The sequence below is a fragment of the Cibotium barometz genome, chromosome 55 (assembly GCF_041138505.1).
Source record: "Cibotium barometz isolate CiBa-2024 chromosome 55, ASM4113850v1, whole genome shotgun sequence".
In the NCBI taxonomy this organism is placed as follows: domain Eukaryota; kingdom Viridiplantae; phylum Streptophyta; class Polypodiopsida; order Cyatheales; family Cibotiaceae; genus Cibotium; species Cibotium barometz.
In genome coordinates, this window is record NC_141100.1 from 38,283,210 (window position 1) to 38,355,298 (window position 72,089).

A 72,089-nucleotide genomic window follows, 5' to 3' on the forward strand; every position below is an offset into this window, starting at 1 on the left:
ATTTGTAAGATTTATGTGAGCCTTCCGTATACAATTTGAGCAGATACCAAGCTTATAAATTCTAAAAATTAGACCAGTGATCTCCTCAATGAGCCGACTCCATCCGTACTGATGGATTAGGTTTTGGGAAGAAGAAGGTTGGTTTCACTTCAAGAAAAGCGGTTTTATGCATAAAGGTGGCTTAAAACCTCATCCCTTGATCCAAATCTTGATCCGATGGCCTAAAATTTTCCCATAAACCATTGAATCTTTGTCCAAATGTCTCTTTGCTTTTGCCTCCTTTGCTCTTTGGATTTTTGAATGAATCCCTACCTTTGTCCAAAGCCCTTTGTACCTTCATTGCATCTTTTTTGCAGGCCTTTCTTTTCTCGTAATTCTTTTGCAGGCCTTTCTTTTCTCGTAATTCTTCCTTTTGATTTGATGAAGCTTTATAATTCTCTAAAAATAATTTGACTAACCTTCCTTGCTCCAAAAAGCTTCAAATAAAATTTTACCTTTAAATTATTATTATTTTGTCCAAGAATTCTTTTCCTTGAATGGCTCCCAAGCTATGATACCACTCTTAGGATCTTATGACAACTTGGAGAATAATTACTTAAACATAAAAATTAATAGAACACAGACTTTGAACAAATTGAAGACCAAAACCTTACGTAAACAATTCAACAAAATAACATTAACCACGAAAGCTTAAAAATAGTGAAGAAGTCACCATCGACACATGGTTGGGTTAAATCTCCCATGGGTTGAGTGTGGCTCCTTGTAATGCTCACCCATATTTAAATATATTGATGCTTGCTATTTACAAAAAGTTGCTCCAAAAATAAAGCCTAATAGCTTTTTGAGTCTTTGAGCATACAAGCTCCTTCCAAAAACATAGCAAGCCTAATTATAGAGTCTTGGGCCTACCAAAAGCATAAAAATACTATTTGGTATGTACAAAGGTTTGAGACTAAGGCCTTCCAACAATATAAATGCCAAATATGAAAACCTAAGAGGTGATCACATGTCTTTTTGCCTACTTTGTTATTATTACCCAACCTCCCCTATCCATATGTAATGGGAAAGTGGGGTGACTATGATGCATATAATTTTGGCCAAGGAAGTGTGTAACTATATGTAGGTCAGATCATGCAAATTGCATGTTGGTCCTTTTTTTTTTTGGGAGATGTCCCCTGCTTAATCGACCTCCCTTGGTCGGAAGCAAATTTTCCCTCCAAATGTGGGAATTTCTCCAACTATTTTTTACCACATCATCCCTTGTAGTTATCTGCAAAAATGGCGCAATAGTTTTCGTGTGACTCTCATAGTGATGTTCACTAAAAACAATCTTCCAATATACTAACAAACTTTATAATTTCGAAGTTTTTTCTTAGGATTTTGGAGATTTTTGAGCTAGAATATAACACATGACACCCCCTTACCTCAACTACCCCATCAACAAAGATTTGATTCACTCCATCTTGGTAGCCATGAAGACCTCATACACCGAGGACGAGTGAAGTCAACCTACCATGAGTTGTGCCACATGTCCAACCACCAATACAACCCACAAGGCATTCTTCAACTATATCAAATATATAGTCTACACAAACCTCGAGCAAGCCCTTGCAATCGAAGATGCTCCAATTCAAACTATTCATGTGGCCTACCTATCTAAGACCACTCCATCGTCAAGGACCTATGCTTTTTTCAGGAAAGAAGAAGACCTCTATAGAAGACTCGTCCGAACTCGAAGGTAAGCAAAGCTTTCGAGAGATCCGAAAGGAGTGTAGTTGAGTTGGTAGAACCGTAGAACCGTCGGTTCCATAATTTGAAGATTGAGCATTTACAAGCAAGATTCCATTGGACAAATTTTTTATTATTATTACCCTGCACAACTCCCAGTGTGGCGGTGGCCGTGTTACGTGTAGGCAGGACTCAGGAGGTATAAAGGAGTAGGAGGACAAGGCGACCCTACTGTCCCCTACCCCCACCCCTCCTATTGCTGCCTCCTGCACTTTACATTGTGGCGTAATCTCTCACACTGTGTGCAGACGCAACGCGCATGCGCATTATGCTTCGACGGTTGTTTGTCGCACCCTCACAAAACAACACCCCCCCCCCCCGCCCCAAAAAAAGAAAAAAAGAGGGCAAACCACAGACAGCATAGCATGCCAAAACCTCCTCTCCCTCTCAGCTGTGTGGACTCTGATTAACCCTGGCCACTCCACAACCACACTACCGCTTCCATTCTCCAGCGGGCAGTCCAGTCCGTCTTGTAGTTGCAGCTTTTACCACGTGAAGAAGATTGCACAGCAGACTCTAAGAGAGCGATCCCCCGTCGCAGTCAGTGCACAGCGGCGGTGGTTTGGAAAAGATTAAATGCCTTGAATGCAGTGGAAGTCGATGGGTCGCACGTGAAGCTTTGCATTGGCTTCCAATTCAAGTACATGCAAGCTCCTGTGTGAGCTTTTCATCATCATGCATCGCTGAAAGCTCAAGGTCCTTATAATCGTATAAGGCTTTCACTGGATTTCATGTGCGACCACATCTTAGGTTTCATGCCCATAAGCCACAGCGTGCTTTGATCCTTTTGGGTGACTGTGTTACTCACGCTGATGCCCTTGTTTCCTTTCGTCACCAACTTTTTTCATTCTCTCTTCATCTAGTCCGCATGCTCCTGTCATTGTATTGTGCTCTTCTGGCAGGATAGGCTAAGCATTTAAAGAAATGCACACAAACATACAGCATCTAAAGAATTGCACACCAGCAATAGACCGTTGGAGTCTTAGACATCCTATGGCATGTTTGTCTACTGCTTGTCTATGTAGAAAAACGTTTACCTTTTTTTGAGATTGAAAAAAAAAAGAATGTCTTCCGTTTCAGTTGGTTCTGGCTTTGTTCGTTTTGAGAAGGGCACGCCATTGATTCGTATGTGTTTTGTCATGGTTGTGCTGATACTTTTGAGATAGGCTTTTTGCAAGCTTGCTTTAGTTCATTTGAATTTCCTTCTACGAATTATAGATTTGAATGCTATATTCTTGCATAATTACCCCCGATTCAGTGTTTTTGTGGTTTCAGAGTAACTGCCAACAAAGCTGAAAGTGTTCAGAAGAAATAGCCACAAAATGACAGTATGTTGGTCCTTACCTATTAAGTTATTAATGGAAAGAAGAGGGAAGAAGGGTTATTATAAAAAAAACAAGGAGAGGGGGGGTTGGGGTTGGGGTTGGGGGTGGGAGGAAGGGTTGTGCTGTTCATGAAGGTGCTAGCAGTTTTCTAAGATGCCTACTTTGAAAGATGAAAGGTTTTTTTGTACAGTTCATATGTGAGGCTTACAGCAATGTGGTTTCAAAGGAGGCGAATTCTTTGAAGAATGATTTAGTTGCCCATGGAACCGCACCCAAAAGTCGTTCTCGAAATGTGGTTGCCCAGCTGCTGGGGCTTGATCCTTTGCCCACAGAACCAAAACTTTCACAACCATCAAAGGTGGTGGCTACTCTTGGAAAACATATGTCAAATCCCCATATAGATATGCAGTGTGATCAAGAGAAACTCTCATATTCTTCGAGACATTCTACGAAGGCAGTGGAATCCTCCATTTGGCAGCAAGCACAAGAAGAGTGTCAATCATATTGGCAACATGAAGCCGATGCAGACAATGTGAAGTGTTTTGATTCGTTGTATGATGATACAAGTGACAAGCAGCATCATACGCTTAGAGAAGACATGGAAGAGTTGCAAAGATTGCATGCTTGGACTTCGAGGTCAATATTGCCGGAATCAGTTGGACATGAAATAGTTACTGCCAAAGTGCAAGCATTACAAAAGATCAAGAAATCCCATCCACACGACACTTGCATACCTGCAAGCCCAGGAGCTGCATCGGATGGCTGTCAGAGCTCTAAACAGTTTGTACAAGCTATGAAATTTTTGCAGTCAAATAGGGAGTTTTTTTCAAACTTTATTCAACAGCCAAATTCTTTGTTTGCTAGACACATAGAAAAAGGGAACTGTATGAACGAGTCATGCTCTCAAGTCTCCGTGTCTCAAGAAAGGCCAAATCACGTTTCAGACTCTCTGGACTCTGGGGAACAAGTGTCAGTGGATGGCTGGACAAAGCCTCTCAGAAGCTTTAGAATGGATCTGCATTCGGAGGACAGGGAAGATAAAAACATGCTTTTGATGCAACAAACTTTGATAGAGAAGCCCCTTTTTCTGGATGAGAATCTGCTTGATTGTGAACAGGAAAAGAACCAGCCCTTCAGGATGAGAAGCGGCACCTTTAAATCTCCCACTAAAATAGTATTGCTGAGACCAAGCTCAGGTAAATCTCATCATCAGATCAAACAAACTGGTTCTGGATGCTCAACTAATAGGTTGGCTCCCGCCTATGGTAGGGAGTTTGTTAAGGACATCTCTCAAGATGTTCTCGAGTTACTTGCAGAGAAGCTGACAAAGGTGCAAGGAGGGGCCAAGATGGCAGAGGTCATGCATGGAAGGCAGAGATATCAGGACACTGATGGGAATGATATGGACTGTTCCAGAGAAAAGGCCCGGGAATCTGCTAAGCAGGTGAGAGAAGCTCTTGGTAGGGAGAGGACACACAGAAGTATCATTGGGGGTGTAAGAACGAGGAGTAAAAGTACGCTTAAGAAATCTGTTTTCAATGAGGCGGCAAGTTTTCTCACAAAAGTGTCCATTCAGGATATGATACCGTGTTTGGATCACGGCATTGCTACAAGGATTGATTCTGGTGCAATGCCAAAGGCGACAAGGGGCTTTGAATTGAAAAGTGTGTCAAGTGAAAACGTTCAGAAGGAAAAGACATACCACGCAACAAAATTGAAGCAATCCCTTCCACATTTTTGCCAGGGCTTGACATTATCAGAAGTGGAAGATGCCCCTTTGTTCAGTACGTGTGATCAAAGTTCACAAAAACTCACGGTTGTTCTGAACAGCTCGAACAAAAGTCATCCTCATGGATACAACAGCCTTATCACAAATGTGAAGGGCACTCATGGTGAGAATACAGTGGGTGCTGTGAAATTCTTGAAAAACTGCATAGTTGATCCAACTAATCATGCTGATAAGAGCAGTAAACATATGCCATCAAAGGGTCTAGGAAGTAGGAGGACAAAACAAGTTCACTATGCAGAGAGGCTGGGCAAACTTTTGCTTGAAACAAACAAGACAAGAGTTGATGTTGCTGTGCAGTCACTTCTTACCAGAAGTAGAAGACTAGCCTCAAGCTCTAAGAGAGGTGCCAAAAAGCAAATTTTTAGAGGAGCTTTTTCCTCTCCTGAACAATGTGAGACCAAGCTGAAGGAAGACATCTCCGCAGTTGTCACAGGGAAGGTGGTAACTAGTGAAGCGTGTATCAGTCCATTGCCACTGTCAGCAGATGGCAATGGTGTGCTCGAGAAGGCATATGAAACAGATGCTGCTTTTAAATTGTACAGCCAAACTGAAGATATCAAGACGGCAAGAACTAAATGTGTTGTTCAAGCAGACCCTTGGCATCAAAGTGCACAGGCCAGTTCAATCCTTACAGATGGTTTTCCTGTGAGTATTCTTTTGAATCTTTTGTGAAGTTAGGATTTTTCGTTTGTACTCCAGAGTGTGCTAGTATTCCTCATTTGCAGAGTTTGTTTGCAAGTATTGGTGTTGTATTAGCATGCCCTCAGTTGAGAAAGCAATAAGGTAGTTACATGAAAAGAACCAGGCCAGAAAAGAAATGGGAGTTTTGAGGCTTACTTGAGGACTCTTTTCTCAACTTCACCATGTGAAACTTATTTCTTCTCAATGTAGAGCTCCTCAAGCACATCAAGCAGAGCTTATCACTGTTGATGTCCTTCTGCCCTTCTATCTTGGAGACACCTACAAAGGGAGCAAGAAACCAATGTCCCCCTTCTCGAACTCATATGTTATAAGTCTATAGTGGCACTTATCTGGATTCTGTAAGAATCTGTACTGTGTGTTAAACACGAGCGGGACGCGAGCTCCCCCCCGTACCTGAACGAATCACAGCTCTGTGCCTGCTCTGCCCACCCCTGTCCTCTCCCGCTGCCCTCTGCCCTGCCTGCTGATTAGCTGCCCCGGCTTCCTTGCCCTCCCCCCCCCTCCACTTAGCTGCCCCCCCCTCTGCTGCTCCCTGCTTCCTCCCCGCCTGTGCTGCCCCTGCTTCCCTGCTGCCCCCATTTTCCTGCTGCCCCTGCTTTCCTCTGTTGCCCGTGCTGCCTGGCCTCTTCTGCCCCTGCCCTCTTTGCTGCCTTTCCTTCCTGCTTTCCCCTCCGCCTCCCTTCTCTTGGCTGCACTTTCCTCCTCTTTGCTCAAGAATGGATTACTCTTAAACAGGTTTCAAGTCGGCCTTTCTCTCCGATTAGCATCATGGCTAATCAACCCCCTCCGGCCGGGTGAACCATCCAGTTTTCACAAGATGAGCTTGCGACCGTCTTCGCCGAAATTAAGAAAGACTCCAAGACGATACTTGTTGGAAAAATCTTTTGTTCTCACCCCTTCAATATCCAGGCCTGCGGCTAGGTACTAGCGGCGTTGCCTTCCGACTCCACACTCCATTTCAAAGATATAAGGCTACTTGGGAGAGGATTCTTCCAAGTAGACTTTGATGGAGAGGAGGCAGCCTCAGAAGTGCTCAAGGGTAGTCCTTTCCCTTTGGGCCCAAGGAAGATTTTCTTGCTACCCTACATTAGCTACTTCAACCCTGTGGAAGGAGACGAGAACCACTACCATATTACTCACAGGTCCTCCTCATGCTTATTGGCCATTGTTGGAGGCCATTGGGGCAGCCTTTGGGCCGGTCCTACAACTGTCCACCATCCTAGCTTTTCCCACTTCTGCTGCCTAGGTAGTCACTGCCTCGGCTGATGCTGTTCCCAAGGTTATGGTGTTGGCTGGTGACATTGATCCTTTTGAGGATTTTGTGTTGCTTCTGGGACCTAATGGTCCCTCGAAGCAACGTATGGAGATGTCAGCCGGACCCGAGCAGTGCCGTGTCTATCACTAGATGGGCCACTTTGTGTGGGATTGCCCTAGGGCTAGGGGTTGTAGACAGCGGCGCAAACACGCTCCCCAAGTGATGCCTCGGCCAGCCTTTTGTTAGGAGTGGCGGGTCATCTCTCACGGCCGCCCTCCAGGTGGGAACGTTGGGGCACATGATAGGGCCCTTCCCAAAAGACGATGTACTCAAAGATGATGTATTGGGTTAGAGTGATGAGTTTGCGGAGTCATCCTCGCAAAAGGATGTTGCATCAGGGCAGAATGACTATGTTGAGTCCTCCTTGCTTGGGATGGACAATATGCAAGATGCACTTGGTATGGATGCATAGGACACGTTGCCATCTTATGAGGCCTTGCATGATGTTCAACAGAATATATGCCAGGATGTCCTGCAGGGCACACATGCATTGCGCATGTATGCAGAGACTGTGTAGAGTCCAGGACAGAGTGAAAATGCTGACATTGGACTTTGCTCCAAGGATTACTTCCTTCTACAACATTATGAGAGGCGGGGCCAGACTCCAGCCAAGCAATTGCATAGGTTTGGAATCAAAACCTCCTCTTTACCATGAGGATTATATCATGGAATGTGCAGGGTCTAGGGAGGCTTCCCACGCGCAGTAGGGAGGGTCTTGTTAAGGATCAGCTCCACCCTGCCATTACAGGGGGACCTATGGATGTGTTGCTTTTGCAGGAGCACAAATCGGATATGTTTCAGTGTGGTAAAACTGGTAAGATCGGTTGTCTTGTGCATCAGGGAACTTGGGAGGCAAAAGGGTGTACCCCGTGCTCGCATCCGAGACTCTCTCTATTAGGATGCAGAGACCTCTATGGAGGTTTGAGAGATTTGGAGGCATTGTGATCATCTTGACTCCTAGGAGAGGCTTGCCTTGGCTTTGGAGAGGACTAGCTAGCACTATCATTCTGTTGCCTTGGCCAAGAAAGAAGGGGCTCCGGCAAGCTATCAGACACAGGTTGGCTACGCTTCAGAGGGAACACGAGAAGCATCATGTGTCCTCTTGGATCCCAGATCTCTTGGAAGCATTTCCTTTATGGGCACGACTTTGAGGTTCGCACAGATCACCAAGCCTTGCTTTGGCTTCAAATGATGCCAAGCGTGAATTGGAGTGACTGCCAGCACCGCTAGAGTCAGATTTTCCAAGAGTTTGGTGGAATGATCGAGTATCTTCGAGGCAAGGCCAAGCTAGTGGCTAACGCCTTGAGCAGGAAAGGAATCGTGTCCCACATCCAATTCACACGGATGGATCTCGCTAGTATAGGACTAGACGAGATGAAGCACAAGTACGTGGATTCCGTGGAATTCGATACTCAGTGGAAACAAGCATTGGACGCCACAGGAGCATGCCACTTCTTGATATGCGACAGTTGGCTTTTCTACAAAAGTTACCTGTGTATTGAAACAATTCTAGGCAACTCTTCTCCATGATGCCCATGATGCCATTGCAGGCGGTCATAGGTGTTGGGAATAAAGTCCCAGTTTCGCCTCCGGACCTTGATCATCGCGTAGCTCTTTTCGAGAGCTTCGCGGCCATATATTTACTTGTACATTTGGCCCCCATTTGGGCCTTGTAACGGCATTCTTTGTATTTGGTCCGCCGGGCGCCCCATAAGTTGGGCGCCCGCCCATACCCTTGTATCACTATAAATACGAGGTCTCCCTTGAGCCTCATCAAGACAATCAAGATATTCTTGAGCATTGTGTGAGTTCTCTCTCTCTCTCTCACTCTTCTCTATCTCCTCTGCGCTTCCTTGGCTGCAAGCTCTTGTGTTTGAGTCATTCTCCTCCAACAACTGGTATCAGAGCTATGGAGGGAAGCTGTATGCAGAAGCTATGGAGTTAGAGGTGTCTTCCACCAATTGACTACGGGATCGTCTGCGTTTTTCGCGTCAAACACCTCCCTTCTATCATCAATCTGGTGCGTTTTTTTTTAGAGTGCTGCTCTTTTCTTTTTAACGCAGGAGCCTCTTTTGTGGTTTTTTCTTGCTCTTCCCCTCTCCTGCGTTTTCTGCTCCACCCCTGCTGCCCTTCTGCTGCGTTTTCCTCTCCCTTGCTGCCCCCCCTTGCTGCGTTTCTGCTGCTGCGCTGCTGCAATCAGCAGCGTTTGCTGCCTTGTTCTCTCCTTGCTGTACGGCTGCCATCAGCAGCAGCCAACGCTGCTGCCAGCAGCCCCACGACCACCAGCAGCAGCTAGGGTTGCAGCCAGCAGCCCCACGACCACCAGCAGCAGCCAACGCTGCAGCCAGCAGCCCCAAGGCCACCAGCAAGCAGTCCGGGCTGCAGCCAGCAGCCCCACGGCCACAAGCAGCAGCCGACGTTGCCTCCAGCAGACAGGATCTACGAGCAACCCCCAAAAGACAGCAACATACTGCCCCTCGGGTTTACATCGACATCCGGTGATACTCTTCCGCCGTCTCCTTCACTTGAAGTTGTTTCATCAATCTACGAGCATCCTACATTCAACCCATATCTGGTACATAACATCTTGCTATTGTTTACTTTCTGAAGTGTCAGTTTGATAAGTCATGGCGTCTACAAGTGATCTTAAGGGTCTACTAGAGATTAAGAAGTTTGCAGGCACTGGGTTTGATCTTTGGAAGGTAAGGATTCAGAATATCCTCTATCTGCGGGAATGTGATACTGCACTTGAGCAGTTCAAACCCGCTGCTATGACAGATGATGAATGGGGAATCCTGAACAGAAAGGCCGTTGCCTATCTCCAGATGGTTGTTGCTGATGAGGTTCTTGTAGACCTCAAAGGGCTGACAACAGCCTATGCCGTCTGGGAGAAGCTGAGAAGCACCTATGAGATCACCATGCCAGTGAACCAGGTACATCTCATCAGGAAACTCATGAATATGCAACTTGATGATTCTAAGAATGCAGTAGAGCATATTACTACTTTCACAGGGGTGCTTAATCAGATGCAGGATTCTGGATTGCCTGCTTTTGATGATAAGTTGAAAGCTATCTTTTTGCTCACTACTTTGCCTGACTCTTGGGAAACACTTGTGGTGTCACTTGGGACAAATCCCAACCTAACTTTTGATGGAGTCAGGGGTGCTATTCTCAATGAAGATATCCGGAGGAAGACCTCAGAGACTAGCGGTTCTGCAAATGTCTGACGTAGGACGACCAAGCGGGGAAATACTACTACAAATTCAAAGGGTAGAAGCAAGAGCAAGGGCCAGCAGTCTGATGTTACATGCTACCAGTGTGGTCGTAAAGGCCACAAGAAGCCAGATTGCAAGTTTTACAAGATGGAGCAGGACCGGAAGAAGAAATCCAGTGTTTCAAAAAAGAGAGTAATTCCAGCAAAGCAGAAGAGTTCGAAAAGGACAAGAGCAAGGCCAATGTGGCCTCTGGTGTTGTCATAGAGGAACTGTCTGACTCGGATGATGTGCTATGTGTTTTTTCTGCTAATGCTCTTGATGTTCATAACTTGCATGTCACAGAACCAGATGTTATTCATGCCTTGATGTATGAATCTGATGTGCTTTCACAGACTTGGATTATTGACACGGGTGCCTCTTTTCATGTAGCTCCTATCAAGGAGTGTTTTGCAACTTTCACTGCAGGCTCCCGAGGAAAGGTGTTCTTGGGGAATGATCATGCTTGCAATATTGAAGGTATGGGCACCGTGAATTTGACTTTGCAGGATGGTAGTGAGTTTGTGCTACCAAATGTAAGGTATGTGCCTGGTTTGAAAACCAGTCTCCTGTCAGTGGGCCAGCTTGATGCCTTGGGATACACGGCCATATTTGGAAATGGCACATGGAAATTGACCAAAGGCACAAGGCTGATTACAAAAGGATGCAAGAAAGGAACATTATATAGCCTTCATGGTCAGGCTTTGTCTGGTAAGTTTATTGCTTTTGCAGAGGTACGCTCCCACATGGAGCTTTGGCATAAGAGACTTGGCCACATGAGCCATAAGGGTCTCTCCATTTTGTCCTCCTTGAACAAGTTTGATGCAAAAGGAAGCAAGCTTGATTTTTGTAATGATTGCTTGTATGGGAAACAGAATAGGAGTTCTTACTCCTCTCGTGCCTCTCGCAAGGCTGAAAAGTTGGACTTGGTCCACTCTGACATATGCAGCATGCCCATTAAATCTAAAGGTGGTTCAAAGTACTTTGTGTCTTTTGTGGATGATCACTCACGAAAAGTATGGATCACTTTGTTGAAATCTAAGGATGATGCTTTTGCTGCATTTCAAAAGTTTTATGCATTTGTTCATACTCAAACTGGAGTGAAGATTAAATGCTTACGCACTGACAATGGGGGTGAGTTTGTTAGTACTAAATTTCAGAAATTTTGTGATGATAATGGCATTAAGAGGGAACTTACACCCCCCTATAGCCCCTCTTCAAATGGTGTGGCTGAAAGGTATAATCGTACACTGTGTGAAAGAATTCGATGCATGCTGTCCACAGCTAATCTCTCTCAGGATTTTTGGGGAGAAGCCTTGAAAACTGCAGTTCATGTTTGCAATCGATCTCCACACACAGCTTTGAAAGGTGGAATCCCTGAGGAGGTTTGGTCTGGCAAACCGTCCTCATATGACCACTTACGCATCTTTGGTTGTGATGCATATGTGCATATCCGCAAGGAAGACCGGAACAAGCTTGATGCTAAGTCCGAGAAGGGCACCTTCGTTGGCTACGGTGATGAAGGTGAGATGGGCTACCGTGTGTGGTTGCCATCAACCAACAAAGTGGTTCGCAGCCGGGATGTTGTATTTTATGAGGCAAAGCTGCTCCGTAATGTTTTTGCCTCTCATGGTGATCAGAAAAAGGTCAAATTTCAGCAAGGGCAGCCACCCATTGATGCTGAAAATGAGCCCCAGGATGCTTCACAAAGGGCTGAAGATAATGAGTCCGTGATATTTGAGCCAGAAGAGGTTGGACAGCCGCTTCATGCTCCTGGAGGTGTAGGGCAGCAACCCCTATATGCTGAAAATCAGGCTGATCGTGAAAACCCGCAGCCTTTTGATGCTGAAATTATGATTCCTCCCGATATTGACCCCCAACCAGCCAATGATCATTGGGTACGGAGGTCTACTTGTTTTCGGAGGGAACCTCAGCGTTTTGATCCCTCTTTGCAACATGTTTTGCTTACAGATGAGGGTGAGCCTCTTACTTTCAAAGAGGCTAAGTCTTGTGAACTCCGAAACAAGTGGGAGCATGCTATGCAGGAGGAGATTAAGTCTCTACATGCAAATGACACTTGGGACTTGGTTGAGTTGCCAAAAGGAAGGAAGGCTATTCCTAACAAGTGGGTGTACAAAGTCAAGACAGTTGACGGCCAGCCTAAGTATAAAGCCCGCCTTGTTGCTAAGGGCTATGCTCAGAAGGAAGGGATTGATTTTCAGGAGGTCTTCTCTCCTGTGGTCAAAATGACCACCCTTCGTGTTTTGTTTGCTCTCACTGCTGTTTTGGATTTAGAACTGTATCAGATGGATGTAAAGACAGCTTTCTTACATGGTGATTTAGATGAAGAGCTGTATATGAAGCAGCTTGAAGGCTTTGTCATTCCTGGCAAAGAACATCTGGTTTGTAAGCTGAAGCGTAGTCTCTATGGGCTGAAACAAGCCCCGAGGCAGTGGTACAAAAAGTTTGATGCTTTCATGCTTAACCAAAAGTTTAATCGTAGCCATGCAGATCATTGCTTGTATACTAAAACTGATGCAGATGGCAGCCCAGTGATACTTGTGCTGTATGTTGATGACATGCTTCTTGCCGGGAAGAATAAGAGCGTTTTGGAAGCTCTTAAGGACCAGCTGAAGTCAGCTTTTGCTATGAAGGACTTGGGTTCAGCTGAACATATTTTGGGTCTTCGGATTAGACGGGACAGAGCACAGAAGTTGCTTTTCCTCACGCAGGAGAAGTATATCCAGAAAGTCCTTGATAGATTTAACATGGCTGATTCTAAGCCTTTGGGTGCTCCATTGCAGCCCTATGTTAAACTATCCAAGGATGATTGCCCAAAAGATGATGATGCAGCCAGTACTATGCGTGGGATCCCTTATGCTTCTGCTTGTGGATCTCTTATGTATGCTATGGTTGCTACACGGCCAGACGTTGCTCATTCAGTGGGAGTAGTCAGTCGTTTTATGTCCAACCCGGGCAAAGCACATTGGGATGCTATAAAGTCTATTTTGAGGTACTTGAAGGGGACACAGAAGAAATGCCTTATGTATGGTAAAGGTCCACTTGAGGTGCAGGGTTATTGTGATTCAGACATGGCAGGTGATTCTGATACCCGCAAGTCTACTAGTGGGTACATTTATACTCTTGCAGGTGGTGCTGTTTCTTGGTGCTCTAGACTCCAGAGGATAGTAGCACTTTCTACTACTGAGGCCGAGTACATCTCCGTCACAGAGGCTTCTAAGGAGGCCATTTGGTTAGCACGCCTTGTCACAGAGTTTGGATTGCCAGAGAGGGCTCCGGTCCTTGGTTGTGATAGCCAGAGTGCCATATACCTGGCTAAGAATGCCATGTTTCATGCTCGTACCAAACACATTGATGTACGGTACCACTTCATCAGACAAGTGCTAGATGATGGTTTGGTCAGTTTGGTCAAGATTGGCACTCATGAGAACCCTGCAGATGCTCTCACCAAAAGTTTGCCAAAAGCACAGCTTGATATGTGTCTACAGCGGGTGGGAGTTACATAGCTTAGAGGAGCTTCACTGGCCCTTTAAGTGGGAGGTTGTTGGGAATAAAGTCCCAGTTTCGCCTCCGGACCTTGATCATCGCGTAGCTCTTTTCGAGAGCTTCGCGGCCATATATTTACTTGTACATTTGGCCCCCATTTGGGCCTTGTAACGGCATTCTTTGTATTTGGTCCGCCGGGCGCCCCATAAGTTGGGCGCCCGCCCATACCCTTGTATCACTATAAATACGAGGTCTCCCTTGAGCCTCATCAAGACAATCAAGATATTCTTGAGCATTGTGTGAGTTCTCTCTCTCTCTCTCACTCTTCTCTATCTCCTCTGCACTTCCTTGGCTGCAAGCTCTTGTGTTTGAGTCATTCTCCTCCAACAATAGGGACATGAACTTGACTTTGGAGAAGTTAGAGTGGCAGTTTTATTGGCGAAGAATGAGGCAAGACGTGTTCACACATGTGCAACATTGTTTGATTTGTCAAAAGATGAAAGTTCCCCATGGTGGAAAGAAGATTGGGTTGTTATAACCATTGCCAATTCTTGAGGGGCCTTTTCAGGATCTCTCTATGGATTTTGTGACGAATTTGCCTCCCAATCCAAGTAAGCGTAATACTCAATGTTAGACGATCGTTGATCGTTTTAGCAAGTTTATTATGCTTATTCCTTGTAGGGCTAACGTTACCGTCGAAGATGTTTGAGACGGAGATTTACAATCAATTGGTGTTCGACTTGCTCAAGTGTTATGTCGGCGACCAACAAGGTAAGTGGGAATGCCTTTTCCTTTAGTTCAAGTTGTATTGAATGACTCTTTTTCTTTAGCTATCGGCAGGACTCCATATGAGGCAGCTTTTGCAAGATCGTTCCAGTCTTTTTTGACCAGGACATTGTCCTTAGTGCATGAAGCTAACAGATTGACGGAGTCTTACCAGGAGATTTTGGAGTTTGTGAAAGATAGGTTGGCGAAAGTGCAGAAGGCCTATACTCGATAGGTCAACAAGGACAGAAGAGATGTGATCTTCTTGGAAGGAGATTGGGCATATCTACGGATTATGAAGCAAAGGTTGAAACAAGTGGGCAAGTGATGCGCAAAGTTATCGTTTTGGAGCTTTGAACCTTTTCCCATTCTAAAGAAGATCTATAAAGCTAAAGCTACCTCCAGTTGGACCATGCATGATGTGTTCCATGTCAGTTGGACTGCTAGTCTACCGCACTTTGGTTTCTACCAGAGGCCGGTTTCATTTGGATTAACTCATTCGCAGTCACTATAAGAAAATGGTCCAGTATAAAAGCTCGTTCTAATTTCTTTGTGATGTGTCACCTTTCACACACACACACATACACATCTATGTATAGGGAGAGAGAGAGAGAGAGCTATAATTCCTGCATTTTGTTTTCAGCATCAAAGCTTCCGGTACAAGCTTGTTCTAATTTCTTTGTGACGTCTCTCTCTCTCTCTCTCTCTCTCTCTCTCTCTCCCTATACATTGATGTATACCATTTTATACCCCCAGTATGGTAGAGGATGGAGCTAGCTAGGTTGCATATCATGATTGTCTACTCCATGCATATAGCTTTGCATTCTCCTAGTAGTAGAGCTCCACTTTGCTTTGCTTTGCTTCTCTGTTTGCGCCCTTGTTTTCCCCACCCGCCCTTGCTCAGGCGCCCAAGGCAGCAACATACCTACCTGCTGCTACTTGCCTCCCCACTTGCAGCTAGCCATCTATGGGGGCCACCAGCTGAGGAGCAAATTCAGTACTAGAAGGGGGACCCCTTCAGTCCAACATGGACAGCTTGCCGACAACAAGGACTAGAGGTGAGAAGGAGAGGAAATACAGCTCGATTTGGGCAAGCTCACAGAAGATCGGCGACCCCCATATCAAAACATGCCTGACCACCATGAGAGAAGTATGCAAAATGCAGGACACTGACATTGGGCACCTACAAAAGATACTTGGGGAGAACAAGGATAGTGATGACCTTGGGCATGAGTTGCGTGTCTCCATGCAAGAGGAGATGGATAGGTGGAAGGTAGACATGCAGGCATACATAGCAACTCAACTAAGCAAGGTGCAGGAGGAAATGGTCCAAATGTTGGACACAAAGACCTTGAGGGCACGTACTCAATTCGAAGAAGGAGAGATTCAACTATCCCTCAATGATGAGCTGAATTCACTTAGAGTGCAATTGAAGACCCTCCAGGAACAAGAGGAGAAGAAGGCAAACGAGGCAACCACATGGGCCGAGGTGATTAAGAAGACAAAGAAACAAGTGGAAGAAGCAGGCAGCTGGATTGAGGTTGCCAAGAAGCAACGGAACCCACCATCATCCCCAAACATCATCAATGACACACTTGAAGAGGAGAAAAGAAGGAAGATTAGGGCATTGAATGTGAGAGTGGTGGGATGGAAGGAAGGAGCCTCGCCGAAAGAGGACGCCATAGCACTATGCAGAAAGCTGGAAATCGCTGGTACCCCCTTCGTCGAGGCATGGAGGGTGGGCAAAGACACCACCAAGGAATGCGCACTCATCCTCAAGTTTGCGGGGTTGGAGGCGAGGCAAGCATTCCTTACCAAAAGGCGGGCACTAAAAGGAGAAAAGACTTACCTCGAAGACGATCTCACACTAGCACAGGTGGCACACAGGAGGGAATGCATGCCACGCATCTTGGATGCACGGAAGGCAGGGAAATGGGCAGTGTACGGAGATGGGAGGGTGATCATCACCGAGCGATGTGCCCAATGACGGTGCAAGACCTATGAGACCAAGCTAGAGATTGCGGTTTGGAACTGGAATGGCGCCTTGAGGACAGATGCAGGTCTGTTCGAGGAGACATTTAGAGGGAGAGACTTGGTCTTGTACACAGAGACTCATCAGTGCCAGGGGAGTCGGCTTCCAAAGGTGAGAGGATACAGATGGGAGTGGGGCAGGCAGGCTTTAGGAGAGGGCACTCCACATTAGATCATATCTTTACACTACGGGGGATCATTGAGGAGGGGAGAGCGCACGGGCAATGGATATACTGCTGCTTTGTGGATTTCCGCAAAGCTTTTGATACTGTCCCATGGGCCAGACTGATGAGGAGACTACAGGATATGGGAGTGCCAGTAGAGATGCTATGGGGGATCATTACACTCTATGAGTCAGTCACAGGCAGAGTACGGGCTCCAGGAGGTGACTCTGAGATCATACACAGCACTATTGGGGTGAAGCAGGGCTGCCCCTTGTCTCCTACTCTATTTGGTCTATACATTGACGAGATCTCGGATTACATAGACAGACAGGGAAGACCAGGAACACATTTGGCAGGAGTCCTGATACCAATCCTCTTGTATGCAGATGATATTGTTCTTATTTCTGATTCACCAGAGGGGCTGCAGAGGCTTTGGATGCATTACAGGCCTTTTGCGAGGACCGGGACCTTACTGTGAACCTTGGAAAGACCAAGGTCATGATCTTTAACACCTCCTCACAGTGGATAAGTAGATCTGCAGCAGAGTTTACATACAGTGGAGAGCCTATGGAGTATGTTACCTCGTATGTATACCTTGGGATCACTTTTTCTGGACCTTAGTTCTCGATGCGGAAGGCAGCCGACGCTAGATTGATGAGGGGATATGCAGCCCTTGGCTTGCTAGAGAGGCAATGCTCACAGATACAGTTTCAGGAGGCGAGGAGGAAGCTTTGGCTATTTGATACTCTAGTTACACCTGCACATCTGGGGTCCTAGCTTATACCATAGGAGGAGACAGAGGAGAGAGCCGGTCGAGACAGATACAGAGGAGGTATATGATGGGTGGAAGCCGATGGAGAGGCCCCTAGTGTGGCGATGATCTCACGCATGATTAGGAGTAAACCATCAGTGCCACATGAGATTGTGCGGGGAGAGATGGGGGCTGCACCGATAGTGACAGAGGCTCTATTCTAGACAGTGTCTAGACAGTGACATACTGGCATAGGCTATGGGAGCTTCCACTTGATAGATACCCCTGGCTAGCCCTGGAGTCCTCGAGACAGTTGACACTTGAGGGAGATACAGAGTGCTGGTATGCATAGGTAGGCACTTGGTTTGGCATGCACGGTATGCAGATGGAGGCACTCCCCCCCTTCCAGTACAGCATAGAGACCCCGTCATTTTCTCTCAGCCGCACATAGCGGAACAGGGTTATCAAGAAGGACATTGTCAGACTGGATACTCAGAGGACATGGATTTCACCTAGTCGTCCCGCTGGGGACAAAGAATCATCTCCCATCTTGGCAGGACCTTCTCGTGCCAGCTCAGTTTTACCACCTTGAGCACCGTGTCACAGCGGCCCATGAGGGATGTATTAGGGTGATATGAGAGCTCTCTGCTCATGTACCTAGATCAGATTTTAAAGTTCTAGATTTTTGTTATTTTTCTTTATTACTATTTTGTACCCAGGATTATGTACCTCATGGATTTGATGTAACCTTTTGGTCTCATAGGTCATTTTGGCCTTTTGAAGACGTTAATACAACTTTCTTTCTTTCTCTTTCTATCTATCTATCTATCTATACACACACACACACACACACACACACTTTTTAGTGAAACCACTGTCTCCTTATAAAAAAACAATGTACATTCATAGCTGTCCCAGAGGGGGGCAACTACTACTCAGTTCAGAAACAGTGGGAAAACACTTCTAGTTGTCGGAAGGAAAGCCCTCTTATTTCATGAGAATCTCGGAGGGATTGTGAAAGGGCTCTCCGGAAGTAAGCAAAGAGCTGAATAGTATCACAAGAGAAGAGCAGCTGATTCTGAGCATGGTGCAATGCCCAAAATCTAGTCCAGTCAAGGAAGTCTATATAATCTGGGAGTGCAGGAGAAAGGCAACCAAAAAGCCAAAACATTTGTCCGAAACTCCTCCCAAGAAAACGAGCTCGGAGGTGCCCAAACAAATCATCCAGAAAAACTTGAGAGTGAAAGCAATACCAAAGAAGGTGAGGCAGTGTCTCTCTAGGATGGGAGTACCACCTACAAGATGCAGTGGCGATACGCCTCCGTGCCAAAAAAGTTCCAACTGAGAATACCCCAACCAAACATCTCCATAGAAATAGTCATTCCTTGAGGTGCAATCCACTCTTCCAAATTCTTTTCAAAGAAGCTTTCCACCAATAAAGAGATTTCGACATATGCCAGAGGCGATTTGCATGATCCTCAAATCCATGGAGGCGGTAAGAGCAACTTGTAAGCTTTTGCCGCAGACAATTGGTAACTTGAAACAGGAGTGTATCTTGGAAGCTGCCTATTAATACGCCTTTGTGTCCTCAAGCATTGGGACTGGCTGAAACGGCTTCATCATTTCCGAAATGACTCTCCAGATTGGCCCGTGATGCATCCCTAAATTACATTGTTAATAGCTTGTGGAAAGGTGAAAACATAACCATTTTCATCTACGATGTCATGTACATGACAGATCCCCAATGTAGATAGATTGTAGACCTTTCTTGGATGAGACAAAGCAAGTGGTCAATCAAATACCTTGCTTCAATGAATACTCTGCAGCAGCAGCATTTAGTTACCTTGATTTGGAGGCCTAACGGACCAATGTAGATGATGTAGTATAGCTTGCCAATCTCGAATAAGAGCGGTCGAATAAGAAGAATATGGAATATGACTAGAAAAATGTCCAAAGACTATATCATCATAATTGATAATCCAATGCCCATATGCATCTATACTCATTTTAGTACACATACCTACCAACATGCGTGCCCGTGGCTTGACTTCCTATATAAAATCAAGTAGAAGAGTGGTCTTTCTTGCTAGTATATGATAATGAACATTAAGGACATTGAGCCCACCATGCATTTTGGGTGAACATATGAGTTCTTGTCTTAAGAAATGTAGCCCTTTTCCATCGGCTTTGGTTTTCCATAGGCATTCCATTGCTTTAGACATGAAATTATCAATTTGTTTGTGCGACCAAGGTAGGAGCAAAGGATAAAACTGCACATATGCCATTATTATTGACTGCACTAGCCGCAATCGCACATGTAAGGGCCATGTAGATAATTTTCAATACTTAATTTTACAGTGCAATTTGGCCATCACCCATTGAGTCTCATCCTTCAAAGACAACTCCTAGCCAATGGGTTAACCCAGATGCCTGACTATCTCATTAGGTGGGAGGATCTAACCCGGCCATAATATCTGATTCCAATCATAAATTTCAAAGGAAGGGACTTCGATTTTTCAAAATTCACATGCAATTCTGTAGCCAAACCATAGAGGGACAATGCTTCATGAGAACCCTTAGATCAGCCTCCATATTCTTGGGAAAAAAGAAGAGTCATGAGCATTGCTTGCGCCACAAATTGTGTACCATCTACTATGGAGAGACCATGTAGTTACCCATCTTGTGTCAGTTTGTCCATGTAAAGAAGCATTGGGTGAGTTGCTATGGCATACAGTAGCGCACTAAGCGGACAACCTTGCCGAACAGATTTCCCAAGACGCCAAGAGGCTGAAAGTTCACTACTCAAAATACATTTAGTTGTTGCCTCTTGGTAAAGCCAAAAAATGACATTTTTCATTCTTGGCCCAAAGCCTATTCTATCCATCACTTGAGCTATAAAATCCCAATGCATTTTGTCAAAGGCCTTGGCTATGTCAGCCTACACAATGAGAACATCGTGCTGCGTATACTTAGCATATTCAATACCTATAGATGCATTTGCTATCTTGGTGACCAATTTATATACAACAGGCATTAAAGAGACGGGACGCCAATCTGATATAGTTTCACTAGGTTGTTTTTTGGGCAGTAATTTCAGCAAAACATAGCAACTATCCAACATTCTAACAATGATTTACCATAAGCAAAATTGGCAATTTCAAAATATTCCAAAACATTTGAAAGAACTCTACAGTCAAGCCATTCCAACCTGGGGTCTTCCATTTGCCTAGACCTTTTATAGCATCATCCAATTCTCCATCTGTGAAGAAGGGCTCAACCATGTCGTTAGACTCTTGCCGTGTGATGACATGCATAATCTGTTGTAGAGGAGCAACAAACATGCGGGAAAAGTATTCATGGTAAGCATCTACAAGCTGAGTTTTCGTGCATGTCCAAGTACCATCCGTTCTTTTGACTCTTGCAATGCATTGTTTTTGTCTGAAAGTATGCAAGCCTTTGAAAAAAGATTTTGATGAGCAACCTTTATCAAGTAATGGCTTCTGTCTCACCGTAACTTGCCATTTATCAAGCTTACGTTCATCATTATGGTGAAGGCAAATTTCAGTTTGTGTTAAGAGTTGTTGTTCATCATTATTTAGCTCTCTAAGCTGGCTAATTTCAGTGTACTCTTGCAGTGCAAGTTTGGCTTGCTCTACTTGTCTTCTATTCTCTCCCAGATACCATTTGCCATAGTCTTGTCTCACAACCTGCATTCGCTGTACAAAACTAAACCAAGCAATATCTATGTCCTCTTGCATATGCATGACAAAGGGATGTGTAGCCGTACAAACCAAATCAGCAAAATGGTCATGTAACAAATAACTATTATTAATCATAAGTAACCTTCTGTAACGTAACGGACGGACAGTCATTGTCAGTCATGCTAAGTATAGGCCAAGCCATACCGGCGAATAATCAGAGAGTTGCAATGTGTGATCAATCCACATTTTACATGTGTATGCATCATACTAAGTAGAGCATTGAGAAGATACATTTGTCTAAAGGTGCCCAGTAATGCAAAAGAGCATTATGATGAAAAGTATGATCCTTTGAATGTGGCATGAGTTGTGTCCACAAATCGCATGCATCTAGAAAAGTAATTGTTTGAGCCCAACCCAATCTTGCTTTTCAAAACACATCATGTGAGAGTGGTGAGAGGTGTTATCATGAAAGTTAGGCGAATTATTGAAATCCCTTGTAATAAAAGCATTTGAAATCCATGGATATGTTTGTAAGGAGCGCCACATCGTAGCTCTATATGCAAAAGTTTGCGATGCATAAACACTTGCGAATCCATACAACTCTCCTACAATCATACATTGCACCATAAGCCATCGACCATTCGGATCATTATAAGCCAATATAGGCTGCAACTCATGCTTCACCATCATAAGAGTGCTAGAAAAAGCTTGGGTTCCCGCGTAGAAAATATGATATCCAGAGAAGACTCCTTGTTTTCCAGCAAAACTGTGTTGATTATGTTCTTGCAAACAAACCACATGGGGATGCATAGTATTTACATATGACCAAAAAAGCCTCCATTTATGTACATCACATAGGCCTTGTATATTGTAAGTAAAACACTTGATTGGTATGAACATATTTAAAATACGGATGAAAGGAAAGGCTACACCACAACTTGCATGGTAGCCTGGCTGCCTATATCACCATGTAAAGAGCGTTCTGTAGCTTGAACATCCACCATATTTTTATGCAAAGAGGTTTCTGCACCGTGAGCAAACAAAGAATCACCTCACTACCGCAGTCCACATCGTACCTACTCTTGTAATATTACATGAAGTGTCAAGCGCTTGAGTAGAAGCTCCCTCTGTCCAATTGCGAGACACCAGAGGCCTCCATCTAGGAGTTCTTGTTTTTTTGGGAGTATACCATGCATCAGAATCAAGTCTATCTTTATCTTTCGCATTTACCGCATGAAAGCTTGTTGTGGCAGCTTTTGCTTTCCCTTTATCTAGGCGTGCATGCTGTGATGGGGTTACATTCTTTCCCTTTTGTGTTTGCACATTAGGGATAGGAGAACTTGAGGAGGGGGCATGGCTGCAATAGGCAGGCGCAGGACAGGGATCACGACTGAGGACTGAGGACTGAGGGCAGCAGAGGTCACGAATAACATCGTGGGGCCAGAAAACCCTAGCACAGGCCTTCACAGGTGATGCTGCTTCTCTCAGGAGGTACACACTCCAGAGGAACATGCACATCTATGTGTGTGTGTGTGTGTGTGTGTGTATAGATATATATATATATATATATATATATATATATAGAGAGAGAGAGAGAGAGAGAGAGAGAGAGAGAGAGAGAGTGCTATAATTCCTGCATTCTGTTTTCAGCACCAAAGCTTCCTGGAATATCCTAAACATTCAGATATATCAGTTGCTGAAGAAATCGATCTTTTCAAATGTTCTATGCTGAATTCTATCTCCCCTGAAAATTCTAATAGCATTTGTGATTCCGTGGATTTCAGTGCAGCAAGTTTGAAGTTGCAAGGTAAGCATCTTATAGTAGAAATGACTCACAGTTTGAAGTTGCAATGTCAGTATCTTGTACTAAATAATGTTTCAAAGTTTTGTTCTTCCTTCTATGAAAATGGCAAAAGTTTACTTTATTAATGCTGTCTTCATTCAAGCTGTGCATTTGAATTGTATAATTTATATTTTACTGTATAATTGTGCTAAGTGCTGCGTGCAGAGCTGCACTTGAGGCTGCAACTTCTCAAGAAAGGAGATGAAGAGCCATTAGAAAGAGGTCTGGATGTCTCAGAAAAAGCAGCTGTAGGCGAAGATTTAGAGTGGATTGACAACATTCACTTGGAAAGAGCTTCTCCATGTCACATATGGTATGGCCACGTGGATCCTTCAGTTTCAGCAGATGTATCTTCACTGCTTTCTGTTGTTGATTCACCAAAAGCTGCAAGCACTCTACCTCCGGTCAAAACGAATGTTGCAACGGATCATTACAGGAAAAATCATGAGAGCAGGAGTGTCGATGCTGCACAGAATGGATGCCTTTCACCAAGAAAGATGGAAAAGCTTTATATATGCACTGTTTTGGCTTCTTCAGGTTTGACTAATGGCAGCACCTCCACCATCTTGTCGAACTTGCATTCATGTAGCCAACCATTGGATCCTCATCTATTCTCGAAGCTTGAGGATGGTTACAAAGGCATTTTTGGGGCAGTGCAAGCAGGTGATGGAAACCACTTGTTCGATGCTAGCAGCAGGCACCTCATTTTTGACTCTCTGAATGAAATCCTGCTGAAGATGTTTGTAGACTATTATAGTCGGGCAGCAACCACTATCAAGCTTCCAATCTCTTTTATGCCCCCAAGGAGAAAGCTATTGAATGCCATTTGGATGGAAATGTGTAAGCTATCTCCCTCTAACCATGAAGTGGCCTCTGCCATGGAGTGGGGGATGGACTTCCTAGAAAATCTTGAGGCCCTTGGCAAAGAATTAGAAACAACCATCCTAAACAATTTGATTGAAGAGGTAGTTCATGGAACATGCTGATGTATACCGAGCTCAGAGTGCGTACGCGGATAATTCCTTGTCCATCAGGGATGGCAAGATGGCCTTGCATGGCATGAATGGAGGGGATGGGGTATTAGTGGCTTTAATCTACGTATCATGCAAGATCAACACATCATGTTCCTCGTAAAGGTTCTTATCAAGCAGAAAACTTCAATAATCAGGATACATAGCACTCCCTCTCTCTCTCTCTCTCTCCCCCTGCTCCGCGTACCCAACCCAACCCAACTATATCTAGCTACTTATCAAATTTGCATCAAGCTATCACGCATTGAAGACAAATTAGCCACATAGAACCAAGCAACATGGGTGATGTACCTTTGCATTTTAGTGCAGCAAACACAGATTTGGAGCCTTCACTGGTATTAAGTCTCAAGAGAACCCCCAAAAAAATAAAAATCTTTTGATCGTTGTGCTCTTGCTTTTAAATACTCGAGAAATTAGAAGGGGCTCCGTTTTTTTAGGTCCAATGTTACCGTTCACGTGATGAGGAAAGTGCATTCGTAGGCCAAAAGGAAGGAATGTGCATGTGCAAGGTGTGAACGTGCGTGATAAGTCTTATCATTGGAGCTAGTCATAATGTTAGTCACTCCATTAGTTAACATGGTTTCGCCCACCATCAGGTGGTGGGCTTGTTGGGCCTACCACCATTATGTTAACCACTCCATTGGTTAACATGCTTTCGCCCACCATTGAACCTACCACCATAAGGTGCTTTGTGATCTTACTCACGCAAACGGCGGGCAATTAACTTTTGTAAGACGGTAGTGGAATATATAAAACAGCCTGAGTCTGTGGACTTAATGTACATAGTTTCTTAAGACTAGTAATAGAGCTTGGAGCATTTATAAGTTTGGTGGCCTAGTGTAAAAACTAGTCATTTGTATATAAGTCGTTTCGACAATAAGCAATACACAATCATTCCCTTGTAATAGTTTATTTGTGAGCTCTCCTTGTTTCCTCTTCTAGCTTACTTATATGCTTTTGAATCTTGTTTACTTGATGGATGCATGCTAGATAGGTTTGATTTACAATAGGTTCTTCTTCTTTCCCTCGCCTTTGTGTGTGAGAGAGGACCATCTCTTCTTGCCTCCATCTACACATTGAGCGCTCTCCCTTTACCCCTTTGGCAAGGAGCATTCCAGTGTGACAATGAAGTGAGGACGTGACATACGAGCTAGCACACTCGCATTGAAAAGTTACATATTACGGCTCTAAGGTAAAACACGACACATACTTCAACAAGACTAAGGTAAGTTCTTAACTTGAACCACTGTCCACGAACTAGCCTAGGGCAGTTTAGTGTGGTTTTTTCGTTCATTTCAAGCTATTGGGATCACTCAGTATTATCGGGTGTTCATTAGGATCTCACTTTGAAAAACACAGTTTTGGAGCATTGGATGTAATTGTTTTGTTGATTTGGATTTTGATTTGAAGTTAATGTTGCATTAGGGCAATTTAATTTTCATATATTAGTAGGATAAAATCTTAGTTATTTGGGGATTTGCATGATATTGAAGTCTAAGAGGCTTAGGTTTCATTGCTTTGATCTAAGAATTAGCTTAATAACTATGATTAAGGAGTGGAATCCATTGTAAAAATATGAGCATTGAGCTTCATTAGGTTAAATTAGGGTGAAATTATTAATTTTGGTTCATGTTCATAATTTGTTCATGCATTGTTGAATTGGTAGAGTAGAAGCATGCAAAAATCATCTAAAACCACTCACAACCATTAGGAACATTAATCACATCCCATCAAGTCCAAAAAAACACAAAGACCATCAAAAACCAAGCCAAACGAGCTCTCGCATAGGACACACGATCCCTCATCCCCGCACAAAAAAGACGTGAATCTGGATACATGAGTCTATAGACATGAATCTGGACACATGAGCCATGAGATGTGAGCTTGGAGACGTAAACCTAGAGGTAATACCTAATATAGTATGGACCAATTTTTATGGCCATAAAGATCCATACGGACACATTCATGTTCTGGGAAGATTTTCTTGTTATACAATCTAAAACCAATAAAATAGTAGAATCCAAATACTATGAATAGAAAATTAAACCCTTGCACCAAGAATACAAAACATAGAATAATAATTAAGAGACAATATTAGGTGCAATCTCCATCCCAACGTGTATGGCTTCATCTCCCACACATGAATGGTATTTAAATCATATTCACATAAATAGTCCTTGTAACCATTAATAGAGTGTTTTTTTTAATTGGGCTTTTCTTTAAGTTTTTTTCAGAGTAAGGTATCAACAATAATAAATCACTTGCATAATAACTATGTACAATGGGCCTAACCATACCAATTCCAAAATAGTGCACACGTGCACCATTTTTGGCTTAGTGCATACATGTGCACTAAGCCAAAAATACTGACGGTACCTAGGCAGTATCATCCTCATCTTCATAGCCTTTACTCATACAAATCCACAAGGTCACAATCAAATTGGAATCACTCAAAAAAATAATACTAACATGTGGTAGCAATTGATTGGACTCACTCACTAGCAATTACTAACATGTGGTAGCAATTGATTGGTTCACTACCAATTACTATCATGTGAATACGAAATTGTTTGGACTCGCTCTTAACAAATCGACTCACACATATAGCACAAGCATAAACACAACCATCTAAATCCATACAAACATATATTTAGCAACAAGTATTAAATAGAATCACCCAATACTAAGCTAAATACAACAATGATACACTAGGCATCTCCAGTGCGCCATAGAGAGAGTACACATCGCATGCAACCTTCCCTTTTGCTTGGATTGCAACTGAACTCAATTGTGCGTATGCTGATATGAGCAGACAAGATTTGGATGAGCAGATAAGATTTGGATATAGACGGAAAAAAAAGCTTAGACATCTACCTAGCATCTTCAGTATGATGTTTCTTGAAGGTCATAAGATACTTGGCATATATATTCCCTGTTCTTGTAGTAGTATGTTGATGGTCAATGATTGAATTTGGAATAAGTTCCTCTTGTTCATCAATAATCAAAGGAGGTTCTTCACAAACTGGATGGGAAGGTAAGGGTCCTTTGAAAGGTCTAAGAAGACTAATGTGAATTGAGTTACCTTCCAATGTGATGGCAAATCTAATCTGGAATAAGTTTCTCTTATTCATCAACAATTAAAGGAGATTGTTCATAAACTTGATGGGAAGGTAAAGGTCCTTTGAAAGGTCTAAGAAGACTAGTGTGAAATGAGTTATGAATATTCCAATGTGATGGCAAATCTAATTGATATTAATCTTTTTAATTATTTTGAATAGTCCCATAAAACCTCAGTGCCAATTTCACAATTGGAAGTTTCTCTACGCTTTGTAAGCGTCTTTTGTGGATACAGATTGTTTTCAATGTGTTTCTTGATTCAAAAAGTAGAAGCTTGTTCCACTTCACTTCCTGAGTCCATCCATGGTGTGTGATCTTAGATAGGGTGAATTTTACGAAAAACCACCTTCCATGAGGAGTGGCTGAAGAATCTCAATGTGTGTGTCTAAAGAATCTCAATGTGACTTCTTCTCCCTATGATTTCCAAGAGCAATGGCTCTTTGAGGTATGCATTTTCTTCTTGTCATTACCTCTGTTGACCTATTTAATGGGTATTATTGTACGATTTGTTTACACACTAAACCATTCTCCAAAGTACCATGTTTTTTTGAAGATTACTTGAAATCATGTAGAATACATTTCAATTGTTTACTTGTATCTAGTCTAGTTATTCTTAAGAAAAGTAACGTTTCCAAGGTTTTACCCAACCTTCAAAAATAAACCCTCAGTGAAGTTATTGGGATTCTTGGGTACGTACCATGAGCTATTTTGGGAGGTGCACTCCATCAACCGACAAGCAAAGACTTCAAATCAAAGACTTTACATAGGACTTTTAGCTATGCTTGTTTATGGCTCAACTATTTTACATATACTGCCTCCAAACAGTACTAGCAACATCTCTCATTTTAATCACTTAGCAAGGCCTGATTGATTAATTTAAGGTCCACACCTCGCAATAAAGGTCTTTAACGCCCACTACATGTGCATAACTAGACATCCAAGCACTGTACTACAATAACCCTTCAAGAATGTAGTTTAGACTAGGATAAGGGACCTTGTCTTTTTCCATTCGTAGGATTTCAAACGCTTAGAGAGCCTTTTACAATCATATCCAAAACCACCCCCTTATCCTTGTCTTTTTCCATTCGTAGGATTTCAAACACTTAGAGAGCCTTTTACAATCATATCCAAAACCACCCTGAGGAGTTTTGAACCCACACCAAAGAAAACACCATCATTTAAAAATTTGTCCAAAATATTTTGAGTTCTATGTATTTTTTGCATTTTATGCTTGGCAAAATTTTCGAGTAAAGGCATGTCCTGCCTTTTACAAAGGCAGGCCATAAAGATGCATAGCCGTTACACTACTCCCCTTACTTTAGAAGCTACAAACAACAAATAAAAAAACAATTTCTGCATTCTGATATAAGGATATAAAATTTTTGTAAAGAATACTTGCATACAAAAGAAAGAAAGTCAAAGAGGCTGACAAACATGATCAATGCAGAGCCCCAACCTAAAATGTTACAAATAGCAAAAAGCAAAGGTATCATGCCGGGCACAAAATACACACAAAAAATAGTAATCAAGCACAAACTCTTTGCATTGGGATAATATCCACCTGGATGCATCCGAAGCACAGAAAATTCAGTCCCTTTATTTTCCTCCAACTTAACTTGATTGCCTTATGTAAATGATGATCCATGTAACTTTTTCATGCAGCAGCACCCTCTTTGGTCAAGATCACTCATAATTCTGCCAACATTGCCCCTTTGTGATGGCATGATGATCCTTACTTGGCCAACAAGGCCTTTAGCCACGTGCACGTACACAATAGAATATGGTGTAACACTGCGTTGTCTTTTAGAAGAAACAAAAGTTGAGCAGTAAAAGTCCCCTGAAAGCCTTCCAATCAGTCGGGAATCACCATTGAGGTTTTTGCTGCAAGCCGAGTCAGAGTGCGTTTATGGTACAGGTATCGCTTCTTTCGATAGCTTTGCAAAAACTCAACCACATTGATCTCTCCTGAAAGAAGCTGTTGATAGACGCGCTCTGATTCATCGTCTATCTTTGATGCAGCATCTAGAACAATTTATAAGGATGAGACTTTAAGCATACATACAGCAAGAGGCAATGATGCCAATAACCATAAACAAGAAGAAAAAGACAAGCCTGTCCCACAAACACCTCAAGACTTAGCTCAGATAGTTATTATGATGTTACCTTGAAGCCTCTCCAAGAGGACAGCAGGGGAGTAGACTGCCTTGACATTCCTTTCCCATTTCTGAACCTCATTAAACCTCTCTTGAGCTGCTGCGAGCTCTGTGGTCCTAATAATAGTGCACTGAAAAAAAAAATGGTCAGCCTAACAAAATATCGTTTTGAATGCACAACACACACACACACACACACCTGCACACACGCGTGCGCGCACGCACGCACACAGACACGCACACTCATAGGGGAGAGGGGATCCTTCATATCAGTCCAATCAGATGAGCTTTTGTCAAGGACTGTTTCCAATCTAGTGAGCTCTTGTGGACTGCAGCTCAGTTTACATGTGTCTGAATGCACACAAGTGTGGAGTGATAAACAGTCCTAAGAAGTGTCTTACTTTGTTTATGAGTTATACGGTTAAAGCTCTCCCCTACACCCCCGCCTAATGCGAGTCCGTCCTCCTCTCCTCTTAACACATTCCCCCTTGCACCTGCCTTTGCCCTAGGCCCGTCCTCCCTAGGTATTGCCAACAGACTTGTTATGTACCTAGCACTAACCCTTGGGGTTAGGGACTAAATTACTAATCCACTAGGGTTAAGGGAGCCCAAGAATAAGAAAAGCAAGCAGATTCAGGTGGCTAAGGTTCAGATTTAATAAATCCAAGGTTATTGGCTATTTATGATTGGATTGTTAATTATAGCAACAATAAGCACTATATAAGTGAGCCTTGGGGTATTATTGATTCATCATGGTTTGGACTTGGACCAAGAGGCTTACTCTCACCATGGACATGGCGGATCACAGGTAGTCTTGCCAAGGGGCCCTGTGGGCAGGCACTGGTGGTATGGGATGCCAAGGCTGAACCCTTAGCCCCTGGCTCAGGGGAGGTTTGCAGGCGCGAACCTATGGTTCGGTGATGAGCTTGCCTGTACCCCTTTTATTTGGTTTCTCTAATCTTGTTTATGCCTATGTATTAGGTGATCCTCGCGAGAAGTCCCTCAGAAGACCATTCAAGGAAAGAATAGGAGGGGGGGTGTTGGGTATTCGGAGCTTCGTATGTGTGAACCAACCCTTGTATGTGTTTATGTGTCCATGTATATGTGTGGCGGATGCATGTAGTACACCTGCCAATCCTCTCGTGATCTCATCAAGAGGGCTATGCGGGTCTAAAACGAACAAGCCATCAGATACTGCATCTCGATAAACCCCAATTGTCTCACGTGTAAACTGATATCTCGGGTACCTAGGTAGATGAGTGGCTGGCCCATCTCTCGGGGATCTACCTACTAGTGTGAAACTCAGGTATGCATGATCGGCTCCTATGCCGATGGGCCTACTGGAAATCGTGAAACCCCGCACATCAGGTATCAATGAAGGAGATCCCATCAAGTAGTCCACTGTGCTCGCTCCCCCTTTAGAGTTCCAGTGTGTGAGAGCATCTGATCCTTGCCATCTCGATAAGCCATTGTATATGACCAACCCATGTGCACTCCCGAGTGTGAGAAAATGCCTGCCATAATCTGTAATCTCCCCCTCATCCTGTGCTGATCTCTGCAACCCTACATCCCCCTGCCGTGATCTCCCGGTACATAGCCTCTTGAGTATCATACAACTCTGTCTGCTCTGTGCCTGTACGTGCATTAAAGTCTCCCAATAGTAATATGTCTCCCAATAGTAATATGTCTCCCATGCTGGCAAACCTCATGATATCATCATATAGTGGTATATAGGGCGACTCTCCTGATGGTGCAATGGGCTGGGGGAAAGTAGCATACCGCCACATATAGTTCGCAGAGCCCCTCTCTGCATATTCGGACCCACATGTACCTCGCATCTGCATCTCTATGTACCACATGTATTTTGTCACGAAGCTCCTCCCTGTAAAGTATTGCCACTCCTCTAGATCCTCTGGTACCTCCCACTGTGCGTGGCTGAGGGCGGAAAACTGATTTCCATCTATAACCCCGGACGTCAGGAAGCCTCTTGTTTGTGCACTGATGGGTCTCCGTATACCGCCCATTTTCCCATCTATAACCCCGGACGTCAGGAAGCCTCTTGTTTGGAGCACATAAGGGACAATAAGTTTTCCTAGTTAAACTTAACAAAGCTACTGAACCTAGTAAAGAAACAAATCTCTCTTGGCTCCAAGAATTCTTTAACATCTTTCCTGATGAGCTCATAGGGCTAACACCTCCTTGAGAAGTCAACATGTTGGATCAGGTCCCCATCCCCTCAGAACTTTTGTATGAGCTTTGAAATGATGTGCAAGCACACGCGGCATGTGTTCCTTCCGGTGTGCTATCTGTGCCGGTGTAAGATCCTCATCCAAATAAATCTTTTCCCCCTTAAGGGCCATCCTTTTGGAGAGGAAGGCCTTCTTCTTCTCCAAGTCACCAAACTTGATGATCAATATCTTCGCCCTAGTTTCATCTCTGCCTACTCGCCATGCTCCGGTAATGGGTACATCAGTGGCTCGAATTTTTGTTGCAAGAGCTTTTGCATCCTCTTGGGGATTTCCCTTATCTTCCCACCCAACTACACGTACATGTAAGGCACATGCCCGTCTCTTGGCTTCCTCTTCCAATGTAGCATTCATCACCTCTACTTTATTGACTGGTGTATCCTTTTGTTTTTTTACTACTTCAATCCATGGGTTGACTTCCTCAAATTGTTTCATTGTGGCACTGGCAATTTCAGCCCATGAATGCATTTCCTTCTCACCTGCAGCCACTTTTGCCTTACATGATTCCAAAGTGTTGTACATTTCTATGATGTCTTTTTCGCGGTCAGCCATACATGTCTTCAAAGTGCCTTCGTACGATGCAACTGTTGTGCCAATCTCTCGGAGCATGTTATCCTCTCCATTTCTGCATATCTCTTTTTTCATTTCCGTGTGCATCAAGGCTTGGGCTAATTCCATCTCAACCCGTACTTGGGCTTGCATTTCTCCCTTCAATTGGACATATATCTCTTCCTTCAGCGTTTCGTATATCACTTTCCTTTGGGCATGCATCTGCTCGGTCCATTCCTTTTCAAGCTCCTGTCGCATGTTGTTCATCTCTGTCCTTATGTGAAGCTGTAGCTTCTCATAAAGGGCCTCATCTCGTCGGGCCATCTTCGTAATCCTTTGTGAGCCAGGGGACATGATTCCTTCCCTCAGTCTTCTGCGGTAGGCATTTTGTGCCTTCGTGGGGGTGTGAAAGATTGTCTCACCGTCCTGTTCCCCCTCTAGGGGTTGAGACATGTTTTCCCCTACTAGTTGCTGCCTTGGGGGCCTGAGCAAGGGTGAGTGGGAAAAGGGCGCAGAACTGAACTAAGAACTGGCAATGCACCTTACTGGACAGTCCCTTCTGCGCTTTCTGCAACTACCTGCAAACCCAGGCGCCTCCTGCAGTCCTATTTGCCTACAGCCCTGCACCTTGCTGTATCTTCTGCCGCCCGACTGTACCTCCCAGCAGACAAAATGTATCTACCCTTGCAAAGAGAGCGAGAGAGAGGGGTAGCCAGCACAATCTATCAAAGAACCTGTCCAGTGGGTCGAGGACGGATGCTGGTTGCACAGACGAGAGCACGGCGGCTACCTCCAACTCGACCGCCACTGGCTGCGCAGACGAGAGCACGGCAGCTACCTCCAACTCGACCGCCACTGGTTGCGCAGACGAGAGCACGGTGGCTACCTCCAACTCGACCGCTGACGACGCAGTGCTCTAAGCACAGATGGCGACGGCGAACTCCAAGCATGAAATCTTACGCGGCGGCGGCGCAAAGATCCAAGCACAGACGATCCATGTTACCCGCGATTCAATGATGGCGATCCATGTTACTCAGCCTTGCGCTTCCTGCAGCTCAGCCCGCCAGCTTGCCCTTGCAGTCCTGCGCCCTGAGAGAGAGAGAGAGAGAGACTAGACACTAGAGCTTGAGCCGAGAGAGAGAGAGAGAGAGAGAGAGAGAGAGAGAGAGAGAGAGAGAGAGAGAGAGAGAGTTATATTATTATTATTATTAACCCTAAGCTCTCTATCAGAGCGTCTACGGAGGCCTCTTTCGCATCTTGGGGAGAGAGAGAGAGAGATAGAGAGAGAGAGAGAGAGAGAGAGAGAACAAAGCTCTTAGAGAGAGAGAGAGAGAGACAGACAGACTGTACACAGAGAGAGAGAGAGAAAGAGAGAGAGAGAGAGAGAGAGAGAGCAGGGAGAGAGAGAGAGAGAGATCTCCCGTAAGCAGGGTAGCAATAGCGCGGCGCTGAGCTCCTTCTTTCGTTCGGTTGTGCCACTCCACAGCTTCACCTGACAGGTGGTGCTGATTTAGGGTTTGCAGCTACTGGTTTAGGGTTTGCAGCTGCTGAATTACGGTTTGCAGGTGCTGAATTAGGGTTTTCAGGTGCTGCATTAGGGTTTGAGAGAACGGGTTTTCTTTGCTTTCGTACATGGATTTGGATGACCCGGCTGCTGCTGTTGGTGGCATGGCTGCCAATAGCCTTAACATGGATCTTATTGAGGAGATGATCGAGAAGGATGTGGGTTATGCTTCAGATGCCTCGGAGCAACAAAAACGTCAAAGGCTTGATGTTGATGCAAGCTACACTCCGATGAATGTTGGAGAGAATGCAGAGGAAAGTTCTCAGGTACCTCCTCCGGAGTTTGCACGTTTGCTGCAGATCACTGGTGAGCTTCTGCAAGAATATGTGAAGGCAAATAGCGTGCAAATGGCTGCAATAGATAATGGTGGTGTGGCTGATGTATGCATGGAGACTCCTTTGTTGCTACAACAGCTAGCAGATTTTCATGATCGTGCTGCTATCTTCTTCTTTACTAGGCATATTCCGTTGTTGCCTCGTCTTAGAGCATGGTTGGGCCGCTTGGTGTCGCCTGAGGCACTTGAGGAGATTTATGATGGTCCGAGAGGCTTTTATGAAATACTTTTTCGCACTTCGGAAGCCCGTAGGGTAGTCTTGGAGCAGGTGCCACTCGTTTTGTATGGGCAGTTGGTTCATGTGGTTCCGTGGAAGCCTATGGCAGAGTACCAAGATATGTTGCGCCAGGCTAGTGAAACAATTCCCACCAATGTTTTTGCGTGTTTTATCAGGTCTCATGCGAGGTATCGGTGATGTCTTGGTGGTGCCTCGAATGACATCTAGAAACCGAAATCGTCTATGCATGTTGTGGGATACTGGGAGACCTAGGCCGACACATTTGCGTGTCAATATGGCTGGGCTACAACCTTTAATGTATGAATTGAGGTGGGATACATTTGCTGGCCACTGTTTCAAATGTGGTGAGATGGGCCACTTTGTCTCCGAATGTCCTAAGAAAGAACAAGTTGTTGCTACCAAGGATATCGTTGATGGGCAGTTGCCTATGGAAGATGAGCATGATGCTCCTTTACATGATGCCCAGCACATGGATGTACATGTGGATGTTCAGAATGAGGTTGAGCAGCCATGGGTGGAAGTACGTGGTAAAAAGACAGGATTTGTTGCCCCGCGGGGGGATTTCTCAGATGCTGTTTAGCGGGGGCCTTTGCGTACTCATCAGGGGCCCTTACATATGCTCGTCGCCCTTTGGGTTCAGGTGCCCAGCAACAGACCAGGATTGAGAGGCCGGGAGGCCAACTTTCTCAGGGTACAGGGGCTCTTGGGGTGGATAGAGTAGAACGCTATCCTATTAGAAGTCGCTTAACAAAAGAAGCACAACAACGATTGCCTCTTGTGTTTGGTTCGAAGGGTGAGGTCATCTCGCCATGGGATGGTCATTACCCTTCGGCACGTGCTCGGGAACTCCAAGGGCAGTCTGAGATCACAAATACCATGTCTAAAAATGCAATGCTTCAAAAGGTTCGTGATTTGGCAGATTGTCCTGGGCCTAGTACACGGCCTTGTTGATTCCTTTTCTGGGAAGGCTTATGAAAATTGTACAATGGAATGTAAAGGGTATTTCTTCGCGCCAAAAGCAGTTCAGGCTTTGACGTATAACTTTTTGTCATGGTTGGGATGTTTTGTGTGCAGTTGAACATAAGCAGCATAAGTTGGCTGGCAAAGCCTATGTATATAAGGGGTTTCGTGTTTTCTACAGCGGACATCCTGCTTCGCAGTCAGGTGTTATGTTTGCTGTTCATTCGCAGTTTCAGCCTTCTCTTGTGATTCAAGATGTTCATGGAAGATTTCTAATGATACAGATTGTTTGGGATGATACGCCTTTATGGTTGTTAGGGGTGTATGCTCCAAATAATGCTCGTGCACGCCGTTTGCTGTGGAATGACTTGTGTGCTCTTTCAATCTCTCATCCTGGCTTTGTGATGGGAGACTTTAATATGTGTGTCTCCAGGGAGCAAGCCACGTCGCCTCATTCTGTAATGGATGGCTCGGAGAGAATGGCGTGGGAAGCTTTTGCAGCAAGGTCGCTAAAACAAGACATGTGGTCTTGGTTGCATCCAGATGAAAGGGGTTACACTTATGCCTCACAACAGTTTCGGGGCACTTATGCTAGATTGGATAGGATGTATATATTACATCAAGATCTCTTTTTGCCAGAGGTTCTTACTATGATGGTTGACCAACAGGTTTTCTCGGATCATTGGCCGCTTGTGTTTGAAATGGTCTATCATCCTGTGGATGCATATAAAGGCTTGTTGGGACGCTTGCCTGTGCGCTTAAATCACACTTTTTTGGAGCATGAAGTTTTTGATGTTTATATGCGTCAGTTGATACGACATTTCTCCACAAGAGTGTCCATGGCTGATTATCATGCTTGGCCAGTGTTCCTTACCAACACTCGGAAATTAGCGCGGCATTATGGTCTTGCTAATGCCTCTATACAAAAACAGTATGTGGCTCTTCTTGAGTCGCTTTTAAAGTTGTGGATGCCATAGAATGTTTACTGACTCTATGGATGTTGAAGTTGTGGATGCCATAGAATGGCTGAAAAAGGAGCTATCTAGGGTGCAGGAAGCACAATATGTTCGCTTTAAACTACTTGCACGTCTTGATGCTTTGCGGGATGCTAACTGTCAATCTCATCGCTTCTATGATAAGTTGCATCAAAAACATATGCGTGAGAATATTGTTAGGCTGATGGATTGCTCAGATTGTAGAGTGGTACAGCAACTGGCTCAAATCAGGGACTGTTTTTGGAGACACAAGATTGTGTTTTGATTCCTGTGCAAGTGTTTGCTAAGGAAGTTTGTGGAAAGATCTGGCGTTTTTCACACCCGCACCTTGGTATTTTGTAAAGCTTCTCAACCAATAAAGAAGTTCCTACGGGGGGCCGGCCGTCCAGCTCAGTGTTGTGTTTCTTTTAGTATTGTTTATTATCATTTCCGCTGCGTCTTCACATCTTTTGTTGGGCATCTGATCACAAAAGGATTGTTGCTATTTGTCAAGAGTCTCATGAAGTATAATAGTCATCTGCTCAAGAAGCTTGTCTGGATTAATACTCAACAAAGCTGACCTGTCCACATGATAGAGATGCTATCGAGCCCGGATTCCACCAAGATCTTTTCCTTCCCAAGTGTTGTTGTCAAGCCTACTTTGCTAGAAAGGTTGAGCTCTGATGCCAATGAAACCGGACGGGAAATTGGGAGCGATGGACAGACACTGGAATTGGATAAACTGTCAAAGCGATTGGCTGAAAAAGAAGCCTTATTGACACTCTATAGAAGGGACCCCTATGTTAATAGACTTATTCAAGGCAGAGTGGCTCGAGATCGAGGTGTTATGGACATCCTTGGGCATCTTGCTCAAGTATATGCAGAAAATCCCAGTAGGTATCTTTGGGAGAATGGGGATATCCAAGTCAATTCTGTTAACCAACATATCATTCCAGATCCTCCTCTACAGTACAGGAACCAACAACCAGAGGATTTAGACCGAAACTCCTGCTATGAAAAGAAGAGAGCTAGATCTTCTTCGATGACTCCTTCGGATAGGCACGAGGATTTGGAGAGGACTCTTGATCTTCCTCTGGGCTTGGAGGAAGTTCCTCAAAAGAGAACAAAACCAAGGCGCAGAGTTAAAAACAGTATTGGCTTCCAACTTGATCAGATTCTTGGTCCCCACAGTTTACAGGAAGCCCAAAAGCCATTACCATTTTCCCCTACTTGTGGATATTGTGGCCTCCATGGCCATGAGTCACATCACTGTGCAAAATTGATCATTTTGAGTGATTCAGAGGACAAGTATGCAGCCGAGTCTCAAGAGCTGTGAGATCATCTATTATCGAGGATTTTTTTGCTTTGTGGAGCAACTTTTTGTACATAAGGATAGTTTTTGGCATAGCTTGAGCCATACTTTTTGGGATCCTCCAATGATCATGCTCCCTTTTTGGTTAAGTACTATTTTTTTTGTAAGTTGTACTTCTTCTCTTCGGTTCAAGCAATCTATGTATATACTCCGAAATTTTCAAGCAAACTCACCCTCGCATGAAAGTGCAAGGAGCAAGTGTGTTCTTTTGAGTGTGTTTCAAGAAAGCAGAGATTTTTTTTTAGGCAACAACGTCTTGAGTTTTTCTAGAATGCATCTCTACTTTTCTTATGGCCGCAGCGCCTATAGCTAATTGTTGGTTCTGGAAAAGGTTTTTCTATGGTTTTGGTCTTGTGTATTGGAGACTCCTAGCAATATGGGATGCTAGAACTGTCGCCTACACAAGGATCTCATATGGGGGGTATTCTAGTGGTATGGGACGCTAGAATATATCGCATATGCGGTTACAAGATTATGAATTATTCATCAATATCATGGATTGGCCGATTCTAGTATGTGACTTGTTTTGAAACCAACATAGCAAGTATTCTACACTCGTATGGTTGGTCGAAGATATGCGTACTTGAAGTATAGTTGTAAAACAGAACATTAATTTAGGACTATTATGTGTGTTGTATGTGTGATTCCACGGCACTCTCTTATATCTGTGAAAAACCCTAGCACAGACATGAGTATTCTGCAACACACACACACACACACACACATATATGTATTTTTTTTGCATCAAGTAACAGCAAATATTCAAAACAAAAATCCCTTGGGTCCTCACCAAGTAAAATTTACACAACGCATGCTAGTAGCTGCAGACAAGATGTCGTCGCAGGAGCAGTAACCACCCTCTCACAGCAAAACAAGATGTACATTACCTGATTTCTGAGCTGGAAAATGTCTGATTCTTTCTCTAGATTTTGCTCTGCAGCCCACACTAGTAATTAGATAAAATTGATCACACACCAAAAGAGACACCTCACCTCATGTTTCAAATATTTTTAAATAAGAGTTACAACAGATTGCCCAGGACACAAGCCCTATAAAGCATCACTGATAAGAGAGAAGCTTACTTGCAAGTTCAACATTTCTGTTTCGCAGCTCAGTCCAGAGCTGTCACAAAATCAATAGCCAAGGAAGAGGTGTAAGCTTTGGTCCAATAATTATTGCAAGCATTCACATTCAAGAGCAAAACAAAGAAGATGTTACATCTCAAGCCAAAAACATGCTCAGCTTTAGAAATTTACTGAGTCAATCTGTCTGATTGAATCTAAAGATTGAAGAAATGAGGAATACGCATCTTGATCTGAAATCAATCTTTGAAGCTCTTCTGTACTGGAAACAAACAAAACATCCTAGATAAGTCTCTCTCTCTCTCTCTCTCACACACACACACACACACAAAAATAACATAAAGATATATCACAATAGTTTTGAACCATTGAGGCAACTTTTACAGCTTTGATGCCAGACTGAACCTCAAGCCACGAAAAACCAAAGTTATCTGAGCCAGTTCGCTTATCGGTTGCCACTATAAACATGCCATCTGCAAGTAGAAAGCTCACCTCTTATTCCTGAGAGCAAGGAATATATCAGAAGTGCTTGCTGCTGCAGTTTGTTGTGCAGGATATGGCCTGAAGTCATTATTCTGAATTGTTGCTGCAGTGCCTCCAGATGGAGCTACTTCCATTCCAGACTGTGTCATTGGATACCATGCCTGTGCTGGAAAAGGCAGATAAGAGCCATTCCTGGAGCAAAAAACATTCAAAAAGCATAGTAAACACTTCACTAGAGCCTTCAAAATGCTACATGCTTACTGCGTATGCATGCATTCCACTTCATAAATCATTCTGCTCAAGAAGATAGATATTTCGTGCATCTGTATTAGCCCATCACATCCTCTATAAAATCCTGTGATGTGACTAAGCGATCACGTGTTGTACTACACTCCTGCAAACAGCTCTGCTTTGATGAATGATAACAATTGCAGTCGTCTGGCCCAGTGAATACGTAAGGGCTACCATGTCCAAGCTTGTCTCAGGTCTGATATGCATATGTGTAGACCTTAGACCATGGCTTCAATCCCCAGCAGTTACCATGGGGGTAGAGCGCCATCTTGCCTTATTAAGAATGTGATCACAAATCAAGTTGGCATCCCTACCTTAATTTCTTAGACATGTCCACCTAAATACATCTATGCCAAGGAGCTCCTATCAATTTAGGGGTAGATCCTATCTTGCCATGAGTTGGGCTTGATGCTTTCGCATCCCCAAGGGTTATTATGAGAGCCATTCGGATTGATTTCTATCCAGAACAACAGGTGCAGAATCGGCAAATGAGTGTTGCACAAATATTGAGAAGGGAAGGCAAATAAATACTTACGAGTAAGGCCTGTACATGGCCGCAGGAACTGATTCCTGTACTCCTCTGAAATTCAAGCTTCGGAAATAGCACTTTGCGTGAACCGATGCAGGTTCGTCCTGCAAAATTTTAAACAGCGTCGGCGCGACCACATAGTTGGGCAGCGGGCTAACTTTTCTTTCACACGTCGGCGCGCGTCCGAACTCCACAATCTAGTCCATGAGATTATCGAGATGATTAGTGTGCACATGAATGGTACATGCTCATTAAGCCCTCCAAACCCAACTACATAGATTTTCTTTTAACCTCTACTTTAATCCATCATTGACATGCTTATTAGTCCTAGTTTTTTTTTTAACCAACAAGTGCAAGAATTAATTAAGAGAGACAAAATTTACAAAGCCTGGCTGGGAAACAGCACCACACATATAACAATTACAAAGCTCAAAATTCTTTATCGCATAGCTTCAATTCTGGATTGCAGAAGAGACACAAAACGAAAGGCCTCCTCCGTCTTCATTTGGAGGGCAAGTTGCTGAGCTTGTACCGGAATGCTTGGTTGAATTGGAGGTTCCCTAAGTACTGCATCTTGTGTGGTATACAACCTCATCTGTACCAAGTGGATGTCATAAATCTGCACATGAAAATCAGCAAACAAAATTCTCAGATTTGGAATCTGGTAAGCAGCCTCAAAAGCAGTCGCACATCTATCTTTCCAAATTAACCAGAGGAATTCAGCTCTAACTCCGGCCCAACACCGTGAGAGCACCCCAACCGAATCCCCTAGAAGTAGTTGTTTAGCATATGGCAGGCAGCCTAGAGCAAACCAAATCGGTGACAATATGTCATCTCTGACAATTTCTGAATAGATGCCCAATATCTTCAATGCTAAGTTTACATCTAGCACATACCCCATCTAAGAGTCCACATTTCCTACATTTGTCACCTGTCCAAATGGCTTTATGCATAATCAGCCACAATAACACATATTTCTTAGGCTGAATCTCTTTAGACCAAAGTGAGTGAAATTTGAAGTTCCAGTGGCGCCTGCCATAGAGGACAGACCATCTCTTGTTGAGAATCACATGTACAGGGGTAGAGGGTACAGCTTGCACACGAGGGGGGTGACAGAACGCTGTGCCTCCTCTCCAACATAAGCCTTTGAGGGAGATGGGCTCGGAGACTGATATCTGCCAAGCCGCATCTTCAGGAAAGATGCTGATACGATCTTGCACCAGCATCACTTCCCAAGGGAGGAGTGAGAATTTTAACAGCAGTTCATCATTAGTCATCCACCTATGGGAGGGAAAGTGCCACACATCAGCCCAAACTTTGATTCCCTTCTTGTGAATACGTAGAGCAGTACATATTGAAATGCTGGACACCGGAGGCACTGGACTAAGAGGAAACCACAGAGAGTCCGAAGCTCTGATAGAGAAGCTGTGTCTGCTTTCCCACACATCCCCTACCTTGTCACGATATTTGTTCCAAGCTTTCCATAAAGAACGAAGCAGCTCAGATCCTTTAGGTTTGACAGTTTCATGACCTATCAAGATAGTAATCCAAGGCAGATCCTTCCAGCCTGAGAAGTTTTCCAAGGAGAATTGGTCAAAGTTTCTGAATAGCAAACAGGAAGAGCATTCCTCTGGGTGAGAGACAGCTCTAATAATAGTCTTAATAGCAAGACGATCGGCCCTAGCGAGAATATCTACTACCCCCAATCCCCCTTTGTCCCTGGGAAGGCAGCAGAACTCCCATTTGACTTTGGCAGCTCCTCTCCTGAAAGGGTCTCCTGACCAAAGGAAGTTCCTACACAGCTTTTCAATTTCCTCCAACAGGTGAGGAAGAAAAGGACGTAAGCAGCTAAAAAATGATTAATTACCAGCACTCTGCCCGCTAACGAAAGCTGCATACCCATCCATCTATTCAGCTTGCCCCTGAATTTTTCAACTACCCAGTCCCACCTTTGCTTCAGGGTAACTCCGAAACCCATAGGAATGCCTAGCAACTGAAAAATTTCACCAGCCCGAATGCTCTGACAGCCCTGTTGAGTCAGCCAAAATGGGAGATTTCCTTCTACAGAGAACACGCCCGTTTTTGTATGATTGACCCTTGAGCCAGATGCTAAACAAAAGGTGTCCAGCACCTTCCAGAAGGTCAGGAGAGAATTCTGATCATTGATGAGCAAGGCGTTGGTGTCATCCGCAAACTGAGAGAGAATCTGAACACCATTTGAGCTAGGAAAGGGAATGCCTTGGATTAGCCCCAGTCTCTGGGATCTTTGCACCATACAATTCAAGCTATCCACAGCTATCACAAACAGCAGAGGAGCAAGAGGACAACCCTGTCTGACCGACCTGGCCAGGGGGAAAACATCTGACAATGAGTTATTTAGCGCCACTCTAGCTGAAGCGTTGCCAAATAGGGTTTTAACAAACTGGACCCCATCTTCTCCAGACTGAGTAATACAAAACTCCACTCCAGCCTGTCATATGCTTTGTCAAAATCAACTTTGGCAAAAATAAAGTCAATCCCTTTCTCCTGAGCATACTCTACTCCTTCCCAAATTGAAATTACAGCTTCGATAAGTCTTCTTCCACGAATGAATCCTTTCTGCTCTGCTGAGATGTGTTTCATTAAGCTGGGAGTGATCCTGCAGGCTATCACTTTGGCGAGCACTTTGTATACAGAATTCAGCATAGTCAGAGGCCTCCAGTTCTCTAGGAGATCCTTAGGACCTCGTTTGTGGATAAGTTTTATCACTCCCGTATTAATAATAGTGGGCAAGGCAGAGTACTTCATCGATTCTTCCCAAACCCTCTGAATGAAAGGGGTAATCCAATCTTTAAAGGCAAGGAAGAACTCCCCTGGCATACCATCCAGTCCAGGAGTTTTGTTTGGTTTCAAACTCTCTATGGCCATCTTAATTTCTGAGATTGAAATAGGTACATCAAGTTGCCTTGCCAGCTCTGTAGAGATGACATTATATCTAGCCTCCCAGACAGTGTCACGTGCCTTAGCCTTCAGCTCACTGGACTGTTCAGGTGTACACAGTTTTCCTCCTCAGTCCTAGCCGTGCCATCATTTGTGGACAGCAGAGGTACAAGATCCCTCACTTGTTTTTTCCTCAGGATCTTGAACATTTCTTTAGACGGGCGATCAATCCTACCAGCCCACCACTCTCTAAAGAACACCGTGGCATGCTTGAAGGCCAGTTCCTCAGATCTAATATGGGCCCTTAGCTTGGTGATCTCTTCTTGTTCCTCAGCTACAACATTGTTCTTGGCTTCAAGTTCCATAAGCTGGAGATAGATAGCTTCTCTCCTTTTCCTTCTAATGATAGTAACCTCTTTCCTAAAACCAATGAGAGCTTTTTGGGACTCCCTCAGAGCTTGAGACCAGGCCGCGGCAAGGGAGTGTGCTTTGCTGAATGCGTTCACCCAGATCTTCTTGAGTTCTTTTTGCACCACCTTAAGCTGAAAGAGGGAAGCGTCAGTGTGAAACCATGAGTTTCTAACTTTGGTGGCTTTGTCATCCAAGGTGACTACCAGAGGATAATGATCCGACAAGCAAGAGGAAAATTTAGGTTTGGACTTGACCCTGGAGTAGATGTTGGCTAAATCCGAAGAGATGTAACATCTGTCTAGCCTTGCCTTCCTGGCGTTATCGCCAGAGGAGTAGTTCTGCCAAGTGAACTCAGCTTCCTCTCCTACATCCCACAAAGAAAAGAGCTCTTTGACTTGGACCCAATTCTCTTTCTCTAGTCCTTTGATTACTTGTCCCAGGCCTTTGTATCTATCCGCTAAGGACTCCACCATGTTGAAATCTCCTACAATGACTACTGGGCCATCCAATGCTTTGAGCTCACTCCACAAATTAGCTCTATCAGCAGCAGCACCCCCTGCATAGACGGAGCAAATCTGAAACTTAACTGGTTTATCTATCTTGGCTGATATCCAGTTAAAGCCCCCAACAACCGAGCTAGGGGAGACATCCCAATTAGCAGGCACACCTAAAACAGCACCTCCAGAACCTCTAGAATGAGACGAAGAGAACCATCTATGATCCTCAGAGGCCTCCTTAAGACGGCTAGAAAGATCGTTGCCATTGGTTTTGACCTCCTGGAGAGCTATTATCTCCGATTTGTTAGAGCGGAACCACTGTTTCAGCTTCCTGGCTTTGATGGGGTCTGAAAGCCCCTTGATGTTCCACGAGACAATCCTCATTTATGGGACTTCTTATTGGATTTCTTGGACTGAACTCTGATGGGCGAAGCTTGTGAAGCAGCTTGCATAGGTCTTTTGTGGTCTTTGTGGATCTCCATAGGAGTGGAAAGCCCAGCCCCCTCCACCTGTGCTTCCTTGCCTTTATAAGTAGAGGTGTCTCCCGCCAGAACATTAGCATTCAGTTCTCGCATTGCAAATTGATCATTTTCATTGACCTGATCTTCCAGCGATTTGCCCACCTCTGCTTCTTCATCAGAGCCCGAGAGAAGAGACTCATCAACCTCAGATTCAACCCACTCCGGCAGAGAGGCAAGGAGGGCAAACTTTTTAACAGATTTAGCCCTAGTCTTAGAAGCGTCCTGCCAGGTTTCTTTGGTCGCCCTCTTAGGGGGGGTGGCTCTAGCTGCTTTAGGGGCTTGCTGGAGAGGGGTGGCATCTGGAGAAGCAGGGGAAGGGGCGTTGAGACGGGGGTAAGTCGAGGACAGTTTCTGACGAAGTGCCCAGTGGCACCACAGTGAAAACAGGCGGATGGGAGATATTTGTACACTATGGCTTGCTCAAAGTGTTCACCATCGTCAGTGAAGATATCAATCGCTAAGGGGAGAACTAGCGAAATGTCCATTTCTATGAGAACTTGAGGGTGCCAAGAAGGCACATAGTCCGAGCGGGGTTTTCCTCCCAGGACTTTCCCCAGTTTCGAACCAATGACTCCTAGGTGATTATGGTAATGGAGGGGCAGATTAGGGAACTCGACCCAGACAGGGTAGTTAACCAAGGCAAAGGCTTCAGGATTGAAATCTTTGTTCCAGCGAAAAAGGCTGAGGGGGGAATTACGGATGAGCCACTGGCCTCTGTTGAGGACATCAAACGCCATATGCGGGAGCTTGAAAACGAACAGATAGTGGTTTTTGGGAAGGGCCTGGATGGTCTCCACTTCAGCACCAATCGCACCCCACTGGAGTCGAATCCAGCTTCTGATAGACTCTGCTGGGGGTCTAGGACCCGCCAGCAAACCGATAAGGGCCCTATTCTCCAGATCATGCTGTATTCTTCGGATTTGAGAAGAAGGAAGGGTGACTGAGGGCTTACCTCCAATATGTGTATCTACTCCAGCAACACCAGCGACCCCATTATTACAGAGACGGTCAGATGACGAAGGACCTTGGACATCCGTCAACGAAGGAGGGAGATTCAGGGCTGGGCCGGCAACAACCCCATGTGCCTTGAGAGCGGATTCCATGGGCAGGCCATGGAAGGCTTCGTGAGCTGCCTGAGGAGGAGACGGGATGCACGAAGGAGAAGGAGCAGTGCCGATGAGGTCGACCGGATGAGACGGTGCATTGAATTGAAGTAGCGAAGGCGCATGCAGCTGCCACGCGTTAGGCTGAGGGAAGCCTGACGCGGCGGCCATGCAGACTGCCTCGGCCCCGACGGAACGATTGATTGGACTGATGGTTGAGAGCTTCTGATTAATAAGCTGTTAATCCTCTGCGTAAATACGGATTAACTACCGCTAATGACGAATAGCACCTGCCAAAACCATTGAGACGAAGCAAGGACACTTGTTAAAAGTATCTTTCCTTTAGTCCTAGTATTACTTGCACTGGGAATAGATTGGTCTTATTGTTTATTTTGAGTAATTAGTTACATTGTCACTTGTGATAGGAAGAACACTACTACATTGTCACTTGATAGGAGAAAGAATAACTTCATCAAGTATGACATGAGCAACCTTAGGATCAATGGCTAATATTTATGTGCAGACAATTGAGCATAGATAGTTAGAAACATTATAAAAATGTAATTATGAATAATATATGTGCATTAATAACCTCGAATTGCCTCATATAGCTTGAAAAATAATGAAGAGTGTATAACAAGAAAACAACACAAATATAACACTCACACTACTGTAATGAGTTAAAATTATTAAGGTGTAGGATAGCAAAAAAAGAAGTTCAAGCATGAATGATTTTCTTTTTTCTTTGGGGGTATGTGCGTGCGTGCGTGAGTGCATGCGTGCGTGAGTGCGTGCGTGCATGTGTGTGTGTGTGTGTGTGTGTGTGTTTTGACGAGGGGTCTAAATCCATGTGGGAGTTCTCTTGGATCAAGCTTATATCCCCCCTTGTTAAGTCCTCACTAATATCTATGTCATATTACAAGAAGGTGATGAGAAGTTAAAAGTGTGCGAAGGGGCCCTCAGAGTCTCACTCGCCAAATGAGGCCAACTGCGATACATGCTCCACAAGTTGCTTCACTTTATCATTTGGCACATTTACTTGTGGCTTTTGTTGTTGAGTCAACTGATGTTTGAATGCTACAATAGAAGAGCTATGATTACGACTTCACGAGTTTCTCATACCTAGAGAAGAGAGGCATGTTAAAGTCATGGGATTGCCTTGTCATTCAAGTTGGAGCAAAGCCTTTTAAAGAAGCTCTTCTTTTGTTTGCACTTCTGCCTTCACCTCATGGAGAGAGTCTATTAAATGAGCCACTACTTGTTGATGGCTACAAATGGCTAACTCTTATTGTTCTTTGCCCTTCTGTGTCTTTGCATGGAGAGAATGGACTGTGTGTTCCCACTACAACATATAATCCATAAGCACATGGCTGAACATCCATCAACATGAGCATGGAAAGATAAAGAAATCTCATTATGCTGAGAATAAGAAACCATAGCATGGATAGGCAAAAGCCCCATCATGTATAAAAACATCATGAAGATCATCATAGACCACAATGGCATCATGAAAATCAGCAACATGTGAATCATCATCACATAAAAGACCAACATGAAGATCACTATCATGTGAATCATCATAGCATAAAAGACTAGCATGAACATCACTATCCTAAGACATGTTCGGGGGGCCAATAAGCTAGTCTAGGCTAATTTCCTAGCCTAAGTATACATCACCAGCATTACACAAGTCGTAAGCTCAATGTTTGACTATCTTCCTACATTTATACAAGTCATAAGGTCAAAGATTTCCTATAATCATTTTACATGAAGCACATTACACGGTACAAAAATATGGCTTGAAGAAGTTACCATGCATGGAGTAATGTTAGCCCAATGTGGTTAACATACCCCCTCCCTAATCATGGTTCCATCCTAGTGAAGCTCCATGGGAGGCTAGTGGTAAAAGCCGTTGAAGTTCCAGTATAAGTCAAACCGGGACTTTGGGTATTGGGTGGTTCAATGGAAGTCTTTATAGGATGTCCAAAACACAGTCTCAAACATATCCTCAAAAGTGAGCATGCGCCAGCCTTGCATCCACTGTACTCATTTGTAGTAGCCGAGTATTTGGAAAAGTGTGGGACCCTTGTTGATGTTGACGACCATGCCTTGATAACCCTCATCGAATGCGTGCCATTTTGGGAATTCCACCAAAAGTACAATGATGCGCCTAAAAAAGCGAAAGGTGGCCACCATATCTAGGTCTAGCATAGCATTGTAATCCTAGATGAACTTGTGCATGGTGCGAAGCTTCAATGAGGATAAGGGGTGTTCAGGGCAGAGGGATCCATGGGAAGGAAAATTGCATCTTTGGATTCCTCTCTAGCTCCTGCTCAAAAAGGTCCCAAGCCCACTTGTGTTCAATTGGAAAGTAAAGTGGGTTGATAATTCGGAGATACCGTGGGGCATAGAAATACACCTTCCTATATTTAGCCTTCAAAAGATACAAACGTTGCCACTAGGTTGTTTACCCATAAGATCATGCGTGATTGGGGCTACACTAGCCTATGGTCGCTTATATCCTCCCCTGTTGTTGCTAGAACTTCTACTCCAGACAGAACTTGATGAGGTTAATCTCCACGCGATTAGTGATCATTCTATTAGTGTTGGGGGTACTGCCTTGGCATTACCTTTGGTCTATTCTAATGACACAATTGATCTCTCTCCCGTCACAAGATCGTGTTAGTTGGAAAGTAAAGCGGGCTGATAATTCAGAGATACCATGGGGCATAGTGGTATACCTTCCAATATCTGGCCTTCAAAAGATACAAAAGTTGCCACACAGGTTCTTTGCCCATAAGATCATGTGTGATTGGGGCTGCACTAGCCTATGGTCGCTTATATCCTCCCCTATTTGGTGGAACTTCTACTCCAGATAGAACTTGATGAGGTTAATGTTCAGTCGATCAGTGATCCTATTAGCGTTGGGGGTAGTGTCTGAGCTTTATCTTTGGTCCAATATTCTGACGACACAATCCATGTCTCTCTCGTCAGAGGAACATGCTAGTTGGGTAGCCAAGTGGAAGCATTTGTTAATGTTCTTTGACGAGGGCTTCAGGGATCTCACCCTCTTCCCAAACCTACAGTGGGTGATGAGAGTAGAGGATGTTGAGGGCTAGAAGGCAAGAAAAAAATTGGCAATAGTTTGGCTTGGTGTAGAGGAGATAGTGGGAAATGATAGGGGGCCCCTTGTTTATATATTGTTTTACTTGGGAACATATGTATGCAATGGATACATATGTTCACTATAGCCATTCTTAGGAACGTACAGCATACGTGCACAAGCCATTCTTAGGAACGTATATATGGCATATGTGCATTCAAAGCTCCAAATGTGCGTGCTAACGTGTGAACATACATGTGCATAATTGGAAACATGCATGCATAGATGGGAACGTGCAAGTGCAGAAGTGAACGTGCATGGGAGAAGTGAATGTGCATATGTAGATGGAAATGTGTGGTAGAAGTGTGTGCATATGCATCTTGTCCTTTATTTTTTTTATTTTTTTTAAGGAATACCTGAGGTGTTGGTATTCTGATCAGTTGCCAATCAAGGCGATGGGCCATACCATGTCCATGGTGTTCACCCACCATGTCTAGGTGTTCACTCACCATGGGCACCCCATCCAAAGATGTATTGACAAGGCCAATGATTAGAGAACCAAATGTGGGAGGGCATTCAAGTTGACTCTCCATTTGGCAACAAACATCAATCTTCTATTTTTGGGTTCTTCACACTGCTTTCTTCGACTCTTTTTTTACTTTCTTCTATTATTTTCAATTAGATTTTCTAATGAGTGCCCTTCTTCACCTAGCAAGGCTAAGGTACCTATTTTTGGCCCACATGGCGAGGTTTGTGAGGGAGGCTAGAGGTGGTAGGGGATATGGTGGTGCAAGGCTCTCAACTATATAAGAGGTGGCTGAGTGCGAGGTGGAAGGAGTATCATGTCAAAGGTATGTTTGCAGATGAACCTGGGGCTCCATGAATTGGGCAATTTTTTCCTTGTCTTTTGCAAGGTTTGCGCCAAGGATTTCCATCTTACTGGGAACCTTGGGTTACCATTGCCATCGCTCCTTGGTGATTTTTGTTGTGACAGAAGAGGTTGGGATAGCTGTGGTGTGACCTTAGGGACCCAAATGTTTTTGTTATCTGCATAATACCCTTGGGCCAGTAGAAGCATGTCAGGCACACCTACCATCTTTGTGAATCACATTGTCATGGAGGTCGGCTTGCTCAACGGGGTATCGTGAATTATGCTACTTTGGGTGGCTATAGTTGTCTCTGCCTAACATAGTAGCCATGGGCACAATTGTCTTTGCTTGGCATAGTAGCCCTGGAGGCAAAGTTGTCTTTACTTGGCATAGTAGCCATGGGCCTCCAATAACTCTCTTTTGACGAATCATGTTTTTGGTATGAGGTTGAGGTTTGATGTTTAGATATGTGGTTCAGCTGTGGCCTAGCTCTCCCTTCTCGTGGAAACATTGGTGCTGGTGGGGAGACAGACGAGCGGTCCAAATTTTGCAAGGTTAGATGTGTTAGTTAGTAGGAGTGATGTTGGTTGGGTTAGTTTTTGGGAGGCCACTTGCATCGAGAGGAGTACTCAATTGGCAAAGGTTAATCTTGCATAGGCAAGGCTTTTATCGAAGCTTGGTGACTCACCCTTGCAATCAAGGATGGGAGAGGCCTCTTTTTAAGCGGCTTAACTGGGGTGTGGGGTACCTTTGGATATTCCATGGGTGCCAGGACTTCTTTGATCGGAGAATGGTTCTCTAGTGTTGAAGCTAGAGAACCATTCTTTGATCGGAGAATGGTTCTATAGTGTTGAAGCTAGAGAATTGGGCTCCTCATTCATTCATAAGGGCTGCTACATGTCCAATAGTGAGTTTTTGCAAGGTAGTAGTTTAGGAGTCCCAATATATTTAGCATCGATTGTGGCCCATCCATCCTCGTCCAAGAAGCACTTCTTCACACATGATGGTATCTGCAAGCGTAATATAGAGATTCCCTTCTAAGAGGTTATTCTCAATGTAAAAATGTAGCAGTAGTGAATGATCCTATGCATGGGTTTTGACAGTGTCTACTCCTTCAACTCGCACATTTGTGGGTGTCAACAATGGTCGTTATAGCACACACTAAGTTGCACGGGAAATTAGGTTATGGCTTGGACCCGTGTCACAAAATGAGGGAATGCTAGCACCTCGAAATTCGTTGCGTGGAGGGGGTAGGGATCTTTCAAGTGGAGTACTAGGGCGATTAAGTATCCAGCTAGTCTGATGGGCTCTTATGAGTTTGCTTTTTTGTATGTGTCCAATAGTACTCTTTATTTTGTTTTTTGTGTTTTTTTTGCACCTTTACAATGGGACATAGTCAGAGTACTTGAATGAGTAGACTAGCACGGAATACTTAATGACCAAGAGGAGTTAGTAAAACAATGGGGTTAGTAAGCAAGTGGCGAGGGGGGGATTCTGGAGGGACAAGGAGGCAACATGCATGGAGAACATGCATGGAGACTGCTTGTGCTTTGAGATGGTGGATGTCAATGGCAATGTTCATGAGGTTCTAGCATCTTTGTTAAGACACTATGAGATTGGTATCTTGGCTCCCATCGATGTTGAGTCATCAGGTTGCAGTGCTCTCTCTTTTTCTTTTTATGCTTGGTATCTTGGCTCCCATCGATGTTGAGGATGCATAAGTATGAGATTGGTATCTTGGCTCCCATCGATGTTGAGTCATCAGGTTGCAGTGCTCTCTCTTTTTCTTTTTATGCTTTGTCTTCTTATATCATTGGAGCTCTCGGATCTTGTGTTGATAGGAGTGGTAATCGATGTCGAGGATGCATAAGTGTTGAGTCGAAGAAGAAGTTTTGGGTAGGATTGATAAGACATGAAGTGCAACTATTCAGGTGCAGTAGGGGTGATTAAGAAGATCCAGGTGATGGGTCGTCGTACCATGGACTAGGCTTGCCCCACCATGGTTCCCCCATCTAGAGATGTACTTGGATGGCTGTTGTTGTTGATGATGAAGCTTTATGCGGTGTGTGCACATAGGGCAGAGTCCAGTCAGCTTTGAAGGTGTTGTGCATGGGCGAGGGCAAAAGTTATGCCCGTGGTCCTAATAACCTAGTTCTTAATCACCTAGAGACTCCTTTGTTTTTGACATGTGTTTATTGGTCAACACCTTTAAAAAGGGTTTTGTACTGAGTGGCCCATGTGGCTAGAGTTGTGAGCTTATCTTTGAGTTTATCTTTGAGTGGTTGGATAAGCTCAGCCATGTGTAGCACTGCCCCTTGGTTTGGTGACGAAGTCGAGGGGTGGGGTGGAGCTTTGTGGATGAAAGGGTTGGGGGAATTGAGCTTTGGAGTGCCCATGGGTTGGGTGTGGGCAAGTCCGGAGAATTTTGTCGAGGAGGAGGGGACTTCCTCCTCGTTGGTTGCTAAACCACCTTTATCGATTGTATAGGTACTGGCATAGTGGGTGTGGTTTGGGTGAACTACTGAGAGGCATATGCCTTGGGAGTCAAATGATGGAATTTCTATCAGGCTTCTAAGAGACATTTGGGCACCCAATGCTACCGAGTGATGAAGGTTTGTGGTTTGGCAAGGCTTCTAGCTTGTTTGTCAAAGAGGCTTTCTACTATGGGGTGGTTGTCGATGCGGAGGAGAGGTGTTTGATTGTGGCTTGGGAAGCCACAAGTGTGCGTTGCCTTCATGGAAGTCTTGTGCTTTGGGCACATTGGTAGGCACCCATCGTTGTTGGTGGCTTCGTTGTGCTTGGGGTTGCCAAACCCATGGTTGTGGGACCTTCTGTTGTGGCTTGCTGGGGAGTTGTTATGGGGAATGAGCACAAGTGGCATCCTTGGGTAGCCAGAGGCGAGGGCTGCCTTCATAGTAGCCTTGTGCTACAGGTGGTTGGGGACGAGCCAACATTGAAGCTTGAGCTTAGGGCCGATTTTTGTTAGCTTAGTTGGCTTTTTGTGCTTGGGTTTTAGAGATGGCCATTTGGGAATCCATAGTTTTGTGTAGCCATCATAGAATCCCTGAGTGGCTAGAAGATTCTTGGGCACCCACCATTGATTGTCATGATAAAGATATGAGGTCAGGGTGCTTGTAATGTGGGTGGTCGAGGATGTAGAGTTGAGGGTCAATGTCAATAATGAGGCTTGATTTTCATTGGTGGGGATGGTGTTGACAATGGCCGATCGACCGGTTTTGGTGAGTCATGGGGTGGGGGAATAGGGGAGACTATCGGTGATGAGGAGGGGGCATGAGGGGAAAGGGCAGTCGAGAGTGAGGGTGTGTGGAGGATTTCCTCTTGGGAACAAAAGAGGATAGTGGCCTTTTTGCCATTGATTTCCATGGTGGCCGTTTCTTCACGCCAATTTATTTGGTGGTGAGTGGCATCAATCCACTCTTTTCCAATGATAATATTGCCTTGGAGTGCTCTTGCATCTATAACATGAAATCTACTCTCCAACTGGGTATTTCCACTAAATATTTTAGGAACGAAACACCCAACACTCATTAAATGCATTTCATGTGAAATTGAATATAAGTGTTTTCTTTTGTTAGTGTGGGTTTTCAAAGAGCTTTCCATGCCTCCAAGAATATGAGATTGGTGCAGACCATAGGATATATGTGGGCTTGCCACCATTGTAGACCATTCTCGGTCGGGAGTCCAATCCATACTCTTGGTGGGTTGAGTTTTGGTGATAGTTCAGGGGCACTGGAAGACTTACTAGTTATTGTGGGGGGTGAGGGGTGCCCTTTGTGTAAATCTATCCACAAAGGGTACCCTCACCCCCCACAATAACTGGTAAGTCTTCCACTGCCCTTGAATTGGAAGACTTACCAGTTATTGTGGGGGGTGAGGGATACCCTTTGTCGTCGAATCTGACCCTTTGGGGAAATCTATCCAAACCCGAAGGGTGGTTGTTTCAGCAGGTAGTGGAGCAATACTTACACGTAGGGTGTTAGGCAAGGCAATGGCTTTATAGGGTTCGGTCTGGCCATTTGGAAGCACAAATTGTGTGTCAGGTTTGCAACTTACGAGGGTGTCAAGTGTAGCAAGGATTTTAAGCCAATCATGGGGTCACCTCCTTCATCACTGTTGACAGAAGCGACCGTGCATGGCACCCGCATGTCATAAGGACTTGATGATAACAAGCCTCGCAAATTAAGAGATCATTGGTCCTGGCAGTGGTAATAGAGTCTTCAGCAAGGGGAGATTTGGCCATGGGATGTGAGTGCCAGGTATATAAATTGACCTTAAGCGTTTGAGGCTGTTTGCAGAGGTAGACATGATGCAGGTCCCATCCATGGATTAGTCGGGTTTGTCTCTCATGAAGGGTCGACCCAAGACGGCATCATAGGAAGCATTATGAAAGTGCATGACCACAAATGTGAGGTGGAATGTCATGTCACAGACTTTGACCTTGAGGTCATGCACTAGGCCCAGGGGTTTTGCTGCAGAGTTCCCATCCCCGCAAGTTTGATCACCAGTTTGGTGAGATCAAGGCATGGTTGGCCCCAGGTTTCCCAACATGTTTGTGTAAGGATGCTTATACCAGCACCTCATCTAGGAGGACGCCTTTGACCACATGTCCGTTATAGGAAATGGGCAATGTTGCATTTGTGTCATCACCTTCAAAGTATTGTCCGTGTGCATTGACATGAATTGTTGGTGCATATTTGTGTTGTGGGCGGTGGTGATGGAGTAGTAAGTCTAGATGATGGGGCTTAGATTCATCTAAGGAATTTGAAGCTTCCTCCTCCACATAATCTTGTAGTTTGTGTTCCATCCAATCCCCAAGGTCATTTCATAAATTTAGACTACCTTTTAACAAGGTTCCAATGGGCATGTGGATTTGGGAGGAAAGGAAGGTAGAGAGGCCACCGGCCACGTCACGTTGATAGTAGGGCTTCTTGAGGGCTGGGGCCTTGATCATAGGGTGGACTAGCAATAGTATATGGAAGTTCAATTTGGTCCTTATTTGATAGATGTGGAGGTCAAGAGGTGGTTACAGTAGGAGGATAAAATACCTCAGCAAATTTGGTGTGCAAACCTCGTGAGTCTCTGTCAGACTCTATATCAATGTTCGCATTGAGTTGTTCGATGTGAATGGGGGATTTGGGCTTGGGCGTTTGTGGATTAAGCATTGGAGGATGAGGAGGCGTAGGAGGGGCAAAACAGACCTGCAATATCAAGTGACTATTAAACACATGAAAGTGTAGAAAATTGTTCATGACGTGAACCATTTATGGTTTCACGGCATGAACAATTCCTTGGCTATCTCATGACGTGAACTGCAGTCTATAGTTTCGCGACCTAAAAATTGAGATTGAGAGAACCCTATGAAAATCTAAATTGGAGTAGTGATTTAGCCTATCAAATCACATTCTTATGCACTTGAGGTTTGGTAAACTCATTGGAGATGACCTTACTCCCAAACAACGATAGTGCATCCAGCCACCCATGATCTTCCTATCAAAAGAGTGTTGGTTCAGGCCACTCGGCGAGCACTCAATTGAGTGTTTCGGCTCAGAGAAATCAACCACCATTGATACAAGTAGTGAAGAGCCTTTGGAAGAAGGGATACGATTCCTTGGGTTTAGAGAGGAAGAAAAACCATCTTCCCCTACAAGATCAAGTGGTATCTTTGATATAGCTAGGGGATTTTTTGGTCTCCAACCCAGCACAGAAGACAAAGTACAATTTACAGCGAGTATAGGCTCGTCAATCAGCATTGGACAAGGCTTAAGACCAAAGGTACCAACCTAGCCTTCGAGTAATAGGTTGTCTAACACTTTGAGGATTAGTGGAACCCTAGGGTTAGGAGAGGCAAGGAAAGTGCGGCTAGGACTGGTCAAGTTTTCTTCCCGACATTAGAAGAAATAGAATTAATGACAACTGCGATTATTGAGCTTAAGGAAACAAGAGCTTGATATTCAAAGAACAAGGACTGAATAGAAGGAAATGGAGAATGTAAATCCATTTCAATCACGAAACACCACTGATGGTATAGAATTGGGCATGACTAAATAAGCAACCCTAAATTTAGAACCCATCAATGAAGATATAAGGGAGGAGGAAGCATTATTATGCACAATGAAGAAGGAGAAATTTTACCTAGGAAAATTGCTGAAGGTGAGGATCTCCTTTATACAAAGGAAGATATAGAGAAAATGATCAATGATCCCATGTTCTCGCGGGACATGGAGCTCTTAATTTAACAAAGGCAGGAGGAGCCTGTTAATAATGAGCCAAGCCATAATGAGTTAGCCAGACCTACCCATAGACCCAAATTGCTTAGAAGAGCATATGTAAGAAGAGGACGAGGTCTAGGAAGGGGGGGAGTAGCTCCTCAAAGACTAACGGTGGATCTGAATGCAGATCTTAACACTGCCACCACAAGGGCAGATTTGCTCAATATGGCTTCGAAAATGGGCTAAGGAATGGTTAGGGAACTAGGCGCTACTCTAGAATTCAGGCCATCCCAAATGAAGCCACATATCATTTCCAAGCTTATACAAAAGTTCTCAGGGGATGGGGACCCGATCTAACATGTTGAGATCTTTGAGTCAACATGTGAAACCTATGGGCCAATAAGTGTGTGACCATGATCCATGCCTTCTCCCTGACCCTAGAAGGAAAGGCTCATCAATGGTATCAAAACTTGAAGCCAAAAGATAAAATTAACTTCACTCGGCTCAAGAATGTCTTCATACCAAGCTTCGCTCAAAGTGGTGACAGATGGAGTCATGTGTCTCAACTTCACAATATTAAGCAGAAAGATAATGAGTCTATGTGAGATTATGTATCCTAATTTAAGCACTTGAATTCAAGATGTAAGCTACGGGAGAGGCTAACAGATGATCAGTTATTACCTTGCTTCCGTAGAGGGGTCTGAGATCATAAAATGCATGATTATCTAGTATTATCCCGATCGGCTACCTTAGATGCATGCTATAAGTTGGCAATAGAATATGAAGACAACATGCTTTGATTCGCCACAGCCTGAAGATGCCTAGGTAGCTTCAGTATAGCAACAATATTGCGAGTCTCAAGCTACCACGACATAGGAACCCAGAGCAAGCATACTGGACAACTTAAAAGTCAAGGATAGAAGAGAAGCATGAGGGCATGCTCATCTCTACCCTCTCAGAGGGATCTGGTATGGTGCTTCCTTTGTAGAATGAATCACACCACTACCGAATGCCCTCAATTAAGAGTAAAGCCACTACTCTATTGTGCCCATATTGTGAAATTAGGAAACCATAACACTTCTATGTGTAGGTATCCGAGGATCCAAAACTGTAGCACAACTGTCGGCACCCAGAGTGCCATTAGCCTTACTAGCACCACCCATGCAAATAGATGCGGCTACTATAGGCCAGCAAAACCCATCCTACTTACCAAAGAGGGATGTTTCCTTCGGATACACGACATGTTGCCCTTGCTGCCCCCTATTCTACCACCATAGGCCAAATCAACCAAGTATTGATTCAGGAGCCATTGGACAAGGGTGAGATTGTGCGTGAGTTAGATATCAATAATGATTATTATAAGGAGGCCACAGAGATTGCGCTAGAGTTTTATGTCTTACAAAATAACATGCGAGTGCCAGTGTTCCAAACCATGGTGCAATGGAGAGGTAAAGATGTAAACTCAAGTATGAGAAGGGGGCCACTACAATGTTTTGGTTATGGTGGACCTCATCAAATAGCATACTGTCCTAACAAGAATGTGTTTCATGCGCATCAAAATTAGCCAATGGCAGCACCACCTAATGACATGCCAACACTTATTTGTGTTGTGGGGTTGATCATTTGATCAAGGACTGTCCATATTGCGCTAGTTGTTTTGTTTCCACCTCTAACCAGGCCACTATCAGGACCATAAGTGTGCAACCTAGGAACATCACACCATTGAATGTCCTAACACAAGCTTAAGCCAAACAAGAGGACAAAGGGAAGAACCTAGGAGGTGTTATAACTTCTAGAACTGGTAGAAGAAGGAGAGTGAAAAAATTAGGTAAGGGTGACATGATGGTCACAATCCAGGATGGATCTGAAGAAGATACTATTGACACCAGATGCACCCAATCAAAGGAAAGAAGTGAAAGAGTGCTAAAATCAGATGAGTGTACCCAAGAGAGGCACAAAGAGAGAGACCAACAACCCTTAAGGGGACTGACGAATACCTAAATGCTGAGAAAGAGATAAGAAAGCTTGAAGAAGCTAAGGTCCTAGTGGAGGAGTGCCAACGAATTTATGAAGCCAAATTAAGGGCAAGGGATACAATGTATCCAAGAAACGAGCCAATCAGGGAAAGGAAATTGGATGTGCCTACTCCAATTCTAGAAGAGCAGCCTGAGGGAAGGGACACACAGTGACTTCATGAATGGCAAGAATGTTTGAGGAGGCAGATCAAGATATGACTATTCATTCATTCCCTAGGGTTGAATATGAGATAAACACATGGAAGGAACCTTCATTTGCCAGGGAGCCAAGAGACATAGACAGTCTCGCAGCCGTACTGTCCACCACGGTTCAAATGCCCTTAAGACCATTGTTATGCAATTCATCGGCATTGTGGGCAAATATAAGATTGGGAAGAAGGAGGATTAAACCCAATGTCCATTGCAGAGGAGACTTGGCCACCTCTGGCAGAAAAAGACCTTATGCATGCAAAGGTGAGAACCCCTAGATTTGTCAAAATATCGGTCAATCAACTGGGCCGATATTATGAGAGTGATGACACAAATGCTACAATCCCAATTCATCATAATGGGTACCAAAAGTATTGGCTATCTTGGATGGAGGAGTGGGAGTGAGCATCATTACCAAACGATGTTGGGGAAACCAGATCTCGAAAGAGTAGATCTAATTGTCAAAATGGCAAAACAGAACATCATCAAGACCCATGGGGGGCTATTGAAGAATGTAAGACTCAAACTCTTTTCATTCTGCTACCATCATACATTTGTTGTAATGGACTTTTTGTGCCAACCGGACTCACATGGCATCATCTTAGGTAGACCTTTCATGAGCGAGCCCAAATTGGTACATGATTGGGTATTATATCACGTGTATGTTTGAAGGGACTAACAAATCCTAAAGATAGATCTACGAACATGGAAAGCACATCCAATGGAAGGAAAATTGTTTGGCAAATGATTCAGACACCACTGAGCGAATTGCGTCCTTACAAGTCTACCAACCAATGGTAGAATTTTCGAAGGAGGAGCAAGAAGCTGCAATGTATGCGTCACTCCCCCCTCCAAACTTTAGTGAAAACTAGATGCATGTGATGGCCACTATAGATATTTTATAGCCCAGAGGAACCCAATATGTTGAATCAGGAAACCTCTCGACAACCTCAGTGTGTGCATGGTAAATGTGCAACCAAAAGAAGAGGATACAGAGGATGAAGCCTCTAGCATAGAAGGGACTAGATCACAAGGCCACACTAGTGCCCAATGTCTTAGAAGAAGGCTAAAACAGAAGAGGTATACTGCTCGATGAAATGCCTTGTTACGAAGTAAAACCACGAATGCCAATGGCTGAGATATCTTGAAGCTACTAAGGTGCATGAGGAGTTCTCTAAGAATTGGGGTGAAGAGTTGAGTACGATATCCCTAGAAAGAAAACATAAGGAGGAGATCATCCGTCAAGAGCCAAAAATGCCTAGGCTCTCAAAAGCAGGATGCCAAAAACAAAACAAGGGTTTGGTTGAAGCTTAGCACGAGGCTAAGAAGGTGGTGGCGTAGACAAAAAGAGAGGATGAACATAAACCAGACCTACTCTCGGTGCCGAACCATTTCAAAACATACATCATTGAACAAACAAAAAGTGGCTAAAAGAATAAAGGAAGATGATATGTCCACATCATATGATGGTCTAGCTGAGGTTAAAGAAATTAATATTGCAGAGCTAGGGGAGGAAATCAAACCTGTCTATATCACTAAGGATTTGACTCCAGCTGAGGAAAAGGAACTCATTGCTCTCCTCAAAGAATTTAAGGATTGCTTTTCCAGAGATGAAGGGTGTACCACACCTGAAGTGGTACAACACATGATCCCAATCATGGAAGGATCAAGACCAACCAGGCAGAAACTGTACCAGATGAATCCAAAATGTGCAGCAATTGTAAAGGAGAAAATCGACATACTCATTGCTAAGGATTTCATCTACAAGATCGATCACACTGATTGGCTCTCACCAATTGTGATAGTGCCAAAGAAGAATGGAAAACTGAAGGTCTGCATTGATCTCAAAAAGGTCAATGCAGCCATTAGGAAGGACCATTACTACCCACTACCATATACTGAACACGTATTGGAGTGGGTGGTTGGTGAAGAGGTGTACAGCTTCTTGGATAGATTTTCAGGCTATAATCAGGTGTCCATAGCACCAGAAGACCAGCATAAAACAACCTTCAATACAATGTGGGGAACATATGCTTATAAGGTTATGCCTTTTGGCCTCACCAATGCCCCAGCAACTTTCCAACGATTGATGTGCACAACCTTCAAAGACTACTTGCAGAAGTGGTTCGAGTCTTTATTGATGATCTGTGTGCACACTCACGATGGTCGGACCATCTGGCTTGTTTGAGAAAGGTGTTTGAATAATGTCGATTGTTTGAACAATGTCGATTGTTGTATCTGAACAGCTCCGCTTCGACATGAACACAGGTCATCACATGAAAGAGGCATGATGCTATACTATCATCACCTAAGGTGCCTTCTAGGTTACATGCATATTACATTTGAAGATATGGTCATCACCAAGTTTTGAATGTCACACACGCAGCCCTTGGAAGAACCGTAAAAAAGCTTCAATCATGCCGTAACTTTTACAGGCATGAGTTTGGTGACCATGTCTTTCGGCCTAGGTAACAGGTTCTGACAGAACCTACATCAGGTAGAGGGGGATGTTAATCCCATTTTGGATTAACAAATATGCTCCTCCATTTGAGGACATTAATACGTGTCATGCAAAGGCACTATAAAAGTTATACATTATGAGATATTGGCCACCCAAGGCCTTAGTTAGTAAGTTTTGAGCGCCCAAGTGTGAATAAGGGCCAATTGTATATAAGGCATTTTCTTATGATAGAAGGAGACAATCCCCCTTTGTGCTATGAGAGCTCTTGCCTTGTCTTGAGAGAGAGAGAGAGAGAGAGAGAGAGTGAGAGAGTGAGAGAGAGTGTACTCTAGTGCATGTTCCTTCTCTATACATGTATGTGTGGAGAAGTGAGAGAGAGATTGCTTTGTGTTGTGGTGCAAGCGACTCTACGGTGATAGCATGGAGGTGGAGCTTGGAGGTTTGGAGCTTCCGGAAGTGAGCTTGGGGACCTCAAGGGACGTGAGCTTGAAGCATTGGTAAGTACCCAACGATTGTTGTTGTCTATTTCTTCTTTCTCAATGGTGAATGTTTAGAGTTCTCTCTTGGGAGGTGTAGTAGCCATTAACACCCGCCTTAGCTGGTGCAGAAGTTCAGGTTCAATGGGGGATAACACGCACTCGGGTACGAGGTTAAAAGTTACAAAAACGGGTGGCGGTTCAAGTGAGCACGGTATTGCTCTACCAGTGCTTAGGCCTCTTGAAGATGGTCCTTCTCTAGGATGGCATTGGGATATGTAGCGAGCTGTTTTTCCCGTTTGGTGAGTTTTTGGTGGGCTGCATGGGGGAATGGTAGTTCGGCATGATCATCGCTCCCAGAGGAGGAGGATGTGGTCTTTTTTGAGCCCGTGTGGATGTTAACCCGATCGTCACCGTCGTGGCCAACATGCTTAGAGCATTGTTTCTTTAGCCTTCTTTAGCTTGGCCTGCAACCATGTGACAACATTCAATGGGACAATGGATATCTTGCCATGTTGAATGAGGAATGGCATGCCTTCGACTGTGGAATGAGAAATTGATTGCAACGGGAAATACTTATAGTAATGGTCAATTCCATAGCCATGACATTGTCGTTGCATTGGCAAACATTTCTTTTGAGGGAAATCCGCCACTCTATGGGGTCCATGGTAGAGGAGACACAGAAGAGGCGGTTTCCCTGCAGGTGTACCTATAGTGTGTACAAGTGATTTAGGGTCCATGTGAGGCACCAGGTGTTAGGGGTGTCTGAGGGAGGGTGGAATGCATGGGCTCCATAGGTTTGGCAATGGACTTGGTTGGAATCTTTCCATAAGCAATAGGGTGCGCTTGAAGAGGCAACAATTAGTGGAAAGATTGGTATTGTAGAAGGTCATGGTGGCGTGTTGTAAGTAGTTAGTTTGGGGTGGGGACACTAGTAAGGCTTGGGGCTCGGGAGGAGAGGAAGGTAACATTACAAATGAGCTTTGGGTTGCTATTGGCGTAGTGTCCAATTGTGTGGAATAGTTTTCTCACATGTTGTCATCGAGAAAGATCACCCATTTATAGGCCTGATCAAAGGTGGAGGGGTTCTTAATAACCAATAGCAAGTTGTGAAGTCTTGGATTGTGCAAGCCCAAGAGGAAACAGTCCATTAATTGCTCATCTCTCAATTTTTCCCTCTCTTCACATGCGAATCAAGGTACTTGATGTGAGCGATGTAGTCGCGTAATGTTTCCTCGGGTTTTTGTTCCAATTGGAACAGTTGGATGACGAGGCTCCATTTGGGCCCGTAGGGTGAAAATCTGAGAATGAAGGCGTCGTTTACTTCTTTGAAAGTGCTTTTGTGCCGAGGGTCCAAGGATTAGAACCATTACAATGCTTTGCCTTCAAGGCCGAGTCCAAGGAGATGGACTTTGGTTGCATCATCGAAAATTTCAAATGCCTGATAGATTTGGTTAAAGACCTCGATGTGGAATACGGGGTCTCCAACTCTGTGGAATTTTCGCAAAAGTTTAAAATTTTCATCCCCATAGGTTTTGTATATAGGTTTGTGGGTGCAAGTGTTGTGACACTCCCCTTCCTAGAGCTTGTGCTAAGCTCGGAATGTCAAGTTGTGGCGGAAGTGGTACAAGGGTGGGGGGTGAGAATAGATCCATGGTGGATAGAGAAGAGGGTATGTGAATGTGCTCGGGGCGTCTATCCACGCCACCGGGGTGCATATATGGAGGGCCCCCACTAGATGAGGGCTATTCAAAGATCGTTTTGCCCTCCCGGCCAAGCATGTGTGGCATGGCAACCATATGTGAATGAGCAATTGAGGCCGAGATACCACCAAATAGAATGGAGGCATTGGGGGCATGTAACCATGTCTGAAAGGTGTCCATGGTGTGGGGAAGCTTAAAAAAACTTTAACTGTGCATGTGTAGGCCCAAAATAGGAGTTTTAACTCACTTTTGTCTTGCGTGTTAATGTACCCTTAAGGTTAAAAGTGGTCTTTTGAGGTGTTTTATGCGTGTAAAAATGACCCTAGTGAGTTAGGGAGGTAGACCAAAAGCACCTCCAAAGATTTAGAAATTTGGAAATTTTAAAAAAAAATTAAAAAAATTAAAATTATTATTATTGGGTTTGGTACGTCCGTACGCTTACAAGCATACGCCCATGGCTTTAGTGTGGAACGGCTACAGTAAGTGTGGAACGACCATTCAAAATTTTTTTCTTTTTTCTTTTACGGCCATATGCTTACAAGCATATGCATGTGGCTTTAGTATGGAATGGCCACGGCAAGTGTGGAACGGCTGTACGATTTTTTTTAAAAGGGTTTTTTTTGTACGGCCATACACTTACAAGTGCCTGTGACTTTAGTATGGAATGGCCATGGCAAGTGTAGAATGGCCATAAGGATTTTTTTTAATTTTAATTTTTTTTTGGGTACGGTCATATGAGCGTACGCCCATGGCTTTAGTATGGAACGGTCGTGGCAAGTGTGGAATGGTTGTACGAAGTTCTTAGGGAAAAAGTTTTTTTTGGTACGGTCGTACACCTACAAGCGTATGCCCGTGGCTTTAGTGTGGAACGACAGTAACAAGTGTGGAACGGTTGTACATATATTTTTTTTAAAAAGTTTTTTTTTGGTATGGCCGTACGCTTACAAGCGTACGCCCGTGGCTTTAGTATGGAATGGCCCTGGTAAGTGTGGAACGGTCGTACAATTTTTTAAAAACTTTTTTTTTTTGGGTATGGCCATACGCTTACAAGCGTACGCTCATGGATTTAGAATGGAACAGTCGTAAAAAAAAAATTAAAAGTTTTTTTTGGTATGACTCTACGCTTACAAGTGTACGCCCGTGGCTTTATTATGGAACAACTGTACGGATTTATTATTTTTTTTAAAGTTTTTCTTGGTACAGCTTTACGCTTACAAGTGTACGCTCATGGCTTTAGGATGGAATGGTCATGGCAAGTTGGAATTTGAGTTTGAATTTGAAATTTGAAATTTGAAATAATTTAAAATTTGGAATTCGAATTTCAATTTCAAATTAGAGAGAAGTGAGTGAGAGACAACTAAGACCCCCTCATTAATGCTAGGTAGGTGGGAAAGGGCTAAAGTTAGAGGCTACCTCTAAATTAGTGAATTTTATCTAATTTAGAGGTACTCTGGCTTAACTAAAGATTAATTCTCTTAATCCTATTATTAATCACTCCTTAACCCTCTTCTTTACCCTCAAATTACTCCTAATTGGTGAGGAGTTAAGCAGGGTATTTGATAGGTGGATTAGCAATGTTAATGCTAATCTAAAAATGTGATTAGCCCAAAATAATTTCACTAACTAGGTCACTAATTAATCCACCCAAAAGAGGAAAAATTAGATAAAAGCTATAAAATTAGTGCTAATTCTTACTAATTAAGGCCTAATTGGAGAGAACTAAACATAGAGTCAAGGCAAGTGTTTAGAATACTAATGTCACTCCAATTAGTCTAATTGCAAGCAAGCAATTAGGCTCAATTTTTTAGTTTTTTGCTCTCTTTAAGTCCACTAATCACACTAACCAGTAGGTTAGTGATAATTAGTGAGAATTAAGAGATAGTTTATGGTTTTTTTATTTTTTTGTTTGCAAAGAGATTAAGTAAAAGAAAAAGAATAAAGTTAAAAATTAAGAAAAACGATTTAGGTTTAAGCCAAAAACCTCTTGATTAGGCTCTCTAATCACCCAAATCACAAGTTTTTTTACTCAAACAAGTAGTAATCCTACTCTAAACACAAAACACAAAATTATACATGAATCTTAACACAAACATCAAAAAACAACTAAATAAAACATCAAAATACAATAAAAAATCCAAAAATCGCATGCCAAAGAGCTTGCTATGGAGGCTCCATCGGATTCGAATGGCATAGACAAATAGTGGATGGCGCTTTCCACCAGCAGCACAGCAGCCGCCAAAGAAGTTAAGGAAACCCTACCCTCACCCGTCGGATTCAAATCAAAGATGGCGTAGACAAGTAGCAGATGGCGCTCCCCAGCAGTGGCGCCAAAGATGTTAAGGAAACCCTACTCTAACTGCCTATCCACGCCGAGCTCAAGCATGGCTCAAGAGCTCCACCGTAGTCACTCGTCACACCGCCATCCTCCCACACCATAGGAAGATCGTGTGGGATCTCCACAGAAGAGGATCGCGTTGGTTAGCCTAATCAAGCGAGAGAGAGAGAGAGAGAGAGAGAGAGAGAGAGAGAGAGAGAGAGAGAGAGAGAGAGAGAGAGAGAGAGAGAGAGAGGAAGCAAGAGGGAACAAGTGATTAACACTAATCACTCCTAAACCCTAATCCTAAGCACACCACTCATACTAGGAGATTAGAGTTGTAAGAGAGAGGGAGAGAGAGAACACTCTACTTCTATTGCACAAAATGGGAGAATGAGTTACAAACAATAGAAATTGGCTTTTATAGTTCCAAGCCTTTTCCCACTAGGTCGCCTGAGGGTAAGTGACCCAAGGCACCCAAAACATAGTTAACAAGGCTTTTCTCTATGGTTTGGCCAACTGACCAAGATCCTCTTGTCTGTCCTTTGAAGCTCAATACTTGGGATCGTCTTTAGGAAGTTTCCCTCATCAAATGATGGGTTTACAATATAGCACGGGCACCCATTACATAAGTGTGCAGACATAGTTGTCATAGGAATGTGTTAACCAATATGTGGTTGACATAGGTATATTGAAAGATGGCATCATCCTTAAGAGGGGATGGACCATGGCCACGAATTGTAGTTTTAGCTAGTGAAGAAGGACTGTGCCACTCAAAATTCTCCCTTTGGAATGGTTGCTATATACATTGAAAGAGAGCATCAAGCCTAGGAGGGCATTAGGACTCTGACACTCAAACTTCCCTTTGGAATAGCTATTGTATCCTTGGTGAATGAGGGGACCCTAAACCTACCAACATCCCAAGCTTTGTCCTCTCCACTTACAAAACCCACCACCTCATGTAGCCTCTAATACTAAATATACCAACATCCCAAGCCTTGTCCTTTCCACTTATAAACCACCACCTTAGGTAGCCTCTAACACTAAACAACACTCTCACCTCGCCATCAAACTACTTGCCAACGAAGATTAAGACCATGCCCTCAAACTATTTTTGCCAATGAAGATGAAGATCACGCCCCTAGCCTCAACCTCAAAAACCCTTCTCACGGGGTCACCAAGAAGGAATGGGTACCTAAGAGTACCTTGCTAGCCAAGGAAAGTATGATACCTATGGAAGGGCCTAGTAGAGCCACCATTTTGCCCAAAGTCTAATCATGAGCGGAGATCCACCAAGAAGAAGTCCCATCAAATATTGTTCTACCCAAATCCTAAGCCCTATTATCTCGACCAAACTACCTAAATCCTAAGCCCTATTATCTCGATCAAACTACCCAAATCCTAAGCCCTATTATCTCGACCAAACTACTAGAAGCACAAAGATTCTACAAAGGAAACCCCCACATCTAGGTGTCGAGAGTAAAGAAATGCACCCTCAAACATCAAATCTAAGTGGGTGTGGAGACCCAAAGCCATGCCTTTGATGCCAACTCTGAAGCTTAAGAAGGAATGGAGAGTAGTGGCTTCCACTTCAACTTGTATGTTGATACCACCTTAAGAAAAGTTTGAAGAGCCCGAACCTTGATCAGTAAGAAGAAACACCTTGCCCATGTGCGCTAGCCCTACCCATTCTTGTTCCCATAAAAAAAGCCACCCAGTAATGCTAAACCCTAAAGAGAACCCTACACACACTTCTTTGGCAGCACCACTGAGAAAACCCAAGGCTCAAAACACCTATGTGTGCCATGCCACAACATCAACTCACCAATTAGAAGGCCAAAGTTTAAACAAACACACCATATAAGCCGACTATGGTGGTGGCATCCAAGCTTTTATCATGGACAAGTAAACAATTCTCTACCCTCGCTCATTAACGAGCATGCATGTAGTAAGCATCGAGCTGCCTTAACTCACATGTACATATGTAATATAGCCTCCCCACATAATCATACAGTCACTACTTTCATCGAGAATGTTAAAAACCACAAAAAAAACTAAAAACATATTAAGTATCATTAAAAAAAGAGAAAAAAAAGAGAAAAAAAAGAGAGATTTAAATTGATGATCTCAAAAGTTCAATCGTGTGATCGTTGTCCTAAAGTCGGATCAACATGGATCAGATCATGAGCGATGATTTAAGGTGCTTGGAAATTTAGGGTCAAATTGACAATTTGAAGACAACAATCAGAGGGTGAAGAGGTTGAATCACGATTATAGAAGTGAGAAGATCGATAATTCAAGATGTGAGATCGGTGAGGTCGGTCCGTGATCTCGACGATGAAGGAGAATGAGTTGTTTGGAAAGTGGGAGGATCGCATCACCACAATCCAAGATTTGATGAATTCAAAATGAGAGATGAGTAAGGTCAAATTTACGATTTGAGAAAAAGAATTAGCAATTAAAGAGATTGAATCATTTGGAAAGTGAATCGTCCAGGAGCCTAATCACCACCATGATCCACCAAGAATCAACGATCAAAGGTGTGAGATCGATGAGGGTAGATCGGATCTTAGAAGTGAGATAGACGATTAAAGTGGTTGGATTATCTAGAAAGTTGAATCATCTTGAGAAAATGTGATCACATGACCAAGTTTCTTTGAACATGATTTATGATGATGTGGCACATGCGTACCCTAGCCTCATGCCTCATGGGAGAGAGATAACCCTAGCCTTATGCTTGGAGAGAGAGAGAGAGAGAGAGAGAGAGAGAGAGAGAGAGAGAGAACCCTAGCCCCATGCCTCACATGTCTCATGTCTACAATCTCACCTATGTTGAAGGGAGAGATCGTTGATCACTTACATGTAGAGAGAGGATCAACATGCCACCTACGTATAGAGAAAGGATGAGAGAGCTGAGTAAGGAGAAGCAAGGTGGTTCTTGTGACTTGCACGCTTACAAAGCACAAAGAAGAGTAGAAAGGAACTTGGGAAGAGCAAATGATAGGCAAGGGGCTTGTCCTTTGCCGCCCACAAATCCTCAAATCTATCATGACCAACTTCACTACCATTGTCAGTCCACTATTGGAAACATGATCATAATCATCTTCCTTGCCACCATAGAACCCTACTTGCATAGCAGGTAATTACAAGTAGATCCAAAGATATTGTTTATGATACCTACAGTTAAAACCCTATCCTTTATCCTCACACAAAATCTCCATTTCCTTTGATCTGTAAATTTTTTTGCCATCGTGCAAGGTCTCACTATTCACTTCAATCCTTGTGGGGGCCTCTGTGTTAGATGCACTATGGTCATAGCATTCAGAGTTTTCCACGTAGGAAACAGATAGAGGTAAGGCTCTTCACATGAAGGTAGATTCCTTTCCTCTCTTGCTCAAGCTCAAAAAGGATTTGCGAGCTACGTTTTCTACCTACAAAGCTCATTGAGCTATCTTTTTGAGTTGTTAGAGTGAATCTGCCTTGTCGTCGGCATAAATTTCACAGAGCTCGAAGCCACTCCCAAGATTAGCGATCTGAGCTTTCTTCTTCCTTTTTTTGTGTTGATGCTGTTAATAGATGTCTGGATCGAAAAAACACTGACGGCTTGGTAACGGAGTTGGCCATGTGAAGAAGACAAGGGGGCAAGGGCCACTTGCATCATTCAAACTACCTCCACCACTGCCACCTTCCTTATCCACATAGCGAGAAAACCACCACCATCACCGCTAGTAATAAAGAGAGAGTAGGCATGTCCTGCACTACACTATATTCAATCACATGCACAACGGTCTATTAATGCCATATTCTTGAGGTTAATGTGGTGGTCAAGCTTTTGCAGGTTCAAATAGAGGTCATCCTCTTCCACAACATAAACCTCTATCTCTCTACCAACTTCACCATGCAAAACTACCGTGCTAGCTCTTTCCAACAACCACTACTGCAACCTGGCAAAGCACCAAGGCTATACCACCATGGGCATGAATCCATCAGTGCATAAACGCTTTCATTTAGCCCATCTCACTACCGACATTCCAACAAGTAATGATCATGCAATATTGGCATCCACATCTTCTTAGCAAACCGGTATAAGTACAAGTAACCACTTCACCCTCCTTTTATTGCTTATATGGGTAGAGTACTTCCCATAGAGGGTAGAGCTAGTTGTTTGCATAGGTCCTCTACCAAAAACACACACTCACTACATAATGAACACGCACTTACCTAAATCCTAAGGGCTTTAACCGTTGAGCACAAGGAACTTATGCACACACATCATGACGGCATCACATCCACCTTGTCACCCCTCTATCGAGCCTCAAAGCAGCCTTTGGATCTTTGGATCCATTCATCGAATTATCTCTCACCCCATTAAGGACGACTCTTACTCCCTAGACTCAGAAATGCTTCGATCCGTCCAAGGTTGCCTCCTCCTTGCCCAAGTCAAACCCCCCTTTGTAATTAGGGCCACCTACCCTTCGGTCAAGTGCCATGTCATACTCCACTTACCGAAACTAACCTCTTTCCTTGATAAGGTTGGCTTCACGGCCTTCAGAAACCTATCCCCATGGGGCATGGATCTCCTTTGACCCTTCATTACATTGAGTCCTGCCATAATATGGACAACCCTAGGGAGGTTAAGATGTCTGATAGGTCCCTTCAACGAATCCCACTCACCAAGGATCTCATGCATAGAGCCCTACGTCTCCCAATCCATGCATACAAGTTCCACAATGAGAAGGGAGTCACGATCAACGTTCAGCACCTATCGCTATATTAACAACCACCTCAATTCTAATGGGGCTAAACTTGAAGACATAGTCCTCCCAAAATGGGTGCCCTCGGCCCATGTGCCCACTTGAGCCAGTTCATGGGTCACTTGGTGGCTCTCTTGATGGGCTTCTATAAATTAGGCTTCACATATCTCTCTGGATGTAGGTTTGGTATGAAGAAGTCGTGGGGCTCAAACATTTCACTTACAGAGCCCAAAGGAGCTTCCAATAATGTGGATAGCCTACTGAAGGTTAAGGTTACGATAGTCTAGTGCCATTGGTGTGTGGGTGGTTTGAGACTCCTCCGTTTGCTACACCTAAGGAAGAAATAGATAGGTTGCAAGAGGTTAAGGTTATAGTTGGGTTGGTGCCAATGACATGTGGGCAGTTGAAGGATCCTCCATGGCTAGTAGGAAGAAACATATGGGTTACGAGATGTCTCTCGTTTGTGTTTCTTGGGGGGGGAGGTTGTGAGATGATGTGCACCAAGCTAGGCGAGGTACAGAAGGGAGTGGAAGCTCTTTGCCAATGCATGACGAAGGATCTTTGTCAGGGACGCAATGTACCTTTGTACACATTGGTTCTTGCAGGAGCTTTAGAGTTCAATTGTAAAGGCTTTGGCCCAATTTATCGCTTGGTTAGACATGCTAGTGTATTGGTCCTTGGGCTTTTGGTGAGAGAAAAAGGTGAGCACATAGGCGGATGGCACCCATTTGGGGACTATGATGTGGTACAGTGGAATTGAGACCGTCATTGGGAATCAAGTGCCGACACTCAGCCATGGCTCCCTTCCCATTATGGAATTTGGATGGAGTGTCACGGAGGTGTAGGCTCTCCATGTGAGATCCTCAGTGAGAGGGATCTAGCGATATGAACCATCTGGCATCTTGACTCCCCTAAATTATCCATATTATGGAAGGAATCAATGTAGTGTAGAGTGAGAGAGAGATCCAGGCCCCATGGTGATTGGTTACCAAAAGGCCGTGAGGCCAACTTTTCACGGTAAGGGGATACTTCAGGTATACGAAATATGACATGTAAACAATTTAAACCTATTGTTACCATGCATATATATATATATAAACTAAAGTATTAAAGTTTGAGCCAAGGTATAAGGTTTAGATAAAAGCTTGCACAAGGCGGCATACATACAAAACACGAGTATGTGTAACTTGTGAACCTAGAGATAGTTTGGATTCTTTAACAACATTATTAAGGTATGACCATCATGCTCCTATTTTTCTAGCTTACACTCATTCAATTGAGTTAAGGTAAATTAGTTTCCAAACAAGCTTCAAGAGAAGAGATCTATAATTAAATGCTTTTACTCCTACCGACCTCTATTGATGATCGTTAAATTCTTAGTTACAATACACAATAATGAATGGATTCTAGCCAAATAGGAAACCTTATGGATAGTATCTTGATCATTGACCATGTCCATAGTTAATCATCTTCTTGTCTGATAAAAGTATTGTTAGAAGTTTGTATTCAACTCTTAGCTATATTGCATTTTATTTTAAGAGAGAAAAAATTAAAATAGCTTCCTATTAAGCTCTTTTAACTCTCAGCTATATTGTATTTTCTTTTAAGAGAGCAAAATTAAAAGATCTTCCTTTTAATCTCCCATTTGAGACTAAACACATTATTGACATTTGACCCTAAAATTTTGAAAGTTTTAATTGCTAGAGATCTTTTGTCTAAAGTACTATGACTCAGACCTCTCCTCATGGCCCTTGTCACTTCTACGACTTATGTCAAAGTGTACTTGACTAGCTAGTTATTCCAAAACAATTACTACAAATCTTCAACAATAAAAAAGATGATAAATGGTTAAAAATTTGGACCGAATCATGAAGAATGCTTCGTTTGTGATACCTATCGGTAACACCAGAGTTTTTGCTCCTAATATTCATTTTTATCCAATCATGGAGCATCAAAATATCATTCGGGGGTACAATGTAGAAGATCTAACAGTGCTTGATGAAGAATTACTTACTTGTTTCTACTACCTTAAATCTAGGTTACCACCTAAAAAAGTATTTATATATGATCATACTCGTATTGCTATAAGATTATAAAAATTGCTATAAAATTTGCTATTATTATCATTATTATAAAATTTGTTATTAACATTAAATCTAGGTTACCACTTAAAAAAGTATTTATATATGATCATACTCGTATTGCTAGAAGATTATAAAATTTACTATTGTTAACATTATTATCAATTTCAGATTTTCTTTTTTGTAGCAAGCATCTCATCAGTTTGAGGTAAGACTCTCCTACTTTAATATCAATAATCAGTTTACATTTTATTTTATGATATCAGGTTTTATTTGAATTTTTTTTTCAAATTTATTGCAATTGTAACTTTAAAATAAAATCTAGATGTTGTTTTTCTCTCTTTCATAAATATTTAATTGTAATAAAAGTTTGTACTTCATATGCATAGAAAGTATATAGATGTTGTTTTTCTCTTTCATAAATATTTGATTTTAATAAAAGTTTATACTTTTTATGCATAGACTCATGCTTAAGAAATATGTTTTTCGAGTATCAAATTATTTTGCCAGAATATTTTAACAATGTTGACAACACAAATGAGATATATATTTTCTAAGACTCTTTTC

General features: G+C 43.7%; 2 protein-coding genes across 9 annotated transcripts; one reads left to right on the top strand and one right to left on the bottom strand.

The window, feature by feature from the left end:
• Positions 1 to 2,007: 2,007 nt before the first annotated feature.
• Positions 2,008 to 24,301, top strand: LOC147607724 (uncharacterized). Of its 7 annotated transcripts, none has more exons than XM_086790895.1 (5): positions 2,008 to 2,428; positions 3,047 to 3,116; positions 3,304 to 5,547; positions 22,740 to 22,896; positions 23,098 to 24,301. In XM_086790895.1, the coding sequence occupies exons 2-5, from the start codon at positions 3,111 to 3,113 to the stop codon at positions 23,916 to 23,918; spliced, it is 3,228 nt and encodes a 1,075-aa protein (XP_086647021.1). In that variant the 5' UTR covers positions 2,008 to 2,428; positions 3,047 to 3,110; the 3' UTR covers positions 23,919 to 24,301. The 7 variants fall into 7 exon arrangements, with proteins under 7 accessions (XP_086647021.1, XP_086647019.1, XP_086647020.1 ...); XM_086790893.1 differs by having other exon boundaries at positions 2,014 to 2,484; positions 3,064 to 3,116; XM_086790894.1 differs by having other exon boundaries at positions 2,096 to 2,484.
• Positions 24,302 to 28,422: 4,121 nt separating this feature from the next.
• LOC147607725 (vacuolar protein-sorting-associated protein 37 homolog 1-like) lies at positions 28,423 to 40,163 on the bottom strand. Of its 2 annotated transcripts, XM_086790614.1 has the most exons (8): positions 40,047 to 40,163; positions 39,862 to 39,972; positions 39,045 to 39,227; positions 38,727 to 38,814; positions 38,553 to 38,592; positions 38,358 to 38,404; positions 29,244 to 29,364; positions 28,423 to 29,102 (listed from the first exon to the last, which is right to left on the bottom strand). In XM_086790614.1, exons 1-8 carry the CDS (start codon positions 40,088 to 40,090, stop codon positions 28,933 to 28,935), a joined length of 804 nt encoding a protein of 267 aa, XP_086646740.1. In that variant the 5' UTR covers positions 40,091 to 40,163; the 3' UTR covers positions 28,423 to 28,932. The 2 variants fall into 2 exon arrangements, with proteins under 2 accessions (XP_086646740.1, XP_086646741.1); XM_086790615.1 differs by lacking the exon at positions 40,047 to 40,163 and having other exon boundaries at positions 38,727 to 38,809; positions 39,862 to 39,977.
• Between the last annotated feature and the right edge of the window lie 31,926 nt (positions 40,164 to 72,089).

Coding starts and splice junctions, on each gene's coding strand:
- LOC147607724 (XM_086790891.1), top strand. CDS start 3,283: ATGAAAGGTTTTTTTGTACAGTTCATATGTGAGGCTTACAGCAATGTG. Junction 5,548..22,739: donor TCCTTACAGATGGTTTTCCT/GTGAGTATTCTT, acceptor TTCTGTTTTCAG/CACCAAAGCTTCCTGGAATA. Junction 22,897..23,097: donor AGCAAGTTTGAAGTTGCAAG/GTAAGCATCTTA, acceptor TGCTGCGTGCAG/AGCTGCACTTGAGGCTGCAA.
- LOC147607725 (XM_086790614.1), bottom strand. CDS start 40,090: ATGTGCACACTAATCATCTCGATAATCTCATGGACTAGATTGTG. Junction 38,593..38,726: donor CAATCAGACAGATTGACTCA/GTAAATTTCTAA, acceptor ATTTTGTGACAG/CTCTGGACTGAGCTGCGAAA. Junction 29,365..38,357: donor TTTTCCAGCTCAGAAATCAG/GTAATGTACATC, acceptor TTTTTTTTTCAG/TGCACTATTATTAGGACCAC.